At 41.1% G+C, this 72,089-nt stretch overlaps 2 protein-coding genes across 3 annotated transcripts; one reads left to right on the top strand and one right to left on the bottom strand.

The window, feature by feature from the left end:
- Positions 1-34,615: 34,615 nt before the first annotated feature.
- On the top strand, positions 34,616-50,826 carry LOC147883804 (glutamate decarboxylase 4-like). The gene is made up of 7 exons (XM_087398110.1): positions 34,616-34,704; positions 34,912-35,116; positions 41,617-41,817; positions 41,902-42,116; positions 42,268-42,521; positions 42,667-42,719; positions 50,143-50,826. Exons 1-7 carry the CDS (start codon positions 34,616-34,618, stop codon positions 50,635-50,637), a joined length of 1,512 nt encoding a protein of 503 aa, XP_087254236.1. The 3' UTR covers positions 50,638-50,826.
- On the bottom strand, positions 39,528-44,895 carry LOC147883805 (uncharacterized). Of its 2 annotated transcripts, none has more exons than XM_087398111.1 (3): positions 44,780-44,895; positions 44,226-44,424; positions 39,528-39,880 (listed from the first exon to the last, which is right to left on the bottom strand). In XM_087398111.1, exons 1-3 carry the CDS (start codon positions 44,869-44,871, stop codon positions 39,830-39,832), a joined length of 342 nt encoding a protein of 113 aa, XP_087254237.1. In that variant the 5' UTR covers positions 44,872-44,895; the 3' UTR covers positions 39,528-39,829. The 2 variants fall into 2 exon arrangements, with proteins under 2 accessions (XP_087254237.1, XP_087254238.1); XM_087398112.1 differs by lacking the exon at positions 39,528-39,880 and adding an exon at positions 44,021-44,061.
- Positions 50,827-72,089: the final 21,263 nt, after the last annotated feature.

Here is a 72,089-nt window from a genome sequence, read left to right as displayed (position 1 = left end):
TCTTTGCAGGACATTTTGCAGAAGTACGCCTTGTGGACATTGTGTGGGATATGTGCTTGTGCACTATGCAGCTTCTTTCGGTTACAATTGAGCTTTGTTAGCTCATGTTTTCCCGTGCATTTGGGTCCTGTTGGACATAATTTGGCTACATCTTGTCCGTGCTGGGCATTAGACAGCGTCAGTTTCTTTCTGTTGGTTTTGGCTTGGCTCGGGGACAGGTGTAGGTCTCCCTGAGTGGCAGTAGGCTAACAGAGACTCAGGTTAGGAGTTCTCTTGTCATAGCCATTGCAGATACTTTTGTTGACTGTGGACACATGCTTTGAGGTCATTTTGACAGTGATTCAATGGACATTTTGACGGTTTTACACCTACATGTATGGTGGTGTTTATGTCAGTTCATTGAACAGCTGAGGAGGATGTATTGTCAGTGATTTGCCGTTTTTTGGAGCACATTTTGGGGATTTTTTGCCAGTGCTTTTGGACTATTTTATCGCTGATCTGTGAGCATTCTCGGGGCTGATTTGATTGGGCATTGTACTTGCCATTTTGCTGGTGTTGTAGTTGACATATGGGGTGATCTGCTGGATGTATTTTGACCATTTTTGGGGCTGTTTTGCTAGAGCAGATGAGTGCTGTTAAGGGCAGAAAACATACAAGGAAGCTGCTGTTGCTGTTTTTATGACAAAATAGTCATTTTCAGGACTGAATATCTCTTTCCTGGTGCAAATTGCACTTGTGCCAAACTAGAAAATTGTAGTTGGCAGAACAAGCTACAACTTTGCTTTTGGAAGCAAGTTGATCCAGTATACGCTGCAGGAGTTACAGCCTCTGCAAAACCACAAAAAGTTGCAGTCTACTGTCTATTTGTGACGAATGTGCAGGAACCTGGTTTTCAAGTGAGAATATCTTAGAATCCAGAAGGATTTGGGTCTTGAGGTCAACTGACAAGTTGTAGATCTTTCTACAAGCTACAACTTTGATGTTTACAACTTTGGCATCTGGTCTTTTGGTGAAAAGATATCGTTGTTCAAATTCGGGGACAGCGTGTTATCTTGCCCAAAGTGGATGTGAGGTATTGTTGTTGGAATTTCTCTTGCACAACAGTGAATTGGGAACTCACAGTAAATTACAGAAAGTGATTGGGATCTCACTTCAATCCAAGGGCATTATTGGCATTTTGGCAAGTCTTTTTGGCACATTTGGCAAGTGGTGAATGTTTGATTTTGATGCCAAAGGGTTGCACACTTGAGGTGATGCAGTAAATGCCATTTCCATGCATTATGGATTTGCATTGGTGGATGCCGCACTGATGTTTATGGATAGTTGAGCTGGGGTCCTATTGCCATTGGTTGAGTAGGCATTACTCATTTGGTTCAGTGCATTGCTTACTTGGATTGCCAAGCATTGGTAGGTTACTGGGCTGCATATATTCTTGTTTATGCCTCCTTATGGCTGAGTGCTTTTGGATCAGCCAGTTTATTTGGAGACCTGATTGGTCGGACAACGCTGTGTTTTTTGGTCATTTGGGTTGCCTATTGCACTATACTACTCTTTGGTTGTGATTTGTTGTGCCACAGATATGGCATCTACAACTGGTAGTGCCCTCTTTGATATTGAGAGGTTGGATGGATCAAACTTTCAGTATTGGAAAGAGCAGATTTATGATGTGTTAGTGCAAAAGAGGCAGCATAAGCCCATTCAATGCAAAGGTGTCAAGCCTAATAGCATTAAACAGAGTGATTGGGATGACATGGATGAGCAAGCACGCTCTATCATTCAATCATCACTCTCGAAGTCAGTCTACTTGCAGGTATAGGATGGCGTACAGGGTAAAGACTGCCATGCATATGAGTTCTATACTCGTATATGCTGAATGTATGACCATGATAGTGTTATGTTACAACATGATGGGTTGAAATGCCCTGATGGGCTGAAATACAACCTTGATATGCACTCCAGACGTAGATCAATTGGTAGAAACAGGTCATGTTCAAGGGAATTGGTATGACGTGGGTTGATTGCCATTAGGTATTGTGGGACTTGGCTCCCTGAGTATTGCTTCTAACATCGGTAGTTGGGCCAGCATTTGAACCACTGGGATTGCCCTAGTTTGTCTAGCAAATGGGTTTAGCCACTCTACTGGGTCTGTCAATCCAAACCTTTGCATGATATTAGAAAAGGTTTCCCTTAATCTATTTGCTACTGTTGTAGATGGGGTAGGAGAGTGGAGATCAATGGGGATAGAGTTCAGAGCTACTAAGCCTCTAACATTAGAGGGTGTCTCCGTCCTGACTCAGGGATTACTTTGAGCTAGATAATTCACCTGGTGGCGCTTCTTGCAATGAGTGAGAACCGACTTTTGAGGTTGTTGACCCTGAGGATTCCAAGCTAGGTATGGAGGTCGACAAGATGGTATTTGAGGCACAGTCTTTAGGCTTAGAGTGAGCTTGTAGGACTCTTCTTGATTTCAAGTGCATGTGTTAGTATGTGCAATTGATGTCCCAATTCTAGGTTGAGTATGCCTCGATGTAGGGCCAAGGGGCGGTAGCTCCTTGTGGCTTTCAATGCAATTTGCATGCAAATTTCATGATTTCTTGATGCTCGAGGTCCCAATTTTCATGCACTTTTTCTTGATTTTTGTGTTCCCGGAGCTATCCCTACAGCCGTGGGGATTGTTTATCTGGCGGGATGGCTGACTGACAGTAATTAATTAGGGCGACGAGTTGGGTACTAACATGTGTCAGGTCATGGGGATAGCGCTAAGGCGATGGGTCAATGCAAGTTTGACCGGCGGGATAGCGACGACCTGTGGGGATAGGAACATGCAGTTTTGCCAATTGGTTTTTGATGATTCTTGATGATTTGGAAGTTTTTGTTCATGTTTTTTTGTGATGGGGGGATGCTAAACTACCTAATCTACCCACCTAATGCAAAAAATAAAGAAAGAAAAACAACATTTGAATGCAAAATGAGAGATTCCTTGAAGATGTGATTGTCAACACTCAAAACCACTTTGATTTTCAGATTGATTCCTCATTCTTGGTTGTTTTTTGTGAGTTTGGACACCATACACTCCTTAGCAATCTTTCAAACTATCTTCCTACCAACCCAAAACACTAAAAAACATAAAAAACAAGCTTCAAATGATTCCAAGAGCAAGTCTAGCTCTCAGACTTGTGTTAGATGTTTCTATTGTGGAAAGTATGGCCACATGAAAAAGTACTGCTGGGAATGGCTAAGAAAATGCAAGAAGAAGAGCAAGGTTAAGAATGACAGGAAGAAGGAGAAGAAGCATGTTGAGCTTCAAGGCGTGGATGCCAAGGTTTCCACTGACAGGAGCAATGATGAAGGCATTCTTTCGTCTATGTCTGACACCTCCTTCTTGGCCACTGATGTACCCATTCTCGGTGATTGGATGTTAGATCCATGTGCTTCATGTCATATGACCCCTCATAGGTCATGGTTCAGTGCATATCAGGAATACATTGTGGGGGACAGTTTAATGGGCAGTGATCATTCTATGGATGTCTATGGTTACGGGGATATCCACCTTGTTATGCCTAGTGGCTCTATTCTTGTTCTGCAGAGGGTTAGACATATACCAGGACTTGCTATCAGCAAGATTAGTACTGGACAGTTGGTTGAGGTAGGTTATCATGTCTCTTTGGGTGATCATGCATGGAAGATTGCTAGAGGCAATTTGGTTATGGCTAGGGGATCACGGGTTGGATTCTCTTATGCATTGCAGGTGTCCAGGATTAGATGCTTATGATAAGTAAGGAGCCATCAGTTAGTTTATGGTATGCCAGACTTGCACATATGTTTGTTGCAGGTATGGAAGCCCTTACAACATTGAGATACATTCCTGTTATGGATGTCTCTCAGATTTTATGCCATGATGGTTAGCAGTCAGGATCCTCTTTTGTGAGGAAGATAGTTAGTGAGAGGTATGTTGAGCCATTGCAGTTGGTTCATAGTGCAGTTTGTGGGCCTATGCCTACCGTTTCAGTGGGTGGTGCCTCTTACTTTGTGACATTTATTAATGGTGCTACAAAGTACATATGGGTAGATCCGATTCGTCAGAATCATGATGTATATGATACATTTCAGCGCTTCTTGGGTAATGCTGAAAATCAGTCAGGAAAGAAGCTATTGAGCTTGATGACTGATGGTGATGCAGAGTTTACCTCTCCTACATTTCAGCATCTATGTGATACACTTGGTATCAAGAGGGTGTTGACCACTCTTCATCTTTCTGCTCATGATGCCTTGGCAGAAGGCATAAATCGGATTCTATTAGATAGGATTGGTAGCATGCTACGATATGCAAGTCTTACCGAATCCTAATGGGCTGAGGCATGTAAGATAATTGCATACTTGCTTAACAGGTCACCCAGGAGATCTCTGGATGGTAGAGTGCCATTTGACTTCTTGACAGGCAGGGCACCATGTTATGAGCATTTACGTGTGTTTAGCTGTGAGGCTTATGCTCATGGTTCCCGATCGAGGAGGTGTATCTTCCTTGGATACAGTGAGTCCAGTAGGGACTACAGGTTATGGGATTCTTCAGCTAGAGAGCTAATACGCAGCCATAATGTCTATTTCAGAGAGGATGCTATGTTTAGACAGCCCAGGACTGTGGATAACAAGAGAGTGGTGTTCCAGGAGGGTGTAAGTGCACTAATACCTCCGAACTCTTTGTAGGGGCAGCCCATATCCCTTGGAGTGGGAGGTTTTTCCCACGGTGAGCAGGTTATAAAGTTGGGACAGCCACGATTACTTCCTCATTTTGGTCAGAGATGGTCAGATGTCTCGAGTATTTCATAGGTTTATACTCCTATGGAGATTGTTGATGCGTCTTCTATGGACATTTACAGTTTGCTCCCAGGATGCAGAGTGCCTCTTGTAGATGAGGATGAGGCTATGCATGGTGAGGAGGATACCTTGGCTAATGATGCCCGGTATGATCCATTGGCTGGTTATGCCAAGACAGATGTGGTTTCTGCTGTTATTGACTCAGGTCATATTGCGCATGGGCAGGAATCATTGATATGTTTGCTTTGTAAGTGCCTCCATGGCCAGAAGCAATCCCCTTGAGCTTGGCTCCATAGGTTTGATACCGTTATGAGAGCTCGGGATGTGATGCATAGTGAGACAGGTTATGGTCTTAGTAATTAGGAGGTTGCTATTCTTTTGAGGTTACTTGCCATCATATGGTCCTTTATGGACAGGGATGCTTTGCATTGGGAGCCGCATGGTCTTGATGATGTTTGTCTTCCGATACTTGGTTGTTTCAGTATGGAGAGGGGGAAGTTACTAAGTACTCCATTGCCTGTATTGGTTCCATCCTTGAAACACAGTAGGTTTGACGATCACAGATCAGTTGAGCAGGAGGTTATGGTTGATATGGCAGCCATAGTACTTCATGCATCCATGACTGGGTTGAGACTTGGTTCTCACATGTTTGCCATTGGGGCTACACTTCCGATTCTTACTTCCGTTGCAGTGGGAGTTGGTAGCATGATTATGGCAAATTTTGGTAGTAGGGAAGCAGTTGTGGACATTAGTTCCTTATGCTTCCAGGAGCAGCATGTAGGTGATGCAGGTTGGGTAGACCAGCAGAGGTCTATTGTAGGTTATGTGCTTATGGTCACAGGTGGTACAGAGACATTTTCTTTGCACAGTGACAATTCAGGTGCTATGGACTTAGCATAGGAGCATGTGGTGGTGAGAGTTCACTCTCCTAGTGAGATCTCGCATGAGATCTTGGTTGACAAGCATCTACAACTTGTCATTTTCTATCCTGTAGGCTTGATGTTTGCTAGCAGCTTATCCTCTATGCACTTTGCACATTGTAAAGTGCCGATGGGCATAGGATGATGGTCTGGTCATCTTGTTTTTTAGCATATGGCTAATTGTATTATATGTGTACTATAATCCCTTAAAGGCACACTATCTTTAAGTGGGAGGTTGTTGGGATAAAGGGCAGTGTGCTCGCCCCCACTTGTATAGTGCCCGTATATAGTCATATATATATGATAGAGGAATAAGCTGGAGTAGCTTTTGCTCCACCACTTTTGGTGTCTCCTTATCCCTTTGTGTGTGCTCTCCTCTCCCATGTTTTGGTAGTTGATGGTTGCCTTTATGATTTCTTATTGCCTTTATATTCATGCTAATATGTATATGAGGCAAGTTGTGTATGAAAGAAAACAACTTTGCAACACCTTGTCTTCCCATGGTTTATCATTTTAGAGCTTTTGATGAAATTTACTAATTTAATTATTGTCATCTAGTATCAACATGTATCCTCTTAGGCAAAAATGTGTGTTCTATCCTTCATTGTGTGTGGATATATCCTTGTACATTATTTCTCTAGACAATGATAACAATCCCATCTCCGTGTTGATGCCTATCTTCCCATTTAGGTTAAGTCAGTTCTTACCTTACCTTTTGGATGGTAGTAATGAGTGGAGATGGTTGGAAATTCAAGGAAGTTTGGCAAAAACATGTTCAAATTTTGGACTATTAATGTTGCATTTAAATTTCTTTCATCAATGCATTTTATATTTGTAGGCCATTTATCTAGGATTTCTTTTATAAGTTCATCGCACATACACACACACACACACACACGAACAAGTATGGATAAATTTGACTAAGGTAAAAGGCATAAATATGTGTGTGTGCTTGTATGTGTGGAATTAGTATAATAAAATAATTGAGGTGGTAGGGCATGACCATGTGCCACCCTTCCACACATAAGAGGACCCATAGGTGTGTTGTACATAATCCATGGAAGTTATATTATAAAATGTTGAGGTGGCATGGTTCCTCCATGTGCCACCCCTCCACCTAGGTGGCCCCATGCCTACATTTAGTGAGACATGGCCCAAGGACCATGGGAAAAGTAATTAAAAATAGGTGGAGATGGATATTATATTGGATTATTCCCTCCATGTAGGATAGGCCCATGTGGGGAGGGTGTAGATAGTCCAAGAATGCAAGTTAAATAATGGGGAAAGTAGGATGAGGTGGCAAGATTCCTTGTGCCAACCCTCCACTTGTCCTCCTAGAAGTTTGAACATTTTATAAAATTGAGAAGGGACCAAGGGAGTATCTTAGACTTGGGATATGGGGTTTGATTTATGTGGAAAAATGAGGCAAAGGGTTGTCACACATAATTGAGAGTGCATACCCACCTAGCCCACATGGGAGATTCCTCCACACACACCATGCATGTGGGAGGATGTGTTTGTTGGGAAAGACCCCCTCTCTTGGCTATAAAAGGAGGGGGCTATTCCTTGATGTGACACGCTCATTCTTATATAGCCACCATGCTAGTATTTTAATTTCCCCCATCCTTCCTTTCAAATAAAGCATAACTCTCTTCCCTTGATGTCTCCATCTCTACATTCCACCTCCCATCATGTACATGCTCCTCTTCCCCCTCTCCCTTCCCCCTTGTGCTAGAGTCTCCCTCTTCATTCCCACCCCTCTTAATCCCTTTTCCCCACTCATGTTAACACTTCTCCCCTCACGTTCCCTTTCCCCCATTGCCCCCGAGTGTCGCCATGTCTAGCATCTAGCCTCATTCCTTGATTTCATTTCTAGTTAATAACACACACACACACACACACACACATGCACATGCACACATGCTCGCATAGTGTTCACATGCACATACATGGACACACATGAAAAAAATGTTACTTAAGTACACACACACATGCACGCATGCACATGTGTCTGTGCATGCATGCACACACACACACACACACTCACAGAGAGAGAGAGAGAGAGAGAGAGAGAGAGAGAGAGAGAGAGAGAGAGAGAGAGAGAGAAACTTAAGTGCATAGATCTATCAAAATTGCCAACTAGTATATTTGGTATATTGGAAAGATTTCAAAATAATGATTTCAATGTACTTTTGAAAGTAAATTTAATATACGACAAAGATTTTCAGATAAAAAATAGTACTTTAACAAATTCAGATTATAATTTTATAATGTCTTAAATCTAGTTTCAAGTTGTGGCAAATTTGCAAGCTCTTATTTTAATAGAAGCATAGAAAATTTCATGAGCCTTGGAAAAGTTTCGCTTATTTACAAAATTAATGCAAAACAATCATCCCTAAATCATATCTTTGCAAAATTGAACATAAACATGAAGATATATTTCTTTAAATATCCTTTTGATGCTCTAAACATTTTGGAGAAGGCTACCCTCAATTTTGATATGATTCGACCAAGTTGTGAAGATTTCATTGCAAAATGTGCCTATGTGATATGACCTTGAAACGATGCCCAAATTCTTTTTTAGTAAGCTTGAAAATATTTAAAGATTTTGGTTTTCAATATGTGAAGGGTATTGTGAAAATAGAACTATAATCTAATCTTAAATGACCAAGATGTGCATGAGTTATACTCTTTAATGGTATTGCAAAAATAGACAAATTAGATTTATATGAATGGGTACTTAGGTGGCATGCTTAGCTGGACAAGTGAGATGGCATAGTTGAGGTGGTTATTGATGATGTGAAACTATTGATTGGATTGCTTGTGTGGCACTATGCTTCGTGGAGATCAAGGTAGATAAAGACTTGAGTCTTCAGAAGTGAAAGTAGCTCTAAAATAGAGATGTTGAGGAAGATCTCATCTCAAAGATGAACCACCACTATGATGGCTATGCAACCAGTGCAGGCATGGACAATATAGCCATGGCAATGGTCACATCAACTAGTACTACAACCAGTGCTGATGGAACATGTGGCACTACATGTGCTCTTACTGGATTATAGTGGCCCATGTCAAGCACCGTGAAACTGGACACACCCACGACTGTGTTGGTTGTAGCCAACTAGTTGAAACCAGCCATGTTAATGCCTGTATAACCACTATGGGCATGTGGGCACTACACATGGGGTTCTTTTTTGTGTGAAATGACTCATATTAAATATGAAAGGAACCCCAAGAGCAAAGCTAAAGAATGAAATACAAAATGCAAAATCATTGCCCAATTAGTCAATTAATTAAGCCAAATGCAAAGTAGTCATCCAATTAAATGCACCCCCTTGCATGATTGTTAGTACCTCTTCCTCCAAATGCAAATAGTCATCTAATTAAATGCACCCCCTTGCATGATTGTTAGTACCTCTTCCTCCTTGCAAAGATCCATCCATACACTGGCCATCCCTAAATTAAGTAGCCCAACTCAATCAACTTTTGTAAAAAAAGTAAACATGTGAACACACAAAGGATAACTATAACACTACCTTTACTAAGGCAATGCTAATAAACACTTTACCTTGATACTATATCAAAAAAATTACATAGTAACAATTAGAGTACAATAGTATGAAGTCCCCATGGAATAAATGCACCATTTGGCATTTTGCAAGACAAAAAATTATTTCAAATTTGGTGAGACAAGAAAGAGCTCCACTATTTATAAGAGTTCTCTTCTAATTGACTCATAGAAACTCCACAATGAAGAAGTTCAATGCTTGGTCAGCAAAAGCTAGAGGAGCATAAACAACTATTAAAAAAAATCTCTATTGTGATGGATTTGAAAACCATGCATCTCTCAACATTGTAAGGTAGATTTCATCACCACAATCGGCCTTGCAATTTTTGGTCGTGTTTATACAGAGCCACCACTTTGTAAGAAGATAAACACAAGAAGGGGATCACATAGACTAGAGGGATGACTTGTATGGAGGATGCTAGGGGTGGAAGGTAAAAGTTTCTAATAATGATGGTGTGTCTCTCATTTAGTGGTATGTTATCCTAACCCCTAATGACTTGATATGGTATTCTACAAGCAAATCAGCCACCATTCAAGTTTGGCATACATTTGGTATGTTATCCTACCCCCTAATGACTTGATATGTTATTCTACAAGAAAATCAACCACCATGCAAGTCTGGTTTTGGCATTACATTTGGATTAGTTTGACAACTTTAAGAATGTCAGGGTGGCAACTATGTGTAAACCCTATATATAACATGCATTCAAAAACCCCTTATTTGTGAATATTGCATGCTTAAAAGATACCATTTTTCAATACAAATCTGTAAACCTTTTTCAAAATGGTTTTTATGATACCCCTTCTATAAATATAATTTTGTTAAAGACATGATTTAAAAATGTTCCTAGTTTGAACTCACATGATGGTCATATTTTTTCTATGTGAAGCCCTCAAGAAGAATGCAGACACTTATAGCCATCAAGCTTGCATGATGGAACACTATTCTATTCACCACCACAATGGAGGAAATATGCCACCATAATGGTTTATTTTTAGCATGCAAGATTTGGAGTTCAATTGACTTAATTTGGTAGCTCTAAGACTATGAACAATCACAACCACTGGGCTTGCATGATGACCAGCTAGCTAACGTGAATGAATTTATTAGCTCTAAAATGATGGTGCAATTGCGGACCATCTAAAATGGTGGTGTGTCCTGTAGGGAAGGTGGCCGATGTGTGGAAGGGAAAAGTGCCTAAAAATGATGATGCATCTCTAATTCAATGGTATGTTATTCTACCTACCAATGACTTGGTACATTGTTCTACCCACCATGGTAGAGGAAATTAGCCACCATGCTATTTTGTTTTGACATTCCGTTGGCTTAACTTGGCAGCTTTGAGAATGTGGATAACTACATCCATTGGGCTTGTATGATGGCCATTGGGCTAGCATGTGTCACTTAATTAGATCTAAAATGATGATAAAATTGAGGACCATCTAAAATGATGGTGCATCTTGTAGAGAAGATGGTCAAGGTGGAAGGGAAAAGTGCCTAATAATGGTGGTGCACCTCTAATTCAGTGGTACATTATTCCATCTATCGATGACTTGGTCTGTTATTCCACCCACCATGGTGGAGGAAGTTTGCCACCATACTAATTAATTATGCCATTAAATTGGCTTAATTTGGCAACTCTAAGGATGTGGACAATTATAGTGATTAGGATTGCATGATGGCCATTGTGTTGACATGCGTGACTTCATTCGATGGTGCAGTTCAAGACCATTTAAAATGATGGTACGGCTTAGTGCAAAAGATTGCCAAGGTGGAACTTACTAATAATGGTGCATCTCTAATTTAGTGGTACAATATTCTACCCACTATAGTGGAGAAAACTAACCACCATGTCAGTTTGGTTATGGCATCCAATTGGCTTAATTCGGTAGCTCTAGAAGGTGGACAATTACTTTTAGCAACTTGGATGATGGTACGCTATTCTAACCCACTAAAATGGAGGAAATTAGCCACCATGCTATTTCATTTCTAGCATGGATGATTTAGAGAGGCAACTTGGAGTTCAATTGGCTTAATTTAGCAGATATAAGAATCTAGACAATTATAGCCCCACTAGGCTTGGCATGATTGCCATTGGGATGACATGGGTGCATTAATTATCTCTAAAATGATGGTGGGAAAAGGACCATCTAAAATGGTGTGATGAGGACCTTCTTAAATGATGGTGAGGTGCAGATTGTCTTGAGTGGTGGTGTGAAGTTCAATTAGAGATGGACAATTATGAATTAATTTCAAAGCTCTCAAAAAGGCCCACCATGCTAGTTCAAAATTTTGGGATGACTTAATTTGGTGGCTCAAAAAATGAGCCACTATCTTTTTAAGATGTCTATTTTGACCACCATGGTGATTTTGAGATGGACAAGTGATTTAATTTGAGAACTCTAAAAAAGGGCCTCCATGATAGTTCAAAATTTTGGGATGACTTAATTTGGTAGCTCAAAAATTAGCCCACAATATTTTTATGATGTCTATTTTGATCACCTTGATGATTCCGAGATGGACTAGAGACTTAAATTGGTAACTCTAAAAATGTGGACAATTATAGCCACTGGTCTTGTAATTGGTACATCTAAAAATTCCAATGATTTAATTTCACTACTCAAAAAATGCGAAAAATTATAGGCATTGGCCTTGCCTGATGGCCAGAATGACTGTGCATTGAGGATCATCTTATCCACCAAGATCTCACAAGCTTTGGAATCTATAGACAGCTCATTTTCTGTCCTTTCTGGCTACCTTCACCTTTGCTAGTTTTGAGCTTTTGTTCCTTTGCTGATTCTTTTTTACTTCCTCTACAATCCACACCTGTAGACCTTTCAACTTGTTGGATTGTTTAATTGTTAACGTACAAACACTTTTCTCCTTTGTTAAACATGGATAGTGTCGAGAGTAGAGTTTTATTAGCACTATCTTCTTAGAGGTAGTGCTATAGTGGAATCTCCCTCGTGTATTCCACATGTAATTTTTAAAAAAACTTGATTAAGTTGGCAACGCTAGGCTGATTTTCATGGAGATCATTCTACAAAGCTTTTTCTTTCATAAGAAATCTTTCTTTTAATGGCCCAACACACTAAAAAGTTTGTTTTCTTTTAAAGCCATTTTGCATCCAAAAGCATTGATTACCACTAAATTGGGAGGTACACCCCACATGCTTGTGGTGGTGGTTGTGGCCATTGCAATGTTTGATGTGGCTGGTTTCAACCATCGCAGTGTTGGACATGGCCAGTTTGGAGCATCACGATGGTTGACGTGGTCCATTATAATTCAACCATCACAGTGGTTGAATTATGCTATGTCTTCCACCAAGAGTCCATGCAGTGCCACATGTTCCAGATCACCAACCACCATAATGGTTGCAATAGATAAGTATAGCCTCCAATGGGGGAGTTATTAAACTTATCCCTAAAGATGGTGTTGTCTCTATGCAAACAGGAACTTAGGTAGCACAGAATGTGTGTGTAGAGTAGCAGCAAAGCTCCACTTGTACTTGCACAAGGCTAGGAACAATCTCTCTTAGGAATCCTCAACATGCAAGTTCTACGTGCAACTCCTACATGCATGTTCTACATGCAAGTCCTACATGCGATTCTTACATGCGAGTTCTACATGCAACATGCAACTCCTACATGCAACACACAACTCCTACATGCAACTTCTATATGCAAGTTCTACATGTAGAGAGAGAATGCTTACAATTCCTACATGCAGAGAGAGAAGCTCTCCAACTTGTATAAATACCCCATAATGGAATGAAGCCCACACTCTTTGGGGCATTGTGTTAAGTTCTACTTTGGTATTCCAAGCAATTGTCTCCAAGTGTCCATGCTTGCTTACACTCCATATCCAAAAGCATGTCCTAACCTTGCAACTCCTCCTCCCCTCTCCTCCAACCTTGCAACCCATCTTCTCCCTCTCCTCCTCCCCCCTTCTCCTACTCCTCCTCCCTCCTCCTCCTCCCTTTTCATCCTCCCTCCTCCTCCTCCTCCTGCTCCTCCTCCCTCCTCCTCCTCCTTCCTCCTCTCTCCTCCCTCTTCCCTCCTCCTGCTTCCTTCTCCTCCTCCCTCCTCCTATCTCCTCTTCTCTCCTCCTCTCCCCCCATGCTCTTACACCTTCTTCCTATCCCACTCCTATGCTCCCCCTAAACCCTTAGTCCCTCAACCCTTGAACTCCATGATCTACGAGGGAGATGAGTTCTCCACCATGTACTCTATCCTAAACCTTGGAACCTCCTTCTAAACCTTGAACCTCCCTCTGACCCTCAAACTCCCCCTAAACCCTTCAACCTCCAATGAAGGCAAAATCCTTCATGACCCCAACCATGATGATGCATGTTCCTTTCACACATGCATGCACTAAGTTTGCTTACCACACTTAAGCCTACGTCTCTCACTGAAATACAACCCGAGGTCCTAAGCTACACTTATACTACAAACGACAACACCAAAATATCTATAGGTGACAAAAAGCCTCAGAACCCTAAATACTAAGAGAATACCTTGCTCTTCCTATGGAAGCCATGGGAAAGAGCAAACATTTGGTGCCACTACTGGGGAGACTCAAGTAACGAGTAAACATATTCAAGTATGTGTAAAAAACACACTACTACAAACTTTCATGAACATAACACTCAAGGGCAAGGAAAGTAAATTTTTTTAACCAACTCTAACCAAACATATCAACCCCAAGCATCAACCTTGGGTTACTACCTTAAGAAATTTTATTTATTTCTTAAAAATAAGCCACTTGAAGAACAAGTCAGGATAGTTAATGGACACCTATTCGTAGAGCTCTCAATTTCAAACATTTAACCTTTTTATAGAAGGCGATCCGAGCTAACCCCATGAAAAGTTATGGCTGGGAAAGAGTTTAGGGTTTAACCCAAACCCTACACCCATTCCTATAAAAACCCACTCCACCCCCTCATTCTTCCTCTTCCACATCTAGCCTCCATCCTCTTCCCCATTCAGAGCCCTATGCAAGACCCTCCTCCCTCTCCATTGACCACCACCCTACTCTCATCCTCACATGGTGAGTTAGTTCGAGCCCTTCTCGCAGTGATAACCTAGCCATCCAGCCACCGTCCATTCGCCCTGAACAATCATGTTATATCGAGAAAGACTTGGAGAGCGTTGCAGGTAGCCATCTCCACCTCCCTTTGAATTTCCATCTGTCAAGTTTCCACCACCACCACCACTCCCTCCCCCCCCGCCCCCCCCTCCTCTCCCCCCCCCCCAACCCCACCCCACCCCCTCTTCCCCCCCCTCTCCACCTCCACCCCCCCTCCTCTCCACCCCCCCTCCCCTTACACACCCCCCCCCCCCCCTCCACCCCCCTCCAAACCCAACCCCTTTGCCCCCCCCCCCCTCTTCAGGGCATTGTGTTGAGCTCTACTTTGGTATTCCAAGCAATTGTCTCCAAGTGTCCATGCTTCCTTGCACTCCACATCCAAAAGCATGTCCTAACCTTGCAACTCCTCCTCCGCTCTCCTCCAACCTTGCAACCCATCCTCTCCCTCTCCTCCTCCCCCCTCCTCCTCCTCCCTCCTCCTCCCTCCTCCTCTTCCTCCTCCTCCCTCCTCCTCCCTTCTCCTCCTCCCTCCTCTCTCCTCCTCTCCCCCCATGCTCTTGCAACTTCTTCCTCTCCCACTCCTATGCTCCCCCTAAACACTTGACCTCCATGATCTACGAGGGAGACAAGTTCTCTGCCATGCACTAATTGAAAAACATCACTTTATACATACTAGCACTTTTAGATTTTCTTCCTCAAGACCTTTCCTATGAAGGTCAATGGAGATCTTGGTCCAATCAATTGTTAAAGGTCCACTAGATGAAGAAGCCTCTCTCGATGGTCCCCCTTGACTCTATTTTGAAGCTTGCCTTCTCTCCATCACTATAGCTTGGGCTTGCTGATATTATTCTTTGGTGACAAAGCTTTGATCTGCATGCATCTTCTCTTCCCAAGTTGCACAGATTGCACTCTCCAAAGAGTGCATTTTTGCTAGATCTGTGCTACAGGGCTGTCCTTCATCTAGAATGCCTAGGTGGATGCTTGATTCCCAACAATATAGTGCAAACAATGCCTCACCTTCACGGAACGCTATCAAGAATTGTATATGTTGCAAAAAATATATATTTCTTTATCATTGAGGATGATAGCGGAAGAGACTGCAACATGACTTTGTCTAGTACAAGCTCCCCACTTTCTCCATCCTCAATAGCAATGGTTAATACCTCTTCAATTTCTAAAGCACTACTTGGTTTTGGCTGTTGTTGATACACAACCATCTCCAATCCAACTGATGGCTCTACCCTCTCTTCCTCCCTTTCCAGGCCTTGGACACTTGGTTCAAGATTCAACCTGCTATTATACTCAACCATCTCTACTCCAGTTGATGGCCTTTCCCTCTCTTCCTCCCTTTCGTGGCCTTCCACCCCTATCTCCGATTGTGCTCACTGTTGAGCTGATTCTTTGTACATTTGGATGGCCAATCTTTCATCCATGTTGATATCCGTGATTTCTTTGACATTATGATCTTCTTTAATTGACAAGAGTGTTGGCATGTCTTACACAAATTGTGGAATATTGGGGTCCTCCATCTCTAGTAAAATGAGACAGTAGGCCATTTCCCACGACATGTAACGTTTTCCATAGACTTGCAATCAAAGCTCTTTTATTTTTGTGTTTGAGAGTTGTAAATTTTTTTATCATACATTTTTGCAAAACATCTTCATTCTATGTTTGAATGATGCATGTTTGTGGTGACACTCAAATAGCAAGTCACAAGGCACTCGCACCTCCCTCAATGCCAATCCGAACAGTGTATGGCTAGATGATTTCTTGCATGAATTGGATCACATCATTGAAAATGTGGTGCTTTAGTATGATATGATCTACACCAACGTGGAAATCAAAAACCTAGTAGAGCTCATCCTCCCTACTTGTGTAGGGAGTAGCAACTATGAAGCAGTGGAAGGCAAGGTGTGGGGTGGCCATGCCCAGTGAGAGGATGTAAGGGAAGACAACAAGTGAGAAAACAATGAAAAATGTATTATACCTTAATAAAGGCCCACCTTTAATAAATTCTAAGTTATTAAAATTTTAAACAAAGGTTCTATTTAAACATATAGAACACATGGTTAAAATTAAATAAGATCAAAAGATCAACGTATTTCTTTCGATCAAAATGTGGACAGTAATTTCACATGGAGATTTCAAATGATTGTACAATAAGCCATCTTCTTACTTTTTTCCCATATAAAGTAAAGAAAAAGTCATACTCATCGAGCATTATAGCAAGGTACTCTTGAACGTCCTTCAAGGTCCAACTGTTTGTAACTTCAAGACACTCGATAGCACCATGCGGCATACAAATTTGTACCTCTATTGTCTCTTCTATAACACAATCCAATGCAATCCACACACACACAAATTTGTACCTGTGTTGTCTCTTCTATAACACAATCCAATGCAATCCACACACACACACACTTCCTATTCATTTTTCCTTAACATTTACTTTACATTTTCCCTCCCCCCCCCCCCCCTCTTCCAGTTACACTCTTAGTTCCTTCTCTCTCATTTACACTCCCTTATTTCACTAATTCCACCTAAAATTTCCCCTAACTTCCTACCCCATATTAATTTTCCCTATATTCCTTTCTTCCCTATTCTCCTATTTTTTCTATTTACCCCACTATCCTAATTTTCCTATTTATCCCTTTTGTCTTATTTCCCTAAGCTCCCTAATTTCCAATTTTTTCTAAACCTTTTTTCTTATTTTTTCTATTTTTCCAAATTTCCCTATTTATTTCCTTATATTCCCCTAAACTCCCCCCAAACCCCCCTTATGTTTCCTATTTTTTCTACTTTCCTAATTTCCCTAATTTCCTAATTTCTATTTCCCTATGTTCCCCTAAATTTCCCCTAATCCCTTCCCCCCCCTATTGTACCTTAATTTTTCCCTAATCCCCCAAATTTTTCTAAAAACAACCCCCCCTTTTTTTTCTCTTTTTCACTAATTAAATCACCCCTAGTCCCCCTCACGTACAATCTTTTTTACTAAAGCCTCCCTCTTCATTTTCCCTCACTATGTGACCCTGTCCATTCCCCTCGGTTCACGTGCCTCTCACCTCACGCAACTCCTATGCTTCCTAACCCTTCACCTACCCGACTCTCGACTCTCGACTTCCCACTTCCCAACCAACCTCTAACCCTACATAAACCCCCTCCACTTAGTCACCAAGCAACTCCCTGGGGTGGCAAACCTTCGACTATTTCTCACTGCTCCCCAAAGTCCCTCTACACCTCACTACCTCGCTTTTCGCTCCCACTCCTACTTGTCTTAAAATCCATGCCTGCCTTTCCCCTACAACTGTGCCAACTCCTCTACCCTTCAAGCCTCTTCACTATATCCTCTTTACTCCCCCCCCATTGCCTCTTTATCTGCTTCTCTCCATGACCATCTGTGGTGGCGTTGGTGCTGCTGTCTACCCCTGTCGTTTATCTCCCATTACTAATTACCTCAACTACACTATTCTAATCCTCTCCACTCTGTCTGCCCCACTCTATTCTGTACCTCACCTCACTTTTGCATGTGCGACATGACTTCCTCCTTTGAAGGTTCTCTGTACGGGCAGCACAGCCATGGACTCACAGGTAGGCAAACTTCCCTCTTCAATAAAAGTGATGCTGGCAACAACTTTTCAAAGCTTCGCTTTATCTCTTTTGAAAAGATTGTTCTTCCTTTAATGATGTCACTTCCTTTTTTGTGGATATTTATTGCAAAGTATTTCTATTAAAACTTTTCTCTTTTTTCACTCCAAATTTGTCTACTTTTCACTATGAAAGGGGTGTTGTTAATGTCTACTACACACACACACTTTCCCCTACAACTTTGGTCGGTTGCACATAGTTCCTTTAATTCATCAAGGCTGTTTTTTGGCTTTTTGACTCCTTTATCTAACTTGTTTTTGTCTCTTCTCCCTTCCTTTATAGAAACATTCTTGGGATGTCTCGCTCCAGGCAAAGACTCTCAACAACTGCTCCCTCTCCATCTTCGCAGGCAATACTCTCATGCTTTCAAGTATTTGAGTTCTTTTCGTTTATCAGGACTCATGATCTTAATGCTTTGGCAAAAAACTCCCCTCTACTCATCAAAACCCTCTCCTTCAATCATTAGGTTAAACTTCTTAAATTCTCCCGCTCTGAAATTGATGGTGCTCTAGCAAGAATTCAAAGAGTTGCTGATAATCTTTTCGCAATTGATCTCAGTGATACCACTATTCTTAATGAGTATCACTCGATCACCCCCAACCTTGCCAATGACATACTCATCCTCAATGGTGCTTTCGCGCTCCACATCCCTGCCGGCCTTGCTCCTCCCAACAACACCTTTCATTCCTTCATCAACCTTGACCTCCTCTCCCTTGAGGACAAAGCTTCTTTTGAGACCCTTTCCTAGTCTCACTCCTAGCCTCCTCAGCCCCTTGAAGGAAAAGAGCTGAAGAACTTTGCCTCATGTGTTCCATTACTCCCCTCTAGACACATCGAATTGAAATCCTTTTTGCTTGACCACAAAATATGGTGCCTCGACAATCTCATCTTCCTTACCCCTTTCACCATCCAGTCTCTTGCCTTCCTTTGCAATCTCTCTTCCAAAGAGGTCGAACAATGCAAAAATGATGCCTACCATGGTCATTAGCATTTGAATTTTAATTACTTCCGCAACATCCCCTTCTTTCTTAAAACCGTTGATCACTCCAAGTGTGGTCTCACTAAGGAGATATTTTTCGCTCCAAAGGCTCCAACCAACAGGACTCTGGCTTCTCAAATAAAGATGACAATTACTATGTCAAAAAATGCTGGAATGTGTTTCGTCCATACATTAAATGTACCTACCTTATCAAGGAGACCAATCTCTCATGTAAATCCTCCATCTTGTGGCTTGACCATGTTTTATGGTACATGCTTAATCACTTAGATGTCTTCTTTCCTCTTGGCTCCCTTCAAGCTAAGTTCTTCGCCTTTTCTCAATTGGACTTCTCAGTTACCAAAAGAAGTCATTTTCTCCCTTATCACCTTTTATCATTTTCGAGTCATACTTATTGAAATTGACAAATCCCTTGCACCCTCCATTGACTTTACCTTCCCCTTCTCCTTCCAAAACCTTCTTGGACCTTCTCTTACTCTTAGCATTCTCTCCCTTCCCTCATCTTCAAAAACTAACCTCTCACTCAAACGCAGACATAGTTCCCCTCCCAAGTATACACCCAAACTATCTCCATGTAGGACCTGTCTAGATCTCCTTCCTTATAGGCATCATAAACAGATTGCCTTAAGGAAGCTTTGAAGAATTCATAGGGCTGATGGAAGTGTTTGTGTAAATATGCCATATTATGTTTAGTCCAGAAGGTCCATAGAGCCCAAAATCTAATCCAGTGAAGGAGTAGAGAATAAGGTCTCAATGGAGTAGGACATCTACCAAAAAGCCAAATTTTTTTTCCAAATCTAGTATTCGAGAATCTAAGACATAAGAAACTTGAAATCTTTGCAGTCAAAAGCGTGGAGCATTGACAAAACCATAATAAGTGTGGTACTGTCTCTGCATGTGCCTGGCATCGTAAATAGGTAGTAGTGGCAGCAGCTATCTTCCTCTTAACCAAAGTAGTTCCAACTGGCAATGTTCCAGTAATGGAAAGCCAAAGAAAGAGTCTTTGTTTGAGAGGCAGCTTGGCCTTCCATAAAATACTCAAGTTCCTTGACCACCAAGAGAAGGGTTTTTGCATATGCCACAAATAATTTGCATGAGTGTGTATCCATGGCATGGGCTGCAGAAGTCTATATGTTGTCATAGAGGTGAGTTTGCTGATAGACACAGGGTGCATATTCACAGCCGTTTGGGACATAACTTCCAGTCAGCTAACTTGTTATCATGTGAGAACTGGGGAATAGGCAATAAAGGCTGCAGAAGATCTTTTATTTTCTTCCAGATAGGCCTGTGGTGCATTCCAAGACGGTATTTGGCCATGATCTGAGGAAAAGTAAGAAGTTACCCCCGATCATCTATCACATCTACAATGCATCTGACACCCATTTTGCTCAAACTATATGATCTGACAGGCTCCTGACAAGCAAGGGGAGGATAAAAAACTGCACTCCAATATATGCTCTCACTCTACAAAGAATTGTTATGGGGGTTTGCAGGATCCCATTTGATATTAGATAGGACCTCTTTCCAATCATGAATGAGTGCTGAGGCAAAGGGGTAGTTTGGGATTTTCCCCATAAATTTTCCAAGGCTCCGAGACGTCCACTTCCCATTTACCATAAAAAAGTGTCTGCATAGTTTGACACATATAGGAAAGCATTCTTGTCCATGGTTGTGTTTTCTTAAAGAAGGTGAGCAGCATTGATACCTTTCGTGAGAGTGCATGATAGTGAATATTAAGCACATTCAAACCGCCACATTTTCGAGGAGAACAGATAAAGTCCATTTTCAACAAACGGAATGCCTTCTTGGAGGCCTTATTCTTCCATAGCATGTCCATGGCTTTTGACATATAGGCTGCAATTTCTTGATTTGTCCAATGTAAGAGTGGCAGAAAGAATTGTATGTATGCCATAACAATGGACTGCACAATCCTGAGGCATCGCCAAGTGGCAGTTTTCCAATGATTTAGCTTTGCATTTAGCTTATCTAATATCCAATTAAGCTGTTGTTTTCTAGTGACCAGCCAGCCAATAGGATATCCTAGGTGCTTGATTAGAACATGAGGATCTAAAATCTCTCCTGGCCAAAGTATGGCATGCCAATCTCGACTCTTTAAGGGTATGAGTTTGGATTTCTCAAAATTAACATGCAGTTCCGCTGCCAGTCCAAACAAAGATAAAGCATCCATTAAAGTGTTCAGTTCAGTTCTTGCTATGTATATTGAGGCATAAAGAAGGAGTCATCTGCATATGCCTGGGCCACAAAGCTAGATACCTCGGGGGGTCATTATGTATAAAACCTCTATATCACATGCGTTCAAGGCATATTTATAAAATCCCTTATCTCTAAATTTTAAAAAAATTTAATGTACCCTTTTTCTATACAAATCTGTAATTTTTTCCCAAAATAACTTTAAATACTCCCTTATGTAAATTAATTTTGGTAGAATTTAGGAATTAAAAATAAGCCTCTATTGAACTCACGTGATAGGATTACATATGATGAGTGACCCCCCCGAGCTAGATACTCCTGGCAACCGTAAACCTTTTAATTTCCCCTGTGAGGTAAGATGATCCATATAGATTAGCAGGGGGTGAGTGGCAATGGCATAAAGTAGCACACTGAGAGGGCAACCTTGCCTCACTGACTTACCCAATGTCCAAGATGTAGACAAATGATTGGCCAAAATACATTGGGCTGAAGAGTCTTTATATAGCCAATAGATAACCTGCACCATTTTTGGCCCAAATCCCATCTTGTGCATTGTTTGTGCAATGAAATCCCACTTAATAGTGTCAAAAGCTTTAGCTATGTCTACGTGTAAGATTAAAACATCTTGCTCAGTGTATTTGGCATACTCAATGGCAGTCATGGCATTGGTAATGTTATCATATATCTGCCTTCTAAGCACAAATCCATATTGAAAAGGATGTAGCCCATCATGCAAAAAGATATGCACTCTATGCACCAGCATTTTGGTGATGAGCTTATATTGCACTGGCATGAGAGTAATGGGCCTCCAGTCTGATAAAGTTTCAGAAAGATCTTTCTTTGAAATAAGCTTGACCAGCCCATGTTTCCATGAATTAGGCATACAATTATTGTTGGAGCAAGTAACTACTAACTCAAAATTGAAGTTAAATCCTACTATTTTATCAATTGTTTAAGGGAAAAAGAGAATGACTAAAATAATGGACATGAGATGCGACACAAGGTCCGTTAGGACCCGACCCTCCCTACAAATGTTAGGGGTGGTGATTTATTATTGATTTTGCATTGTCCATGGATATTTTCGAAGCTGAAGTCCAACAAATACATGAATAAGGCGATACAATAACTGACCTTCATTGCAATTTTTACTTGATATTGTCACAGGGACTATAACCATATGAATAAAGGTGCATTCATCCTTCAATCTTGCATCCATCTTGGATTTTCTTGCTTCCTCACGTCGATAACATGCATTAAACAAGAGGAATGTTGTAAGAATTCAAATTGAAAACAAGAAATTTTGAATGGACTAGCAATCTACATGGAGGGAATGTAAAGCTATCCAAAGACACACAACTCTCAAGAAAATCATGAAATCCTCCAAATAAAGTATGCTCAAAAGAACAAAGGTTTTTGTCCAATCGTGGAAAAAATCGATCTAATATGCATTGGAATTATTGAAAGAGTTAAGTGATTGCACCACGAATTTGGAAGCTGATCCTCATGTGATAACCTTGAAAGTACATGTTGGGAAGGCATTCAACGATATGGTAAAGATCTTGAGAATGGATTCCATTGGCAATGAGAATGTGCGGCTATATAAAATCACCGTCAAAGATTTCATTGAAGCTATGGTCAATGGATGGGGTGAATCATGCATTACTCATTACATGGTATGTTTGATCTTTACTTTTTTTTTTAAATTATTGTCTTTTTTTCTTTTGGTGTTTACCTCATGTATCTTTCCTATGGATGTAACACATTCTTTACACTCACAATCCATGGCTCCTTCAACAATATGGCTCGTTGAATTTTTTGAGTGCATCTCATTACAGTGCTCAAGGTGCTTATTTAAAAAGCATGCAGCATGAAGGTGGGGTTAATGGAAGTAATGCTCTTTATAAAATATTTGAGTGGTTCTATCATGATATAATTGGGTCCTCCTATGCAAGCTTTGCAAATAAGTTAACTCAAGTAATTTAACTCAAATGAGTAAAAGAAGGCGTTCATGGAAATCTTTGCAAGCTTCCCAAAAACATAAAAGTTGGATAGCAACTAGGAGTCCTGTTAGAAAGCATTGGATCACCAAACAAAATATACATTATTGTTAATCTAGACCTCGATTTAATATTTCTTGTAGTTTTTTTAGGAGACATTTGATTAATTGGCTCATTTTTTTCTTTAAAGAAGCATTAAATTATTTACTTGTGGACCCAGCACTCAACATCATTCTCTTCATTCTCTTTTTACATTCTAACACATTCAAGTAATAATATATGTTTCAAGCACTATCAAAATCTTTTAAGTCAAAGTTTGGGGGGGGGGAGGTGGTTAATGACACTTAAAATGAATATAGCTCTATATAAATGTAAACACCTTCATTATCTCTATACCACAAAACTTTCTCCTACCATTACATTTATTCCTATCTTCAGATCTCCCATAGCCCTTCCCTCACCCATATGACCAAAACAAAGTAGACTGGAAGACCACTCACGATGAAAGGACAAGACAACCAATCCCAATGGAACTTACAACAGGATGCTCAAAGAAGGATGCAAGAGGAGCGGAGGTGGTGGTGGCGGAGGAGGAGATAGAAGAACAATCAAATCAATAAGACATGGATGATGAGCAAGAGCCAAAACAACAACCGAACCCCCTGAGACAGCCAAAGGCAACTAGAGAGGCAGACAATAGAGCAGAAGAATATGAAATAAAAAGACACTGGATGGAGAAATGGGTCAAAGCACATGAAGAAGTAAAATAAATTAGGATTGAAATGGCTCAACAAGAAAGGCAATAATAATTGCAATAGCAACAACCACCATGGCACATCAACACTGTTGACGTTCCACAAGCCAGACAGAATGCTGGAGAATCTGTGCCAACTTTAAAGAAGAAAGGACTCCACAAAGGCAAAGGTAGAGGTGGAGGTGGAGGTGGAGGTGGAGGTGGAGGTGGAGATGGAGATGGTGGTGGTGGTGGAGATGGGGGACCTCCTAAAAGCATTAGAGGAGATTTAGACTAAAAAAGGTCCCTTTACTTAAAGAGCTAATTCATGCTCTAATAAAAAAATTAGCAATCCACCAATGAGGAGGCTCCAACATTTAATATTTGGAGGAAACCACAATGGCCTCTCATTGGTGGAGAGACCTTCTCTAGTCCCCACACCGTACCACTAGGCCCCATCCCCCCCCCCCCCCCCCCTCTTCATGCCTCACTTGTCCTTTTTAGCCCCACCTCATTTGTCTTTTTATGCCCCACCACTACCCCTTCTCTTGGTCAACCACTCCCCTCTCTTAGTCAACTTTTTTGAAATTTTATCCAAAAGCTCTCCCAAACCATTCCCATGCACCCAAGACCTCTTTCAAGGTGAAAACTACTCTTTCTCTTCTTCCAAAATGTGCAGGTCTAAAGGGCCTCTTTCTCCTCTTGATATCCTCTCCATTTCAACATACTAAAGCATTGCCCATATCCTAAACTAAAGGTATCTCTTCAATCTTGTATTTGCCACAAGTTGAAGGATGCTAATGGTGTTTGGACTCCTTATGAGTACAAGATCATGTCCTGGGTTACAGTGCAACCATCCACAATAGGTCCACACAAGATTTTAAGGAAGGATAGAGCCAATAAACAAAAGCATTGGAAAGGTCGTATCATTGGGGGTTCTTGAACACCAAAAAAGGAATCAAGGCAAGGGGTCCAACATGTGTACATGGATTGTGACATGCAATTGGATCCTTCCAATCAAGCTTCGCTTTCCTTCACACTGTAAGTGTTTATTCAAATTTTTATGTGGTGTGTGTGTGTGAGTGAGCATTATGGTAGTGTTTATTTTTATTTGTATGTGTGTGTGTGTGTGTGAGCATTATGAAAATGTTTGTGTGTGTTTATTCAAAATTTTATGTGGTGTGTGTGTGTGTGTGTGTGGATTGTGTTATTGAAGAGACAATAGAGGTACGAATTTGTATGCTGCATGGTGCTAGCAAGTGTCTTGAAGTTACAAACAGTTGGACCTTGAAGCACATTCAAGAGTACCTTGCTATAACGCTCGATTTGAGTATGACTTTTTCTTTACTTTGTGTGTGTGTGTGTGTGTGTGTGTAGTAGACATTAACAACACCCCTTTCATAGTGAAAAGTAGATAAATTTGGAGTGAAAAAAGAGAAAAGTTTTAATAGAAATACTTTCCAATAAATATCCACAAAAAAGAAAGTGACATCATTAAAGGAAGAACAATCTTTTCAAAAGAGATAAAGCGAGCAGTAGCACTTTGAAAAGTCATTGGCAGCATCACTTTTATTGAAGAGAGGAGTCTGCCTACCTGCCACCATCCAATAAGAAAAGCATGGTGAGAACCAGTTAAACCTTAGTTGGGAAGACATGTGTCATAAACACCCCTCCCTTGTTATCGGAGTCACAATAAAAATAAACACTAAACCATTAACTTATAAAGCTAGTTGAAAAAATAAGTGCAAAATTGTTAAGGAGTAATGGTGTGACTACTAGTGGTGTGAAGAAGTTATTATGTTAAGGGGGTGGTAAAGTAAGGGTACAAAAAATAGACATAAATTAAGATTAAGTGGAAAAATGGATAGTTATGAAAATATAGAAAATAGGGGGAGAAAGGAAGTTTATTTGGAGAGACTATTAAAAAGAGATTTAGGCTAAGATAAAGTTTTTCAATATAGAGCAAAAGAAAGGGAAGGGAGAAAAAAACCCGTGATAAGGTATTGAAGCAAATTTCAAAGATTTAAAGAAATATATTTTTTGTAACAAATTAGAAGTAAAAAAGGAACTAAAGAAAAAGAAATTTAATAGGGAGTGAGGAGAAAAACAAAAAATAATGCTAAATGGTCATAGCAGGAATTAAAATGGAAGGGTTAGCATTGGAGATTAAGAAGAAGGACTAATTTTTAAAGGGAAGAATCACTAAAAAAAGGAAATTTAAAGACTAATGTAATGACTAATATAAATAGACTTAGCGTAGGTGAGGAGAAAGGAAAAAAGGGGGGGGCGGAGTTTGGATTAAATGAAAAAAAAACCCAAAAAAGAATGAATAAAGAAGCCTAGAAGGACCTGTGAGTCCATGGCGGTGCCGCCCGTACAGAGAACCTTCGAAGGGGGAAGTCATGTCGCACATGCGGAAGTGATGTGAGGTATAGAACAGAGTGGGGCAGATAGAGTGGAGAGGATCAGAATAGTGTAGTTGAGGTAATTAGTAATGGGAGATAGATGGCGGGGGTAGACAGCAGCAGTAGCATCGCCACAGACGTTCGTGGAGAGAAGCGACGGATAACGAGGCAATGGGGGGGGAGTAAAGAGTAGTGAAGAGGCTTGAAGGGTAGAGGAGTTGGCAAAGCTATACGGCAAAGGCAGGCATGGATTTTAAGATAGGTAGGAGCGGGAGCAGAAAGCGAGGTAGTGAGGTGTAGAGGGACTTTGGGGAGCCATGAGAAATAGTCGAAGGTTCGCCACAGTAGGGAATTGCTTGGTGACTAAGTGGAGGGGGTTTATATAGGGTTAGAGGTCAGTTAGGAAGTGGGAAGTCGAGAGTTGAGTACGTGAAGGGTTAGGAAGCATAGGAATTGGGTGAGATGAGAGGCACATGAACCAAGGGGAATGGATAGGGTCACGTAGTGAGGGAAAATGAAGAGGGAGGCTTTAGTAAAGCATGTACGTGAGGGGGACTAGGGGTGATTTAATTAGTGAAAAAGAGAAAAAAAGGGGGGGGTTGTTTTTAGAAAAATTTGGGGGATTAGGAAAAAATTAAGGTACAATAAGGGGGGGAAGGGATTAGGGGAAATTTAGAGGAACATAGGGAAATAGAAATTAGGAAATTAGGGAAATTAGGAAAGTAGAAAAAATAGGAAATATAAGGGGGGTTTGGGCAAAATTTAGGGGAATATAAGGAAATAAATAAGGGAAATTAGAGAAATAGGAAAAATAGGGAAAATAAGAAAAAAAGGTTTAGAAAATTTTGGAAATTAGGGAGATTAGGGAAATAAGAGAAAAGGGATAAATAGGAAAATTAGGAAAGTGGGGTAAATAGAAAAAATAAGAGAATAGGGAAGAAAGGAATATAGGGAAAATTAAAAGGGGGTAGGAAGGTAGGGGAAATTTTAGGTGGAATTAGGGAAATAAGGGAGTGTAAATGAGAGAGAAGGAACTAAGAGTGTAATTGTAAGAGGGGGGGCAGGGGGAAGGAAAAATGTAAAGTAAATGTTTAAGGAAAAAATGAATAGGAAGTGTGATAGTGTGTGTGTGTGTAATAAAGACTATCAGAGTCTTATTAAGCATAACTGTTTAGTTTGGGTAGAGGTGGTTGATTTTCCTGACTACATGCATCCACAGTTAACTACCATTGCATCTACACTTGGAAAAGTTATATGCAAGCCTCGCAATGTTGGCAACAAGAACATGTTTTGCATACCATGGGACACAAATAGAGAAACACCATCCTCTATAGCAGTTGAGATTGATGGTATCAATCTAGGGGATAAATATTTCAAATTGAAATGGGGTGTTTTTGCTGGTGCTTGCTTCTCATGTCATAAGTTTGGATACCTGGCTTCTGAGTGTCCCTCTATATTACATCAACCACCTCCTGCTGCCATATCAAGGGATACTGCTCCTATTCAGCCTAAGGAGGGGAAAAAAGTTATTAACAAGCCTAGTGAGAAGAATACTAAACCTGTGACACAAATTGGAAATAAGAATTCTTTGCATGTAGGAAGTCAGGCTAAAGACAAAGGAAAGGCCAAAGTAGTTGATTCTGGCTCAGACTCTCAATTGGAGTGGCAGACTCAAAGGAAAAAGGTTAACATAGACATCTCTTGAGGAGCCTTGGAATATTTTCATCCAAAGGAATATTCTTGTTTATGAAGATGCCAATGCTTTTGCAACTTTAGGTGATGCAGATGCCATGGCTGAGACATAGCCATGTTGGCTTTTTTAACTTTGATTTTAGATGCTTTCTACTTTTATATATACTTGTGTTCCTATCATCTGTACATCCCATTATGATCACTACAATCAAGTGTATTACCTATAACATACATGGCCTCTATAATAGAAACAAATGGAGGCTGTTTTGGAGTTATGTTATGAGGCACCAGCCTGACGTGATATGTCTACAAGAGCATAATCAACATGCTATGGCTGGAGATGTTAGTTACTTTGGAGGATATGATATTTTTTATTCAAGTGACTCTAACTATTCAAGCCTTGCTATGCTAGTCAAACATGATTTACAGCCCTAGGTTGCTTACAATGATTCCCTAGGGAGATGGATGGTTATGCAGATATGTATCCATGGTGACATTTATGAGATTGCTATTGTTTATGCCTCTCAGGTATCTGCCCATAGGGCTGACATGTGGGCGTCTATTGCTGCATATCCCTAGAGATCAGTTGCCTTCCTTGGAGGGGACTTCAACAACTCTCTTAGGCCTAGAGATAACACTACAGGAAACTCACACATGCTTCAGCTTGAGCAAAGAAAATGGAATCATCTTATGACACATACACAAGCAGAAGACATTTGGCTTACTTTGCAGCATGATTTGCCTGGATATGCAAGGCTAGATAGATGGTACTTGCTACATACACATCAATTTAATGATTTCACCATTCAAATCACGGTGGATCATTCTCTATCTCTATGAGATCATGCTCCTGTTTGGTTGACATTGGATTTTGGTATGCCTACTCATGATTTGCCTGCTCATACTATCCGGCTCAAACATGTAAATGTAGCATATTTTCAGCATGCCTCTTTTAGAAACATGATACAAGATGCCATTGCCCCATTGCAGGCACATGCCCATTATGACTTGAATTATGCATGGGATTCCTTTGTGCACCATATTCAGCATGTTATTATGCTATATGGTAGATCATATATGGCTGATTGGAGGAAAAAAATAATGGATGCCAAATATCAAGTGCAGTCCCTCACAGAGGTATCACAGGTTCAGAATTTATCTCCAGTCCAACAATAGAGTTTATTGCATTATCGATCATTGTTACAAGAAAACAATCAAAGGAAACTCAACAAGTGGCAAGTCCGTGCACGGATGACACCATTCATGGATAAAGGATGCTCTTCCAAATCTTTTTTCCAGGGGTTACATTCTCATCGAAGGAAGAGCTCCTGTCTAAGAGTAAGGAAGATTGATGGCACCTGGACTCATTCTCTCTCTGATCTTGATCATGAATGTTATGATCAATTTCAAAAGCTATTTCCAGCCACCCCACTCAACCAATGATAGATGCACGGCAAGCCCTTTTGAAACATGTCCAACCAATCATGCTTCGGCAGGATGCCTTATCCTTGGATCAGTCATTCACAGCAGCAGAATTACATGATGCCTTGCTCCATCTTGGCAAAGGGAAATCTCCAGGATGGGATGGTCTAACAGTGGAATTCTATTTGGCATTCTGGGATGACCTTAAAGATGTCATGCTAGAAATGATTAATGATGCTGTCTGTTGCAAATCTAGTTTTCTTTCTTAAGGAAGGGTTTGGGGGAGGATGATTGGAACAATATAGTTCATTGGATTAGATCAAAAAAATATGGGCCATTGATTCATTTTTTGCGAAAGGACACGTGTAAGTAGTTACAACTTCTACTTTTGTTGGGGAAGGACGATTGGAGCAATATAGTTCATTGGATTAGATTAAAAAAATATCGGCCATTGATTCATTTTTTGCGAAAGGACACGCCTAAGTAGTTACAACTTCTACTTTTGTTGGGGAGTAATATAGTTCATTGGATTAGATCAAAAAAATATGGGTTGTTGATTCATGTTTTACGAAAGGACACGCCTAAGTAGTTACAACTTCTACTTTTGGTTTTGACATTCCATTTCTTCCACATTCTTTTGGTTTCAACGTGATTAGCCTCCTCGGAGAAGACTCCATGGCGATCTCTCAGGATTCTATAGTATTTGTCATGGGTGGCTGCGTCGAAAGACAAATGCGGTAATTGCAAGTGTTTTCTTCGTTGGATTTGGGTAGTAGACTCTAGAACTTGGACATTGTTGCTGCAAGCACGTCGCCACCTCCAAGTCTGTCCGATTTTCATCCCTCCCATTCCGCCTGTCTCTCAAGCATCTTTGCGTGCTTCAAAAGGTGGGCTACTTGAGGAATCCACATGCCCTCCTGCTCCATTCTTCATAATCTCGGTGGAGGTGAGTGCTAACATCGTTGCCATATGCTTGAAGTCTGGAATCTGCATAAAGCTTTCAATCGATTTGCAAATTGCTTGAAGTCTGGAATCTGCATAAAGCTTTCAATCGATTTGCAAATTGCTTGAAGTCTGGAATTTGCATAAAAGCTTTCGATCTCATGCAGAGTTAGTCGAAGAACACATTGAGTACGTTGCTAACACAAAACACATGCATTCGAAAGGGAATTAGAATGACCAGGGTTGCCAAATGAAAAACTTTCCAAAGAAACTAGAAGTAAGGGTAGCAAAGGATGATTACAAGGCCAAACATCTCACTTAGGTTTAACTCATAATATAAGTCTCTATGGGCAATTGATTCAGAGATTCGATTGACGATGGAATGCTCAAATGATATTATTAAGAAGACCCTCTAATTCCTCCGAGTGATAGAGGTTCTAGAAGGATTGCACACAAAGGTAATCAATGATAATCTAGAGGTGGAGTGCAGAGGCTCTAGACAATCAAATACGCAAGATTTGAACGTGAAGAACTGTACTGAAGTCCATGGCTTATTGCCACGGGTCACACACTATTATCTCTTAAAGAGAGGTTTGGGGGAGGACGATTGCAGGAACATGGCTCGTTGGATTCAATCTAATCAATGTGAGCCATTAGGTTGAACTACTCCATGAATCAATGCAAGGGTGGATTTTATGACATTTTCAACCGTCAAATACTTGAAAGAGTCTTTTTTTCCCAAGGGGTTTCAACAACTCACAAGGAGCACCAATTGAAGCCAGTAAGTACTCCAAATTATTAGTAGAGTATGATGCTTATCTGCGTTGTCATTTTTGGAGTACTTAGTACTCTATTGGTTTCCAATTGATCCGTTTTTTTTATTTGAAGACATGTATAAAGTACTTTTGTATCGACGTTATAAGTATCTTTAAAAATGCCATTCTAATATAATGATTATTTTGTGCTCTTTGAATATTGTGAGTAGTATGAAAGATTACACAATTTACACTTGTGTATACTACATAGTATTAGTAGTTCGATTCAAAATGTTGATTTAGATTGATTAAATCGATTTTAAATTAAAAATGCCGTGGCAATAAGAGTATTGACAAAGAAACACTAGATCAACTATGACAACAAGGAGCATGGCATCTTCTTGGAAGAAAGAATGAATTTTTCGCAAGCCTAAGAACTTACGTGGAAGTTTCCCTTCATATGGCTCCGGCCTGTGGAGTGTTGGTGCACTCTATCCAATGGATCCTTTTAATAGGTGCTCCTCCCATGTTTGAAAATGTGACAAGTTTGATTCAATAGGTAGGAGATGGTGTGCAAGGCTTACATTGTTAACGCATCGGCCATTCTAATGCTGAAGCACAATTTGCTAAGGTTTACTTATTGGAGATGGAAAGATAGACTAAAAGACTTAAAGATATCATGCATAATCTCCATGAGCAACTAACCCAAGACAAAAAAAAAACTTGTTGAGTCTTAGGAAAGAAAGGTCGCAAGAGACAATCACAAGATTAATTGATGACAAGAACAAATTATTGAAAGAAATTTGGTCCCTCCAACAATAGCTTGCTACATTGACTAGGAGATTAGAAAGAATAGAAAGAAACCCTCGAGGTTACAAGTACAGGATCAAGCCTATGCAACCAATGAAGATCTTGGCATATGTTGGTGGAGCAAGGAAGCGTAGGGTACCAGCTATACAATATGTATGTTTGGACTATTTTGTAATTATGAAGCATTACTTACAAATGATGTAGTCGTTTATTTTTCTAATATCATCATGATTTTTGTAGGAATTTTATGAGGGAGGTTATTGGAAGAGATTCATATGAAAAACTTCATGCCATAAAGTATGTAGTGAAGAAGAAGAATTTATTTATATTCTTAGGGAGCCGTGCATTGTGACATGCAATATTATAGGAGGTTGCAGTTGATCTAGAGAATCTTGTAAATCCATTACAATTTCTCCATGCATGTATTGCTGCAAGCATTAGTTGGCAAGGATTCTTTTCGATATAAATGTCTTTGTAAATGTGTTTCGAGGTCAAGGTACCAGTATATGTGTAAGGAACAAAATAAATCGTGGTGTCCAAGATTGGCTAGGTGGATTTATACACATTTCAAAAAGCGTGATATTGGAAGGCACAAACAAGACAAAAGGCCAATTGAAAGCAAAAAGGAAGGTGGACAAACTACTAAAGGGGCAAAGCAAGGTCCTAGCACCTATGAGTACACGAAGTGTAACAATATCTTTCTAGATGTATGCAGGGTCCAAGTTGCAATGGTAGCGATTTACAATGTGAAAGAATGGGGTAGGTGACATTTACATTATTTTTTTGAGCCGTTATTTTATTATAATATTTTCTAGTCATGTAATCTTATAATCTTTCCGATCGTGAAGGAAAGTTAGTGTTTGTTATCAAATTGGATAATTGTGAGGTTGTAAAAGGTCACAAGTTGGAGAGGGTTAGTATTACTTTTGGACTTGCCAAAGATAAGTTAGAGAAGATATTTTGCAATTAGAAAGGCACATTTGGTATGGCTTGTTCTTGAAATGGATCTTTGATAGATCTCCAATTTCAAGTGTCATAAATGTCTAAACAAAAGGAGAGTTTCTTTGAGTTGAAGGGTTCGATCTTCAAAGTTAAATGGCACATGTTAAGAGACCTTAAAACATTTAAGTGTATGTTTGGAATGGAATTGAGTGCAAATGCAACATATCTATGTCTTCTTTGTATGCACTCAACAATTTTGAGGTAGCAACGACATGAGCACATGACAACATAAAGGAAAAGGGCAAACAAAAAGAGAAAAAGAATTTAGGAGTGTTAAAGATGTGATGACGGACCTCGCACATGACGATGCTAACAAATGGATGTATTGAAGCAATGGAGCAATGAGCTGCGACGACGATCAAGATGTTGCACCTAATAGAGATAAAATTGATGAAAAATGGGATCCAAATATTAAACATCCCATTACAAAGAGTGCATTTTTGTGTGATACACATCGAGACGCAGCTCATTGATAAGTTGCTTTACTTGCACGTTGTAATTGTATGGAACATGAAACCAAAAGAGAGTAACATCATGTATAGCAAGAATCGAAGCACTTCTCTCGAGCATGGGAAAATATTTATATATAATATATAATTATTATAACCACACATAGTGTGGACAAGAAGACGACGTGCTTCCTTCTCCAAAGAGCTATAATCCAAGGGAACGAGTCCTTCCTTGGGTGCTGAGAATATTAGCGCCGAGGATAAGTCTCACGAATGGATAAGAAACTGGCAAGAGAACTATCATTAGAGGAAGTCTGAAGTAGAGCACACAACATTCTTACTCTCCACTTAGCTAGCGTTACGTGCCTCTCCAACCTTGGGAAATGGAAGTTTGATCATTGTGGTAAGTCAAGCTTTTACAATTGTGAGAGTAGAGCATAAGGTCATCGTGAGGCTCTCCAAAGCTTCACATGGCAATAATCCCAAACTTGCAAATCAAGTAGACCATCTCTTCAAATCGAATAGGTTTGAAACGTTTATATAGTCTTTTTACAGTGAAACACACCTATATGCTTTTAGTACTTTAGTCAAAAGCTTGGCTTTTACATCAAACGAAATCAAGGACATAAAATAAAACCAAATCAAGGGCTTAGATTCATGACAAGTGGCTCAAAGGAGTGTGAGAAAACGCAAACATCTCCTAGGCTGGCGGTCGTAATGGTATTTAACATGGAAAATTAGTTTCCCGATGATGACGAGAGCTATTGTATCGACGTGCATGGATTAACGAGAAGCAGCCTGGCCCGTTGGATGGAGATCTACGTAGCGACCGTGAAGAGAGGTTTAGATATGGCGGCCTTCCATCTTGGGATGGAAGGCAGAACAACCCAGAACCCCGTTTCGCATCGCTTACGTTCATCGAGTTACTGCATCTCTTCTTAGATCTGCATACGTCCCGCCGCAGGTTCGTAGTCGTGCCTTTGGTTACTTCCTTCCGAGGCACTTGTATGAAATGTAAGTTCATCTCGTTCACGATCATTCCCTTGCCTTGCGAAGTTGCGATTATACTCTTTTCTATTCTTTATTCATAAAAAAAGGAGTCTTGACTTCCTTGGCCTAATTATGGGCTAATTACCTTCTTAATTGCAGCTGCTATAGACACAATGGTCGTGAGTAAAACCGCGCACGAGGGGGCTGGGGACATAGTACATCCTCTCTTTGCGTCTCGATATGTCCAAACGCCGCTTCCCAGGTTTGAACTTCGGGCTTCTCGGGCATAGCACGATATGACTCGGACTTCATATTGATTGCGGCTACAAAGAGAATGACTCTCGTTTCAAACATCCCGTCCATTCTTACTAGCTTCGGGGGTTTTATAAATAAAATACTAGTTCTGGAGGGGTCACCGTCGTTTCTATCCATAACGCTTACTCTTTTACTTTTCTTCTGTGGCCTACAGAAGCCGTATGCCAGAGAATGAGATTCCCAAAGAGGCAGCCTATCAAATAATCAAAGATGAGCTAATGCTTGACGGAAATCCAAGACTTAACCTTGCATCATTTGTAACAACTTGGATGGAACCAGAATGCGACAAGCTCATTCTTGACACTCTAAACAAGAATTTTATAGACATGGATGAGTACCCTGTAACAACAGAGATACAGGTTTGTAAAGCCTTTACTACGTGCTGAACGCATATCTTGCGAATTTAGTTGGAAGAAATTGAAGGGTCCTGTTTATTCGGTACGTGGTTGTAGTGTGTCTTCCATCGTCAAGACACATCGTCCTTCAGTTATAACTTACACATCATAATATGTCGATACCGTTCTGATCACCTCACTAATTCTCACATCATTAGCCAAAACTTTGACGTTACACTGCAGGAAGCTAGCGTGCTTAAGCAACTGTCTTCACATCTCAGAGGAAACTCTTTTATGGTCTGCAAACAGGTCCAGAATCAATGCTGGGCTATGTATTTTAGTTAGATCTGTCTCTACCGGTGGTCAGATGATAGATATTCGTTTTATTAGAGGTAAGTATTGTGTGGTTTGATTTTGTTGTACAAATTTGCGGGTGCGTACGTTTTAATGCATGAGAAAGCTGTTATGATACGGAACTCCGTTCGGTCGTTATTCTGTTGGTTTTTTTTAGTATAATTTTCCTTTCGTCCTTGAAAGTACGTCTCTTAATGTGCACAAAATCAATTTATAGCTTTAAATAATTCTAAGTACACGCTCTTTTTAGACCTAGCTTTGGATTGCTCCCTTTTCTTAGGAAGGTGATTGAAATGAACTTAACCAAGGAGTCCTGAATTAAATTTGTTGAAGACGGAGGTACAAACAGTTCAGCCGTACACGTTACCAATTGCCTACCAAGCACATAGTGCCTCATTTGGGCTAGAGATTCTCTCTCATTTTGTAGTCTGCCATTTCTCACAATGCTGTGTGGGCAAATTGATACAGTATATGTACTTTTTATGCTGGTTTAACATTTCTTCAAATCAAATGTTTTTTTTTTTCACGTGTAACATATATTAGGTCACAAGAACTCGTGTTCGCAGAACTGCACCATTCAAAGACACGTTAGAAATTCCACAATAGGCTTGCAAATGAACGAAATGCCAGCTTTAAAGACTATGGAAGAGAATTGTCTTTGCTGGATGCTGGATTGGTTTCTTGGGATCAAATGGTTTGTGCCATGCCACAACATTTGGTAGTGTAGAGAGTTTTATCGAGGGTGATTGCCTATACAGGAAGTCGTATGAATGAAAGAAGTGAAATGAAGTGTCGCTCCAGGAAACATGACATTCTGAAAATTGGGCAAGACTTCTTTCCATTGTTACCACTCTCTTCTAAGGAAGACAAAAGCAGCAGCCCAACATTGAAGGCGAGTTGTCAAAGTACCAGTGGTACCTGTTTCCTCCTGACCTTGACTATTTGTAAGGTAAAACTCCCATCTCAAGGGTAGTTGCCTTTGAGCACATTGGGATAAGGGGATCACCTTCCCACAAGTGAGCCCCATATCAGGAGGATGTGGGGGAGAATACCATGCAGCAAGGATGGGATAAAAAGGGAAGACTTTGGGCAGCTACATGGACATCCTTTCGAGGGGTCAAGGTGGGGACCCCTGCCTGTAGGCTAACTTTATTCAACAAAATCCACCTTCAGGGTTGACCTGAACAAGCCTTAGGGACCGAGACAACACGCAGTCTGACCAAGTGTGTGCATAAGAATTTTTTATTTGTCTCAACATGGGTGAGGCATGCCCATTCAGATATGACGAAGTTAAATTAGATTTACAATTTATGATGCAATTCAATTTGAATTTTGTACTATTCTGCTTTACAACAAATTAAAGGGTGTTAATCTTACCCAACAGGGGCCTAGATTGAGAGAGAGAAGTTTGCATCTGACATGACCATGACCTAACTAGGGGCTAGGGAAATAAGAGTAGCTCAGTCAAATACTGCAGCTGGCAGTTCTTTTATCTATTTCAAAGGCTAGCCTTGAGGTGAATTTGATTGCAACTCGTATAAGGGCAGGTATTGACAATAGATGATAGCAGGCTCTTGCATTGTCATGGTGGGTGCATAGCGAAGGCTTCAAAAGTAACACGTGACTTGGAGTATACGATCTACATGGGTGATGATTAATTCATCAATGCACTATACGAATCGCATCTTCAAGGATCATTTGCTCCATGCCCTCCAAGAATCCAATTGATTGACCATTGATTGGTCAGTGCTCTTCAGTAATTGCATTTCTAATAGATTGGCGTCTCAATTCATCAACAATTGGATGGCATGTGCTTTCTACGATTGCTTGGTGACCCTATATGCACGCTCGCCTTGCGCACACGTCTAATTGCTAGCTTTTGTATGTGCTGGCCAATGAAGTACCTTGAAGCTGCCTAAACAAGTTTGGATGGCAGGCATTAATATAATGGAAAATTCGTTGGAGAGGTTTTCCCACAGGCTGAGCTTGCAGTATGAAACCACCCCTATTCATGTCTAGCAACCAACTGACCCTTGACAAGTACAACTTAGAAAGGTTTCATTGTAAGTGTGCCCGCCAGAGAGGATAGGTTAGGTAGATGCATGGATAGGCTGCTGATACGCTTGGTTAGGCAGGTTGGTATGGCTGAGTTGGAAGCCCAAACTGGGTAGTTCAATCAACCTGTTTGGTCGGGTTAACCTGACCCTAACCCAACCCAAGCAAGCTCATGTCAACTAACCTACTGGTCGGTCCAAGGTCAGCCAAAGCTAGCCGACTAGGATGGCTGGGGGGCCTATAAATGGCTCCCCCATTCTCCGCGCACTCACATTGGGGCTTTCCCTTGGAGTGTTCTCTCTCTTGACCAGCCCCCTTGGCTGTGGGTGTATTCCTAGATCAATACAAAGTTGCTATTGCCTATCACATCTCTCTCTCTCTCTCTCTTCACATTTCTGCACATGCACAACTTTCGTAGCTTCTAGACCACACTTCTCAATCTAGAATTAAATTCAAATGGTAGTGTCCGTCAAGTAGCATCTTCAAAAGAACTTGGGAGTATAGATATTTACCAAGCATGGTAAATGGAGAAGTACCAGTTGTAGAACCCTCTGAGCAAAGTCAGAAACTGATCTCGACTCACTCACTCGATTCTCATCAGAGGTTTGAGTAGGTTGCATCCAAGATCCTCTTGTGCTAGCCTTCATCTTGTCACCTCCGGAGTGCTGACAGAAACTCAGTATGAAGACTGTGTATAGATGGATGCTCAAGTATGTGGGTGTGTGGATTTGTATGTGTGTAAGCATATGTTTATACTATGGTCTACACCCACTGTTGGATGCTGATGACGTGAGTGGGGATGTCATGGTAGCTAGTCCTTGCTATGCGTGATGGAGTTTATGGTTTTCAACCTTAAGTATGAGTGACTATCATAAGATTGAAACTGCACTATGTTGTGTTTTCAGAGGATGAGTTTGGGCATGTACCTGGATTCATCTAGATATATGCATCCAAGATCTTGTTGAATACGCTGACTTTGATGATTGTATCTCCGAATCAAATCAGTGTTGTAATCTTTCAATATCATGCCAAACATACTAAATTATACTTCTCTTTCATATATGGATTCTCTATAGTATCTCTAAGGTAGATCAAAAAACCAATTGTGAAGAATCACAAAAAAGTGGTTTATTTTACAGCAAAAGTCGAGTGTTTTAGAGTTGGTGGTACTTATCTGACTCCCGCTTCGCTTGTGTCGAAAAACCACTTCAAATGACCTCTTCTCCCTTCTCCTTTAGCCTTTCTTCCTTGTTTTTATGCTGTAAATTGGTGCACTCTATTTGGGCTACTTGTTTTGAGTGGATTGGAGCCCTAGATACCACTATAGGGGGTACTTGGTGGGTGGATCATCCCCTTAAAATCTTGTTCCGATCCGACTTTCCGTTGGGGAGAACGGGGGGATCTCTTTTCCTCACAATTTAAGGATTTTAAGGGTCTATTCACGGGGGGAGTCACGCCGTTAAGACACCCCGTTCCCCGTCTAAAGACCAAAATTTTCAAAGAGAGCCCATACCTCAGGGACTCCAAAATTCAGGGTTTGTAGGGTCCAGAAAACTCTTGCCTCCAAATCTGTTGGGTTGCACACGGTCTTTGTGCCGGTTGCATACGGCCTTGTGTTAGAGCCTTCAAATCCCGTGGTATACACAAGGGACGTCCGCTCTTCAAAACCCGACAGGGCCACCAATAGCCTGTGTCGCCGTAAGAGTGTAAAGGCCTCTTCGTCCCTGTCCGTGCAGGTGTGTGCCTCACACGCACGAGCCGCTCCTTCTGTACTGACCTCCCCGCACCTGGCATGATCGTACAGCTCCTTCCCACGCACACTCCTTCTGCGTTGACACCTGCTGTCCGTAACTCTGTTTCGCACACTTTCGCCCTCTGTCCCACACGCTCTCCTACTGTCCTGATCGTTGCAATGCATGCAGAATTTGAATACCAATTAATGCACCTTAATGCACCCTTCCCTTCCTATTGCCCCTCCGACCTAGACACGTGTGTGCACATATTTATTAATAGAATAAGTGTCACATGTCCAAATTTGATGCTCCAAAATCAAGTGTCACCATGATGATGAGGAAAGGAGAGTCATCCCATGACTTCCTTGTCAATGTGAAGATTCTCAGAGATCAACTCACAGTAGCTGGTCATAAACCTGTCATAAACAACCCACTTGACAATTTTGTTGATCAATAAGATTCCAAGGAGATTTAGATGTTTTTGTGATAACTCTCACTGCTGAAGAATTTGAGGAACCAGGCCCATTGGTTTCTCTAGGAGGAGGCACAAATGAAGTGCATGACGGAGACGACACCCACATGAAGGCCTATACTGTCAAGGGTAAGCTATACCCTTATGTCCTGCCATAGGAGATGAGGGCATTTCCTGCAAAACCAGCAGTCTATACTTTGAATCTAGCATGAGATGAATTCCCAAAAAAAGGATGCCAAGGATTTAAAAGAAGATAGGGGAAGCAAAGGAAAAACAAAAAAAAAGTTTCTATTGCAACAAGCCTAACATTTTGCGAACAATTGTAAGAAGAAGAAGACTGAACAAGCAAAAAGTAGCTGAGATATAGTTTACAGCTTAGGGGTGACCATGTTGATGGCAAACAAGGAGTGGTGGTGCACAGATTTGAATTTTCTGGTGTTCTTGATGGTAGGTGTTGCTCAGTCTTGGGAATTGAGGCCATGTCCACTGACAGAGATGGAGGTGCTCATTCAAAGATGGAGCTTGAAGAACTAGAGTACACCAAGGGAGGCATGCCTCCAATGTCAAATAGGGACAATGGGTACTTCTGACAGGTACTTCGCTTGCTACATGGCAAGCTACACAAGACTGAGTTTCTAAGAGGAGGGTATGTTTTCTCGGTTTATTTTATTGGATACTCCAGTAGATTTCTTTGGGGTGGATGGTTGTATGGGAGTTCTCTGTTGTTCGGTGAATGGAATTCGACTTCTTCCTGAGAGGTTCTACATGGGAGCTGATGGGGCATCTGCATCAACGGGTGCGTGTTGGCCCACAATGGGTCGGTGAGAGGGGGTGTTGGGATCACCTTCCCACCTGTGAGCCCCCAGATGAGGTCGACATGGGGAAGTTAATGCAGCAAGGGATGGATAAAGAGGACAGAGTTAGGGCTATGTGGGCCGTAATCTGGCTGCCACATGGGCAGCAAGCGCACATCCTTCTTAGAGACCCTGAACAGCTTCATTGGCTTGACAGTATGCCCTGTTTTAGGGCTGGGCAAAGAACAGCAGCAGCACAAAGCGGGGGCGCTGGGCCCTTTATAGACCTGGCTGCAGCAGAGCAGGTCAGGGCAGAACATACACCCCAGACCAGGTCAGCAGTGGGACAGACCAGTAGGTCCAGGTTGGCCAGACTAAGGGGCTCCATGCCCTCCATAAAAGGGCCCTTTTGGGGGCAGTCCAGTAGTTCAGTCTGCAGACGTTTTGGCCTTAAGTACACCCTTGATGCAGATCTACAGGAAGGTAGAAGAGCCTATGATCATGCAAGGAGGCTGAGCAGGAGGACTCACTTTTGTAGCTATTGAAGCCTACATGAAAGCGTGTGGCAAAGACAAGCAGTCTACCTCGATAGACAGCATACAGAACCGGTTTTGGTATCTGTGAGAATGTGCTGATGGTGCTGGTACATGTTTTGGCAGATTTTGTACTCGACTTTTCACGTCAATACATGGTCTCGTGGCTGTGTTTCTGAGTATTCTTTCTCTAGGTCTGAAGTGTCTTTTCATACATGCGTACGAGCGACGTGTGAGGTCAATCTCTCTTTCCACTGCGTGGGAGTTGACTACAGCAAGCAACTTTCTTCTCTGATAGAGCATGAATTTCCTGAAACAATGTTTCTCTTCACTATATTTTCATGACTAGATGGAACTTACTAGTTTTTTATGAAACATTTTGTCAACTGATGTCATTCATTTCAAGGGACTACAAAATGGAGGAATTATCTGATCTTTTTTGCAATACACTTATCCACAACTATTGTGTGTGGTTCTTTTAAATCCCTTTGTGTGAGAAAAGTGGGGAGCTTTATCTAATAGTGCATACACTTTCAAGCATGAAGGATATGAACTAAATATCATGCCTGTTTTGTGAAGCCAGGATCGTTGTGTGAATATGATTGCTCACCTTTTCAACTCCCCCCCATTTGAAAAGGAGCATCCCATTGGTGTTTCCACTGTTGGATCTTCTGAAGCCATTATGTTAGCTGGTCTGGCATGCAAAGCAAGTTGGAAGAATAAGCGCAGAGCAGAAGGAAAACCTGTAGATAAACCCAACTTTGTTGCTGGAGCTAATGTTCAGGTCCGTCTTTTTGTTTTTCTTTTCTTTTCTTTTTGCTTGAGAGAGAATTGATACATAAAGGTGTAGCTCCCTTTTTACCTTCAGGTATGTTGGGAGAAATTCTCCAGATATTTTGATGTGGAAATGAAAGAAGTGAAGGTTACAGAGGACTATTATACCATGGACCCTTATAAAGCTGTTGAAATGGTGGACGAGAACACTATCTGCGTTGGTGCAATTTTGGGATCCACCTATAACGGGGAGTTTGAAGATGTGAAGCTTCTTAATGAACTGCTAGAAAAGAAGAACAGAGAAACAGGGTAGGTGCTTCATGTTCGTTTTGATGGGACTTTATCTCTATTCAGTGAGGGATATCACCACCATTTTTATTCCTCCCCCTCATAATTTTTATTCCTTACCCTCATAATTTCTATCCATTTACTAATTTTGAGTTTCAATTTTCTTTGCAAGGTGGGATGTACCTATTCATGTCGATGCAGCCACAGGAGGATTTATAGCACCATTTCTGAACCCTGAATTAGAATGGGATTTTAGATTGCCTCTGGTGAGAAGTATAAATGTAAGCGGACATAAGTATGGCCTTGTCTATCCTGGGATTGGGTGGGTTGTATGGCGCATGAAAAAATACCTCCCAAAGGAGCTTATCTTTCATATAAATTATCTCGGCGGGGATCAACCAACCTTCACATTGAATTTTTCTAAAAGTAAAGTTCGAAAATTCCTCTCTGTTTTTTATTATGTCTAAGCTCAAAAAACGTGGATGATCTCTTGAAGGGAAAACACAATCTAGAACCTCCTTTTAAACATTTAGACAGAATTTATGATTCAAGCGCTCTGTTTGTATGACAGGTGCAAGCCATATTATAGCTCAATATTATCAACTGATTCGATTTGGTGTGAAGGTAAATTTCGATTTGCTAATATTTACTTCCTATGTTCACAATCTGCAACACATCACACCCGTAGGAGTAGCCCAACTGGAGCCCTTGTAATCGTTCCTATATGGTGCTCTCTGCATGTACACTAGGAGGATGAGTAAATCTAGATTGGATTTGATCATCTAAAGACCTTACATCTGACAATTTTCAGAGTGATTTTTATTTATGTATGTTAGAATTTAGGGCATCTCATGAGTGAGGGCTTCTATCTGGGTGTGCCCCGTGTCTTTGGGGCCTGCTTAAGGCTGTATCTCAGTCTGTTTTTCCCAGGATTTAAGGCCAGCTGGCTGGGGCTAATCAGGCCACCAAGGTTCTCTAACACTGGTGAGGTCAGCTGAGCTGACCTGGTCAGGTCAACCAACCTGATCTGGGTTGGTTGACTGACTCTGGGTCGGCCATTTGGCAGCCTATGTATAGGGCCTGTCCTCCACAATGGAATTTAGGGCATCTCATGAGTGAGGGCTTCTATCTGGGTGTGCCCACCCTGGACAGGAGTCGTGTCTTTGGGGCCCGCTTAAAGCTGTATCTCAGTCTGTTTTTCCCAGGATTTAAGGCCAGCTGGCTGGGGCTAATCAGGCCACCAAGGTTCTCTCACACTGGTCGGGTCAGCTGACCTGACCTGGTCAGGTCAACCAGCCTGATCTGGGTTGGTTGACTGACTCTGGGTCGGCCATTTGGCAGCCTATGTATAGGGACTGTCCTCCACAATGGAGGTGTCTTATCCACCCCCCCGGCCCCCAAACACACACACACACACACACACAGAGTTTATGCACAGTCCATGCTGTAAACCAGAGGTCCTTGCCTCAGTGCTGAGTCGCACTCTTTCTCTTTCTCTTGCTGTCTCGAGTTTTACTTCCACATGTGCAACATTTGACGATATGAACATCCTTCAATGCTCATGAATTACTGTTTGATATAATTCATACGGGTTGACAGTAGCTTCTATGTTGGATTTACTACTATGCAAATTGATTAAACTGTCAGAATCTCTTGCTAAATGTGTAATTGAAGATGATACTTTAAGTAGGCTTTTGGCTGGCCGCAAACTTCATACCATGTGCAATCTTCACACTCCAGACAGAAAACCGTAGCATTTTTTTATAAATTTGGAAATTCATTTAAAAACATCAAGCACACTAAAATCTGTTACTCCAAATATCTGATTGTTTTCATAAGATTCAGCTTTGCTTCAAAGTCCAGCATGCTCTCGAGTTTCTTTATACTCTCAAACTCATTTTAGTTTTCAAAAGCACGATATAACTACTGTGTATCTTCAAGTTTTTCAGAACAAGTCCTCACCTTGCTGCAGAATAAATATATTAAAAAGATTAACAAATCTGAATTCTCAGTTGCTAAGGCTGCAATTGTCATACTTCTGATATGGGAAAAGACTATCATTCGTAATTGCAGAATGAATATAACATAAACACTCTGAGCCTGCTCTCTGCAGAACAGCTCCGGCCTTACCTTCATTATCTGTTCATGTTGGGAGGGCGACACCACCTCCCTCAGCTTCCTTGCTCCCTGCCTTCTTTGCTCTCCCTTCGTCTCAACTTTGGAGTCACCTATGGCGAGAAGCAGTGAATGGAATTTTTCCCTCGTATCATTTCGGAGTAGCTTTGTTTTGAAACTTCCCGGTTGCAAGATGGCAAGACATTGAATATCCCTATAATAATTGTGCTTCTAGTTAGATCAATTTCAAACTCTAGCTACCTGGCCTTTGTCCTAGGAATGACACATGCTTTCCAATAATGTACATTCTTTATTTTGGATCAAGACTAACTCTTTAATTGGAAATAGACCATCAAAGGTTGTAATAACAATTTGATTGCAAACCAGTAAGGGAGATTTGTGACTCAAAAAAGGCCCTTTAGACTAAAGTTCTAAGCATGCCCTAATCAACAGTTAGGAGACTCACCATGAGGAGGTTCGGGCATTTCATTATTTACTAGAAACCATGGAGTCCCTCATTCGTGGAGGGAAAATCTACCCCTTTTGAGAATGGGCACACTCAAATTTACCGGATGTTCATCTTTTCATCCGACGATAATTGTCGATGGAACACCAAAATGTGTTGAGCCACTCTGTTGATGTAGTGTCTGATGGAAGCCATCCCCCCTCCAGAAGACCCTCTGGTTCCACCCTTGCATCCGGTATATTCATCAACCCATAAGATATCCTGCAACCAACATATTACATCAAAACCCAAAGATTATATAAATTAATAAAATATCAATTTTTAAGAATTAATAAGAATAAGAGTTTTCACTGATGAAAAATAATATCTTTAAAAAATCATATTTGGGAGGCCACTGAGACCCTAGCAACCGTGTGCTGGGCTCTGGTCGCACGATGTCGGATTTTGGGCTTGCAGGGTTTTTTACGCCTCCTCCCTTCTCTACAACTAATTAATAGGAATTTTCCATTTTTCAATGTATAGGGGACATACTTGTGAGCATTGCCTTTAGTTTTGCATGTTAGTATGGCTTATAATTTGACCTACATGAGAGTGCATATTGTGCTGTGTGAGAATATGATCATGCAAGCAATGCTACCTTCCTTCCAAAAGGAAATAATAATCAGCCCCTAGATCAACAAGGGAGAACCCTATACTTGTGGCCATAAGATGCATGGATAGGATTATTATGAAGGTAGATATGAGGCATCTCTTAGATCATTAGTACCTTGTAGGTATTGGCCCTCTTTTTTATGCAGTGGACAAGAGTAGTTGTGCTGCTGTGAGCTTCTCGTCTAGCACCGCAGTCTGTACACTTGGCAGCTGCACTAGAATTCACATGCACCTACTCCACCTCCATTTAGTGCAGCTGGTAGTGTCCACACTTGCTCCAAGAACAACCATCGGATCGGATGGACATGTAGTGGATGAAAAAGGGCGCACTTTGCAAGTCCTTCAAAGAGATTAGTGATCCAGCGCAATGTGTGTTTGTCAGATTCAATGCAAGGGTCCAATGGATCTCATTTGTGAACCATTAGATAGACATGCTATGCGTCTACTCCATCTAAATAGTCAAATAAGTACAAATTTCATAATTTTACATTAGGGACACCCTTTGCATGCTCCCAAGAATGTTTTGCCTAAGAGTAAGCAAAATTACCCATCTTCGTATATGAATTCCTTATATGGCTCTTTTTCAGTCCAATTCTTCCCTAATGATGTAGGAACTCAAAGTTAGTGCGTGGTCTATGCCCTATTGAATTTTAACAGTGGGTATAATTTTATTATTTGTTGTGAATTTCTGTGCTGCTCTGGGTTTGCATCCAAGACCTTGGCTTCCAGAGCATTCAGGGAAGTAAAAACCCTTTTGAAATTCAGAGTAAGGCAGGGGTAAATAAGTGGGGGTGTGACAGAGTCTCTCCTTGAGGGGAAAAATCATCATAAAATAATAATAGGGCTGGCCCAAACCTGTACACAACCAAGATACCTTGGCCTTGAGAGGTAATAAAACCTCTCGAAAAGGTCATATGTGACTTCATGACCTTTTAAACAGTGGGGGATATGGTCAAATGCAGCTAAATCTTCAGTGTTTACCTGTTCTTGTTCACATTCAAAAAGCAGCACCTGTTGTAGACTTGTTATGCAAAAAGTCAACTTCCTGCCCTTCCCAATTCAAAACATGGGGTAGGAAACAAAGCCCGCTGTAGTGTGAAATTCAAACAGGCACTTCACTTCACTTTTAGTAAAACAGGCACTTACTTTATTGCACTTTTAGTAAAAGTAACTGATAGATGCACAACTTTTTTTTCAAGTGAATGCTATAAAATTAGGCGCTCATTGGGGTTTAGGACCAAAAGCTGGACGACCATGACATTCTTTTTTCTCTTCAAAAAATCTCTGTTAGTTGCCAAAAATAGCTAGACTTCTGACAACCTATATCTTTTGATTGACAAATCCAAATTAGGTCATGTAGCATATCAAATCAAATGGCAAGACATGATATAGATATTTTTCTTGTTTTCTGCACCATTTAGTAAAGTTACATGCATTAAAATAAACATTTTATGAAGTTATGGCTAATTTTTGCCACCAAATTTGCAGCATGGTCGCCCATTTCAGGCTATATTTCTCAAGGGTGAGGATGGCAGGATAACCCATGCACCATGCATGAATACATGCATGCTGAAGAGAAGTACTAGGGTAAAGGGGCTAGTAAAGAGGCAAGGTGCCTTGAAAATGTCAGCATCCCCCCCTTTTTCTCCATGCAAAGACCCAATAAATAGGCATGAAGAAAGGAAAATATGCTTAGGTGTCAAGCTCTTACGAAAATAGGGGTGCACAAGACTGGCCCCTTTTCCCTACATGAACTGAAAAGTTAAAAGTAAAGTAACTGGCGCATGCACCACACATCTATGAACTGAAACGTCCCATGCACACAAACCTTTCTCATTTCTTTCCAGCAATGCATGAGCATGCAAACTCAGATCATCAATGCATGCTACCAGAATAGACTTTAGCATGTGCATGTAATTCGAAAAGAATGCATGCATGCAAAACAGCAGGTCCAATTACATAAATGCTTGCGAAAAAGGATAGAGCTTGCATGTAACTGAATGCAGCAGATTAATAGCTTGCACTTGCATCTGAAGATTCCAACGTTGCCTTTGCATGCATGCCATGCAAGAGCATGCTATCCAAGGTACTATAAAGTCGAACCTTCAATCCACAAGCCTTTTGGTCGCCAAATCAGACGAGAACAGTATTTTTCCCTTATTCTGCATGCATGTAGCTTCAAGGAACTTAACCCACCCCCCCAAAACCAGGCAGACTGTGTTTCTCTCTTCCCCATAGCCAGTCTAAACTGGGACATCAGCTCTGGACAGAGAGCCTAAGTACCCCAGAACTCACTGTTTCAGTTTGACTGTAATAGCTAAGCTTGAATCACAAATCAATCACCCCCACACACATAAGCCTATGCTGCTCTGATCATCAGAGCATAGCAGCTAGGAATGCAATCAGCCCCGACACAAGACGCTCGCATATCAACCCTGCTGAAATGTAACAAAGGCAGTTTCCTGAGTTAGCTACTTGATTAGCCTCTTTAATGGCTTGTAAATAAATAGTTCTTTTAATAAGGGGAGCCATAAGTTGCCACATGGCATCATAGGCTGGTCATCCCATAAGTAGACTAGCAATTCATGCCAGGCCCACACCTATAAAAGGAGGCTCTGTTGTACTTGACCATTCATTATCTTTGGAATAAACAATTGATTTGCTGTTCAAGATAGCTGAGTTTCTTGATGTACATAACCAAACAAGGAATGTTCCTGTCCTGTCCCTGTATAGCCCACTACAGGCTCCCGTGTAAGTCCAGCCCATGACTTACCACTCCTACTCTTTCCCTAACTCATAAGGTACTACCCTGGCCTAATTTTTCTGCTATATTTTTATCCTAGATTGCCTATTCAGTGGTGACTATCTTCGGTTAGAAGCAGTCTTCTGCCTGAAAATTGGAGCATGGATTCGTGAGCCTCATCCCTACCCCTGATCAAAAATTTATCGCGGGAAGCTGTCTCTGTCAACATCTGCCACGTGTCAGCCTGTAAGAAACCCTATTGGTCAAAGTGCTCGGATTTTGGGGCTTTTTGCATCAATGGAACGCTCTTGATTTCCTGATTCTCCCTATGTGCTGGAATCATGAAATTATTAGGGTTTGACCCCACATTGCAGTCATAATCCAAACAGATGTGGAACCAACATCCAGTCAACGATCTCCTGATAAATGCACCAAATCATGTCATATTTGGTTTGTTCTGGTTGCCATAGTCTCTAGGTGCTGCTCCTAAACTTTCGTGGATCTCAGTTCAAATGGAGGAGTTATGAGCAATTTCGACTGGCTTGGCTAAAAGAGAGCACGCCATCAGCAAGCAATGTTGCAAAGCCACTCAAATCAAACTTTCTGAAGACTACTCTTTTATGGGTGATCTACTTGTACTGGATATGGGCCCTATTGATATTGTAATGGGCTGTGAATGGCTTAGGTCACTTGGAGAGTTTTCTATGAATTTGAATGAGATATGTATATGATGTTTTTCTATGCTGGGAAACATATTACACATGGGTTTTAAGCCTCCTAAGATAGCTCTTGTATCTGCAAGGAGAATAGCTAAGGATCTCAAAGGGGTTTGTAGTATCTATGCTTTACACTTGGCCAAAGCACCACAGGGCTGCAAGTGGAGGATAGAGAAATGCAGGAGTTACTCCAAGAGTTCTCTGATGTATTTGCAGATTTGCCCCATCATCTTCCACCTAAGCAGGCATTGACCACCCCATTGTTCTGGAACACGGGTCCAAACCAGTGAATAAGGCTCCATATAGGGTCTCAAAGGCAGAAAGGGAGGAAGTGGCTAGACAAGTGGAAGAGTTATTGAGCAGAAATTTAATTACCCCCAGTCAATCTCCTTTTGCTTCTCCTGTGCTCTTAGTGAAGAAAAAAGATGGCTCTTTTAGAATGTGTATTGACTACAGGGATCTGAATAAAATCACTGTCAAGAACCGTTACCCCATCCCTAGGATTGATGATTTCCTGGATGAACTCCCCCAACCAGATCAACTCACTTCTGACCTCGATAGGGGGTGGCCCTTTGAGAAAGAATCATGTATTAATGAACATACATGAATAAACCCCGTAGGGTTCAGCAGCTCAACTCCCAGCAATAGGCTCAGTACTTTGAGCCATGCCTGAGCTTGAGGTGTAGACCACCAAGAGAGGTGGTCAATCATCAAGGTCAAATCATGTGTCCCATACCCTTGTATCCTTCCCCTAGCCAACAGGCCTATGTCCAAAGGAGGCTCCAAGTTCTCAGACCTTGAATACGCTTATAGACCTGGAATCGCTATCTTTAGCAATTAGCCCTAACTATAGGGTTCCTGCATAAAGTAGCTTTGCTTTACTTAAAGCCACACTTCCTCCTAATTAGCTCTGCTAATCCTGGAATAGTCACTAGCCCAATTCACGGGGTCTAAAGACTAAACCTCATCCATACTAGCTCTTGCACAGCCTCTCACCACCTAGCCATTTTCCACATATTGTCCCTGCTCGTTTCACGACATATAGTTAGGATGGAAGAAATGTTTGTCGTCTTTCACATGGGAAATAGAAGTTTGATTCAAATTTAAATCATAAGCAAGGAATAATTCGTTGAAAATTCTTACCTTATTATAACAATAGCTCTGGTAGATTCTTTCACGTGATGCTGGTTTATTTCAGGGATAGGGACTTTCCTGCAAGGCTCAATTACATTATCATGAGAAATCATATTTCTGTTTTCGGTATATAAATATTGAGGTTCTTGTACTTTCCTTATTCTATATAATCGAGTCTTCTAAAGTAGTAGTGGACTCTTCTCTATTTGGTTTTCGTCACAGGGTTACAAGGCTGTTATGGGAAACTGCCGTAACAATGCAATTATTCTGGCAAAGCACATAGAAGAAACTGGCAGATTTAAAATCTTGTCCAAGAAGACGGGGGCTCCATTAGTTGCATTTTCTTTGAGGGATAAGAGCCAATATGATGAGTATGCAATATCCAAGAGCTTGAGACAATATGGTTGGATTGTTCCTGCTTACAATATGCCTCCTGATGCTCAACATATAACCCTTCTCCGGGTAGTGATCAGGGAGGAATTCAGCCGTGCACTAGGGGAGAGGCTGGTTGGGCATATTCGGGAGGTGCTTGAAGATCTTGATAAACAGTATCCTCCTCTTCTACAACGTGAGGCTGAGGCCAGGCAAAATGAAAAGGAAGGAAAACAAAGAGCTGATATTACATCATCTGACAGAGTTCTGATTGCCAGTACTAACAAGATGGAATCAGGGAATGTATCTGAACCAAAAAGGAGCAAGACATCTGCCGTTTGCTGATTCCCCCCTTATCATTCAGAATACCTGACAATGTTAATAGTGGGACTTTTCTCTTGCAATTTCAGTGTTTCTAAAATAGAGTTATGAGCAACTTTCAATGGGCTGGTTTTTTCCTCATTTCTTCAGAAATGAAGTCCTTATTCCTTTTCTTTTTTCTAAACGCAAATCTTTGTTATACCTTTTTCGAGCAAACCAAGGAGGGGAAAAAGGAGCGGCAATTCCACATTTGTACTGTTAGTCAAGACAGTAAAGAGTCAGAAGTAACATTTCAGGAGTTCCGCTTTTTCATGAGAAACCCGTCCAGATTGGGTATTTCCATAAAATATTAAATGCACAAGAGCTTTCAAAATGTTGTTGAAAGACTGAAATTAGAGTATGTAGCCTATAGACAGATGTTTGAAGCCCGAAGTACAGTAGGCACTGTAGATGCCCTCTGCCCATTGTAGTATACCTAAATAAGACATAGTAACTGCTCACCACTTAGTAACTGCTCGCCACTTAGTTTTTACTGACAACTAAAGAGTCAAGACTTGTAAGATCATTGAATCATCTCTCTCTCTCTCTCTCTCTCTCTCTCCAAAACAGGCACGCGCAAAAAGTCACTAGTTAGTAAAGGTGCTAAACATTCGTCACTCAAGGGTGTAGACATTAGCTTAAACTTAGGTCTTGAGTTCAAAATAAAGTATAATAGAGAGAATGGGGATCGAGCAGGAAAACATAGAGCAAATCTGGACTCTGAAGATGCAAATAACAGAGTGTCATAATCATAATAGGATGTGGACCGGTCTATGTAAGTAGGCATCCCAGACTGAATGTGTAGTGGCCTTGCTTATTGTGTTGCCATCATCAGACTCGAGGCAAGCGGCCCATCCTCATCTTAAATATAGTAGCGGTCATCCTCCTGGACGACGTCCACCACAACTGCAACGCCATCGTGTTGGATGAGTCATTTAATGCCGCCTTCTCCCTCGGGCGGTTGTATTTACATGCGAGTAGCCATGCCTTAGGGAGCCAAACATCAGTCTCGGCAATCTGTCGCTAGATATGAGACAAGTCGCCAAGATCGTATCATGATGATAAAGGAATCGTTCTCCGCATATTGTGGTTCCATACATGAGCAAGTGCAAGAAGTCAATGAGCATTGAGCAATGAAAGAAATACCATGTATATTTCTTTTCTTTGTATGTATGTCACCTTTGCAGCACTTGAGGTACAGCAAAAGTTGTGGAACTCCAGAGTCATGCTCAATCCTACTTTGCCAATAATTGGTCATTGAAGATGTCAAATAACGTACATAGAATAGGTATATCATTGGAGTGATAGACTACGTGACCAAGTGGGTATCTTTAGAGACAAGTCACCTTGAAGCAATACCAAATTCATATATTAAAAAATATTATTTGTCAGCTTGGGTGCTCGATTGAATCCATCTGTGACACTAAGGAATAGACTTCATGGACGAATTGTTTCACATTCTTGTGAATGAATTCATGATGATTCATGGAGTAGCAACATACTATCCAAGATGCAACGGCTAGGCTAAATCTATAAATAAAGTGTTGAAATCCATATTGACCAAGATAGGCACTGCCATAGAGATTGGAACATTGAGCTAAATGCAGCCTTGTGGGTCTGCAGGAAAGCTTTCAAGGTGATTATGAACCTAACACCTTGTTACATGGATTATGGCTTGGAAGATGTTGTTCCTTGAGAAGTCCAAGTTCATGTCTTCGAGTGTCTGCAAAACAAGAGCTAGGGGAACATGAAGCCAGCACTGAGAGAATGTAGTAATTGGCCGAGCTAAAGTCAAGCACCATGGGCCTAGCAAGTGATTCATCTAAGGCTAGGGTGGAACACACCCTTTAGGTTAGTAGAGGTGCTTAACAATGGGAGACTCCAAGTGGCCAACTTACATGGGAAGCTAATACTACTTACCACACAGCCATGATTCAAATTTTCTAGGGATCATCATGCAACAAAAAAATCAGTGATCCAATACATAGCCGTGCATGTAGAGGACAAACAATATAAAGCAATGCATGTAGGGAACAATATGAAGTAGTGCATGTAGAGAACAAAACAATGGAGCTCACTCTAACAAAAGTTTTTTGTCCATGCAAACCACACAAGCTCTCTATATCCCTAGATTTCATATAAGCTCTCCCTCTAATTTCTAACCCACCCCACAACCATGCCTTTGAAGACAAGATTCTTCATTTTTCCACCTCCCACACTAACATAGTGAGGCACTCTTAAACAACAATGGATTGAGCGACTTTGCACATCTACCGTGGGATGCTATTCATATATAACATATAAATATGTGCATGCATGCATGCATACACACATACATAAATACATACGAACATACTTTTTTTGGGGTGAAATATGAACACACACACACACGCACACGCACATGCGTGTGCGCACACACACTTTTGTCCTTACTCTGACCGCTTTCAAAAGAATAATCGTTTATGCAAATGCCATTTTAAGGACATTATAGCAATCCACAATAAAAATGGCATGGTCATAAAGAGGGTTACACATAAGTGGTATTTATAATTGGAGTAGATACTAGAGATATGCTCCTAAAAGAGAAATGAATTGGTTTAGTATTGATGTATGAGGGTTATACAACAGTGATATATACTATTGGACAAGATATTGGACTTATGCTCCTAGAAGAGAAATGAATGGGTCCTTTACCTTATTTAGGAAAAGGGGATTTTTTAAACATATTTTGAGAAAAGGGTTTCGGAAAATCCCTATGATACTTCATTGGTAAAGTAATGAAGAATACATCTATAGACAAGAGGGGCAGGGCTTTCCCCTATGAATACACACAACATTCCCCTAGTATTCAGTACCTTTTTAAAGCTTTTGTAGATGCTTACGAATGATATATAAGGCCCTATAGTAGCCCATGCATAATTAGAAAGCCAGATATTGGCAACACTACATGGTGTTATAGATTTGAGATGGATTGAGGATATTTTTTATTGAACCCCCAAAACTTGGATTACAAGAAAACATAAAATATGCTAGCCAAGAGGTAAGATCTCATGGAATAGGATATATTATAACATATAGCGGGTTTGATTCCTTGAATTCATCAAGCTGTGATGTTGAAGGCAAAAATTGATGGGATTTACTTGTTTTGAATTAGGCAGAAGCCTGAATAATATTTCAATTCCCAAACAAGGGGGATATACTTGTTAATGGTGCAGCGATAGATTCAACAATGTTACACTGAGTATATTAACCCCATGGAATGGAGTGAGGGATATATACATAAAGCATTAGAAGGTATGGAGAGCCCCTTAAAATCAAAAAAAAAGGGAAGGAAGGACTATATGGTTTTGTGCAATTGAAAATTGCATAAAGTATATACAATAAAACCTAGGGGGAACTTTTTAAAAAAGAATAAGGAAGGAAGTGCTTCATTTAAAAGGAATATGATAGTAAAAAATTTAAGGACCATGCTATGGAGGATTTCATCTCAGATCCCTCGACACTAGCAAATTCAAGTGGGATAACCTGAAAACTACTGCACTTCTATGGGTACTACAGTTAACCCATTAGGTGTTCCCATTGAGCGGCATCTAAGGAAAAATGGACCAAGGGAACGTTGGAGTACCATGCTTGGCACCAGAAATGAATATTAAAAAGATGGTAGTGAGAGGAGTGCCATATTAGTGGCAAAGAAGTACACGAGGACCTTGCCTACATACACCCATCGTGAGGAAGAAGCGCTAGTGCAGTATACGAAGAGGAGCGGGCATTAGTGTCGTGCAAGTGCACAAGAAATGGGAGGGGAGCTCATAATAGAATTCATTAGCACACACAACTCGAGGCATAAACAATTGCAGTGTCCACACGAGTGAGCTCAAGAAGGACTCCTTCTAGCACAAACGCCTCATGCAAGACACCAAGGTGAACTACATTGTGTCAAACATAGGATTGTGTCACCCAAGGCGAGCCAGAATTGCGATGAAATTATTGGCACAATGATGAGATGGAGCCACAGTTTGGATCTCCATATCCGCCACAAGACCTATATCTTGCCAACTCTTGCTTCATATTTGCTTGGCCATTCAAAAATGTGGAGTGGCTCCAATCCATCCACTTCTTGGTTTCACTAATTTTTGGCCTACCATGGGTAGGCCTTAGTGAAGGCTTTGGTTGGGAGATGGGAAAAATAAATATTTGGTATTATTTGGGAATTACATGATTGGTGGATGCCTTCCACCCAATGAATGTGAGCCATTGAATTGTTTGATATCAACATTTGATTCTCTAAGTTTAGAGGCTTAATTAAGGTGGATCAGGAGGTTTCGCAGTCGGTGCTTGCAAAGTCTTATGCATGGCAGGAGGTTTATTCACATTTGGCTCTTCCACGTTACCTCCATCATCCAGTTGAATGTTTCAGCTATCAGAGTATGGAGTGGATGGTTCACACAAAATTATCCATGGTTGTGTAGAGCTACATTGAAGAACATTTGCACTCTTCTTGTCAGAGACCTATCAAGTGGACGGGATTGAAGATTTTGGCTTTAATAGAAGACATTTGTTGTGCATGAAAGGATTTTCATAGGGTGGTTCTTGTGGTTTCAATCGTCTAAAAAGGTAGGAAGACTCTTCGTCAAGGAGTCATGTTGAGGCAGTGTGTTCATGTTTGTTTAAATAGGAGGAGGATCTGGTGCTACACAAGAATGCTCTCATGTGTCCATGGATACAGGAAACAACACTTTCCAAAGGGGTTCGCTTTGTTTTTGTTCATCCTTCTGAATTTGTCCCTCGATTCATCATTCTATTTCCAGTTCAAGCTAGTGAGGTTGATTTGTGATGCTCTGAACGGAACTGCAGAGATGATAAAGTGTGTTAGTGGAAAGAGTGTGCTGCAAATGGACAACTACGCAATGTCTTTGATGAAAGGTATGATCACCCTCAATGGAACTCCCTTGTACTTGATAAGACCTACGAAGTTCTCCTAGTAATATCAGCTCATGCATATTTAGAGGCAGACATAGACAACAACGTTGAAGAAAAGCGCTCTCCATCAGTCTTTAGTTCGCCAGTCATGTTTTCGAGTGGGAGTAAGCCTTCTAAGTAGTCTGAGTTGCTCAAGAATTCTCCAATTAACAAAGATATGAAGCATTCACTTTCCAAGGATTTTCAAGCTACAGCTCGAGAGGTGTACACTGAAGGTGTCTCATATACTGTTTTGCTTTTGTGTTCGCCAACAATTGTGTGCTAACATTCGATTTCTAATACTTCGTAGGATTATTCTGTGCAAATTCTACTCTCTGTAAGTACTGTTGCACGTACAACATGTGCAAGGAAGTTGTGCTATGTTTGATGAAGATGTTTAGAGAGTAAAATGAGTAGAAAATTTCAAGCAGCATGCTCACCAGAATATTTGGAGATACGTTGTCGTCTTTTGAGGACGGAACTTAGATAATTTTATGAAGAATTACTTGGTTATTCATTTTCTTGGCAGGTGTTTTATATGTTGGCGTCCTCAACTTTGTGTTGAAGCTATTCCGTGGGCATGATAATTTTTAGTAACAAAGGAATGTTAGTCGCTTGCTCTTCTTCAAAAGTAGCATTGGTTTTCAGCAAGTTTTCCTATTTTCATTGAGTTTCTTATGTACTATTCATTTTTCCTTCATGCCAAGCTAAAAATTACATGCGCATTAACTCAAAGGTCTTTGCTAGATGTTGAGTGTGATTCATAATATAGTGTATTGCCAACACATTGGAAATGTGTACTAGTGTATTTTTTCCCTCTCTACAGTTAGAATGGAGTGCAAGGTCAATGTGCATTCATTAGGGGAACTTTGGACTCAAAAAGGGCCTCATAAGGAGTGGATTAGCAAAATGGATTAAGAACTAATAAGGCCTACAAAGGGTCCCATCACTCCATATGGGGACAAAAAAGTACATCTCCCTAGGCCCTTGGTGGACCCCAAAAGTGGAAAAAGTACATCTCCCTAGGCCCTTGGTGGTCCCCAAAAGTGCACCTCCCTCTCCCAGTTGGAGGGCCCCCCCACTCTCAAAAATTTAACTCTCTTTATAACCTTTAGGTGGTCCACATTCCCAAAAAGTATCTCGCGGGTACACCCTAGCCCAAAAATTTGAAAATTTTCAAAAGTGTCCAAAATGGCCCAAAACTCTTCAAAACTTTCCCCTAAACCATGCCTATGCTCCAAATCACTTTTCAACATCTAAATCCTACTCCTTCTCATCGTAATCATCTTCCAATCCCACATTCATACTCCTTTTATTGTAAGCACTTTGCAACACCCAAATCCAATTTCTTCTCATCATTTTGTCCCAAACTTGCTTCCATTGATCCTATTATATCTTTCCATTGTCCCAAACTTGTTTCCATTGATTCTATTCTATTCTTTGAACTGATCCAAGGCCTTATTTCTAAATCCCTCTCATGGCTCCATTGGAAGATCACACCAACAAGCCATGAAAAAGCACCTTGCACATCGAAGTTGCACCAGAGTATGCCACGACTCATTAATGTTATGGCCACAAGGTTGCTGGCAAAGATACACTAGATCAATTATGACAACAAGGAACAAAGCATGTCGACTTATGGAGTGTTGGTGGACTCTATCTAGTGGATCCTTTGACAGGTGCTCCACCTTTGTTTGAAAATGTGATGAGTTTGATTCAATACATAGGAGATGGTCTTCAAGGCTTACTAGGATATTGTAAACGCATCGACCATTCCAATGCTGAAGCACACTTTGCAAAGGTTCACTTGTTGAGAATGGAAGGAGAGACAAAGATACTTAGAGATACCGTGCATAACCTCCAAGAACAACTAACCCAAGAACAAAAAAACCTTGCTGACTCAGAAATTACAAAAGAGAGGTCACAAGAGACATTCACAAGATTAATAGATGAGAAGAACAAGCTGTTGAAAAAGAGTTGGTGTATCCAACAAGAGCTTGCTACATTGACTAGGAGATTAGAAAAAATAAAAAGAACCCCTCTAGGTTACAAGCATAGGATCAAGCCTGTGCAACCAATGGAGAGCTTGGAATATGGTGGTGGAGCAAGGAAGCGCAAGGTGAAAGCTACAAGGTATGTATATTTGGACTATTTTGTAATTATGAAGCATTACTTACAAATGAGTCATTTATTTTTCTATCATCGACATGGCAAGAACAAAGCAGACTGGAAGACCAATTGATTCCAGAACAAAGCTCCCAATCCCTCCTAATGTATACAATGCAATGATCAAAGAGAGAAGAAAGAGGAGGCAGGAGGAGGAGGAGGAGGAGGAGAGGACAGAAACCAATGAGCAAACAGATGACGATGAAGAAGATCATGGGGAGCAATCAAATGCTCAGAGTCAACCCGAGGCACCTCAAGAGCCAGAAAGCATACCAGAAGAACAAGAGCGCAAAAGACGTAGATTGGAAGAATGGGGACAAGAAGATGCTAGGCAAATGCGGATTCAATTGGCTCAACAACAAAGGGCACAAATGGAGAGCCAACAATGATGACCCGCATGGCATAATGCCACTCAGGACTTTCCACATTCTAGACAGGGTGGAAACTCTTTGCTAGAATTGCATTGCACAGCAAAAGGAAAAGGCAAAGCTCACAGTAGGCGAGGTGGAGGTGGAGGTGGTAATAAAATATTGGACAATGTAATATATTGGCCTAAATAATTTGCCATCATATTCCACTCCCGCCTCGCCCCACCATCCAAAATAATGGATTGTTTTTTTTGGAATTTAGGGGACCATATGTTAGTACAAACGACATCATACTTAACAAAAACTATTACATTTAGTCAAAAACTATTACAACATAGCTTTAAAACTTTTACATTTATTCAAGTGCTATTACAACACACTTCAAAAACTATATCATATTTTCAAAACTATTAGACACACATAAAAAAACTACTAATTTTATTAAGTATAGACTCATTGCCAGTACAAATGACATCACACTTTAAAAACTATTACATTCATTCAATACCAGTATGAATGGACAAGTTACAAGGAGGCTTCCATTTCTCAAGCATTGATGTTCCTTCAAGTTGCCTTCTCACTATCTTCCCATTTAGTGGAAAGAAAAAATCACTATTATCAAAGATGACCGATGTATTCTCAAATGTGCTTCAAGCTCCAACTATCTGTGACCTCAAGATATTGGATATCCCCATTGGGCATATGTACCTCTACCTCTGTGGTGTCCACTACATCACAATCCATCGGTATCCATGTGCCATGCTTCAAGCTCCAACTATTTGTGACCTCAAGATATTGGATATCCCCATTAAGCATATGTACCTCTACCTCTGTGGGATCCACTACATCACAATCCATAGGTATCCATGTGCCATGATTATTTTTCCAACGTTTGTAAGCGTATTTCATGTAGCAAATACTATGCACTATAACTGATATCTTATTACTATACTTTCTTAAGTATACATAAAAAATGGTCTCCCTTTTGCAAACCCTCCCCAACATCCCACATTGGGTATAGAAGATTATTAAGAAATTCATTTTCTAGGCCCATACCCACATGGTCTTTCTCTTGTGAATGAAGATTGATTTGAAAAAATAAATAAATGTAATGGAGGGCATGAACCAACTAACATCCACAAATTTTGAACCAAAAGTAAACTTCATTGATGATTGAATTTTTTATCTCATCTTCATTCTAAATACATCTATAGAGAATGGATCAGGAAGAGGCCATTTTGGACTATTAAAGTTAGGGAGAGGAATTGTGACAACATGAGCAGTATACACTTGGCAAATAACCTAGTCTATCATGCTAGAACAAAGCACATTGAGGTGCATTATCACTATGTGCAGGAGAATGATCTAGTAGGTTTTATTGATCTAGTTTATGTCAGCACAGAGGATCAGGTAGCTGACATATTCACGAAGGCATTGGGTGTAGAGAAGCTACGCAAGTTTAGAGATCTACTTGGTGTGCAGGAATTGGGATCGAGCTTGAGGTTCCATATGCACCTTCTCTTTGAAGAACTTGGTAACATGAATTATGGAAAAAAATACTAGACTTTGTCAAGGAGGTAGCACTCTGTCTTGAGAATATTAATTCCCCGATATTTGAATGGTAAGCTTGAAATATTCTCATGAGACTATCTAGAGGCTGGGTTTCAACTTTGGTAGAGGGAAAGATATCTACATAGAAAGCAAAGAAAGACGTTAATGGGCCAATCAATCTTTCTCTCTCACTCACTCTCTCTCTCTCTCTCTCTCTCTCTCTCTCTCTCACTTCTCTCTCTCTCTCTCTCTCTCTCTCTCTCACACACACACACAAATCTCTCCCCTCTATTATCTCCCCCTAACACCCCTCAACCCCCCCATCTCTCTCTCTCTCCCTCCCCCCCCTCCCCCTCTACTATCACCACAAGACACCCTCTCTTAAAATGCATGCACAGATACAATCATTAGAATGCACAATTAAACTGAAAATGAAAAAAACTTAATGTAAAAGAGAGAGACAATTTGAAGGAAAGCAAGTTTGACTGGCAGGGTCCAAGTTCATGTCTCTAGCCATGTACACGTGCTAAACCTTCACCTTAAGTCCTTTTTGTGTATTACAAAACCCAACAATGCGACCCTTCCAATGCTCCTCTTTCTTTGCTCTATCCTTTCTAGAAACCTTGAATGGACCTATTGTAGATGGTTGCATTGTGACCCAAGACATTAACCTAAACTCTTGAGGGATCTAAATATCACTGTTGTCCTTCAAAATGCAACCCACACAAGATTGAATTGATAGCTTTGGCCTAGGGGAAGGGGAGTGCTTCACCATTGTTGAAAGAATGGGAGCAAGCAAAGATAAAGAGGTTGGGAGAAGGAATAGGTTGAGAGGAGGAGGCTAAGAGGAGGTTGAGACGAGGAACAGGTTGGGAGGAGGATGAGAGGAGGTAGAGAAAAGAAAGAAGCTCAGAGAAAGGTGGGGAGTCAATGGGGATAGTTTGGGGAGACTCCTGGGAGGAGTTTGGGGTGCTAGGGACACTTTTGGAAATTTTTGATTTTTTGGAGGGACAAAAAGGTCACGGATTTGGGGGCCTACCAAGAGAGCCTAGGAGGGTATGGGGACCATCCAAAAGTAAAGAGGGGGATTAAATGCCTCAAGAGGCGGTGGGGGCAAGAGAGAGGCAAGTGGAAGCCTAGTGGGGACCAAGGAGGACTCTCCACCAATGAGAGGCCAATATGGAATCCTCCATTCTTTTAATGCCCAAGCCTTCCCATTGGCTGGTTTGCTAATCACAAATCTTAAGGGACTAATCCAAGAGGTCCTTTTTGAGTCCAAAATTCCATTAATGTTTTTACTCTTAACAATTTGTATTTGGTAAATCAAAAGACCTTAGTAATGCTTCACATTTTTGTGGTTTTTGACCAACCACTTGGAGCAACCCCTAGATGTGAACGAAACAATTTTAGGCAGAGTCCATGATGTTGCGATAGAGCACAAGGCGCTAGCACTCAGCCCAGGTAGATACATAGGTGGCGGCACTACTTAGCCTTTGCTTCCATCACTGATGCAATCACACATAGGTTCGCCTTCAAAGGAAAATTTCTTGTGTATGGCACATTCGAAGACAAAAAAGCCAAAGCTTTATTTTTATTAGGGCATACAAACTTTCAAAACCAAGATAGAAGTTTCACTTCTTAACGAAACTAATAGGAAAAAATCATCCATGTGCATCACGCTTGTGCAGTGATTTGACTGATCATCACAATTGTGAGAAAGTTACTTTGATTATCTCACACGCATTTGTTTATTGCCCAATTTGTTCTACAGGATCGAGGGTGCGGTGCCTTGCAAGAAAGGCCCAGGTGAGGAAGGTAGTTGTCACTTCTCTCTACATTTAATGCAACAACGTTGATGGTGAAAGGCGAGGAGTTTAAAGGCAACGCTCGCTTCATTTCGGAGTCGTTGATAGCAAAATTTGTGCCTTTTGCATCTTGGGCGATTCGCATGAAAGAAGGCACGATCTCAATAGTGGTTGCAACAGTTGTGTTGTTGTGATAAAGTTGGATAGCGATGGTGGTGCAGTGGACCAGATTGTTGTGGTTGATGGTCCTCGTAACAAAGACCATGCAACCGTGAGGCTCTCCATGGTTCATTTTGATGCTGCATTGATTCAATCTAGCAAAATTTTTGACCTTTTTCTTTTGTTTATAGCTTTTTTTTGTGTCAATCTGAGAATAGCAAAGTGTCCTCACGCATCTAACACAAGAATACAATGAGGATGGCATCATCGTGTACTCTTACGAATGTCTCATACATGACTACAAAGAATGATTTGGGTTTTTATGACCATCATCCTTGCAAAGATTCTGGACGGCGGTCACAAGAAAGATGAGCTTCAACAAGTGTTTATGGCTCAAGTATCCAAGCTAGGTCACAGACAAAGAGTAAGTGCACACTACCCTTCATATTTCTTCGAACATTGAGTTGGTGTTGTAACATTGCTGTTGTCTCTTCCACAAGTCACAGACATGCTCCATTTCACCAGTCTAAATGCACAGCTCTTGGAGTTCCAATGCGTCGTTGAGGTGGCATGCATGTTAGTCGAGATCTAGCGCACCCTTGTTGTTACACTTGTGTGCCCATCCAGTTCATTTTGAAGGTGCCACTCCTTAGGATCCCATCTACCTTTGAGATGGCTTAGACATGATGGTGACAATGTGTGGTAAGCACGTGGACACCTTGCTTAGGACAAAAATTCCTTTTTTGGATTTGCACAACGACAATGTTTTGCACGTGCACTCCATGATCCTTGGCACAAAGCCTAGTGGAAGCTTCATAATCAATGGTTCTGTCCATTTGGTTGTATTCGAGCCAAATGCATGAAAAATGTTTGGACTTACCTAAAGTCGTTCGTAATATGATGGCTTGCATCCATGCTTCTTATTTAATACTTGTATTGTTTTCATCACCTTTGTAGTTTCACTTGCATGCCAATTGACATTCACACAATGTGCGAGCACATGCACATGCATTTATATGACACTTGCAGATACACCATTTCTAAGGAGGCTTACCCTAGGAACTTTGACTTGCATGTGCATATGTTTTGTGGGATGCAAAGCACGAGAGTGCTTTGTTAAGTTTGGTGCAAACTATGGCAAATGCAACTACAAGAGAGATTGCTTTTTCCTACTCATGCATGTTCCTAGAGTCTAGGCACTTACTACTGCAAGCTATTGCCAAGAAGGTCTAAAAAAATTGGAAACCCGGCTAGCATTACTTGACAACACAATCTCAAAAACCCACATGCAGTGTGTGCTTCCACCACAAATATATCAAACACAACAGCCTCCAAGTAATGAGTAGGTGGCTTGCTTTGCCAAAGAAGATGGTGCAACCTAAATTAATGCTATCACAAGAAGGTACTTAAAGAGCAGTCAAGACACACCTTCATTCCCTTGTGTTTTTTGTGGAGTCTTGGAGTTCAAGACTAAGATGCACCGCATGACTACTGCAATAAGAAGCTTAATGGTCCAACATGAGCTCATGGCAAGCACAGACAGTCCACATAGTTTTCTATGTGCATTGTGCCATGGTCAAACCCAAAAAGGTAAAGTCCCTAAATTTGCTTGCAAAAACATGCCCCTGCACCCAAAACAAAGTGTGTTTCCATGTTGAACAACTTGGATGTACGTTTGATGGCAATTAGAATACCCTTTGCTCAAATCCATGACCTAACATATGAAGGGCGTTATGGTCTCCATGGTGCAATTGTTAATGTGTTTGCTGACATGGATAGAGCACAAAATGTGCTGCCGCACTTGTTGAGCAACAATTCCACTATCATGGTGGCACTGAAACAAAAGCTAGAGTTCACACATAGCTACATGAGTGGTCTTGTCCAGCACACACTCACTCTCAAAGAGTTAGAAGAATTGTTAAACAAAACTTTGTACAAAGTACAAAACGTCATGCTCAATTGTTTGTGGTCTGAGCACATAAAAAGAACAATAGATGGCATTGGAACACAGCAAATAGGCCAACATTCTCTACATAAGAACATGAACATCACACCCCAATTGACACTCTAGTCCATGGCATTTACATAGCGCAACAAAAGTGGTTGACTTTGAGGACAAGATAATCAACGCTTCCCAATTAAAAGCGCTCACATGTAAATATCATCTTAGGTCCTCACCATACCATTAAAAATTTTCAAGGATAAGTATTGCAAAAAACTTGCCTTTCCAAATCTTTTCTTCAGGCTCCATAGAAGCTACAACATGCTTGACCATATCTTTTCTTTGGGCTCCATAGAGCTCACAAACAAAGACAAGAAGTTTGCAACATTGATACAGAATCTATTCTTCAAGATGATGAAACTGTTAGTGACACAAGTGCTCTCTTCGCCTTGGGTGCAAATGCGCAAAGGCTAGCTATGTGGACAAAAAATTCTTGCAAGTGATGTAGCACAAGATACAAACATCAAGCGTTTGCTACAATCCCTTATAGGCTTTTGCAATTTTGCATGCCTGTGCGAATATCTACTATCTACAAACATAAGCTCTAGAAAAACTTTTTTGCAATGCTAAGCCAGCTAGGCCCTCCCACCTTTTTCTTGACTTTCTCATCTATGGAAAAAAAATTGTAGCCATTGCTTCAATGTCTTTGCAAAGTCTGACTAGTAGCTCTGATAAATAGCATAACAATATCACCAGAACATAATTTGCATAAACTCATGCGTTCGGACACAGTGAACTGCAAGATACTACATCAACATGTTCCAAGCAGTGAAACACCTTCTCAAACAAGATTCCGCAATTCTGGGCAAGGTGCTTGACTTTTTCTTTACGAAAGAATTCCAAAACAAGGGGAGCCAACCCGATCATGTTGTGGATTGAAAACGCCCCTGTCTATGGCAAATGCCTTGACACAGAAGTCGAGAGCCTCATTGACAAGCGCATAAGCACCAAGATCTCTAAGCTTGCTTTGGAAAATAAAGGCATCCAAAAGCACAAACATAAAAAAACATGCAACAAGCGAGGCTCCTTGTGTTGGTTGCATCCCATGAGGGCAACAAAAATTTTAACTCCATTCGATGAAGAAATGTGCCTGAGCATGCACAAAGGGAATTACAAAAGTATCACCTCCTTCATGGAAGAAACTTGTATTGAGAGTCTTGACTTTTGACAGCTTCTTGCATGTGCTTTCTCTAACAGAGAAAGACTATGTGGCAGCATTACATTATAGCATTATGCAACCAATAATTTACTTGAAAAGGCATCCTAAGGATATCTATACAAACAACTTTAACATCAATATGTCTACACCAGATGTTGAGTTTGTCATAAACCCTCATGTAGCTACATCTTATTGCACGTATATGATGAAGTTTGATCATGCCATAGTAGAAGCAATGAAACTCGCTTTGGAGCTATGTTTGCATGCAAATGCATCAACAAACAAATGAATCCGTAGAAATGGTAACTCCATCTTGAACACTCAACACATCAGCTCTCAACAATTGGCATATTTATCCTTGTCACTTCCCACTGACAAGCACCACAAGTGAATTTTGCTACATCAACACAAGCCCCCCCGAGGAATACACCATCCTACTCAAAAGATGCTTTCAACTTGCAAAGATGGACCCAGAAAGCACTGATGTTTTCTTCTCGAACATCATTAGCAAGTACAAACGTAGGCCAAATGAGCTTGCCAATTTGTGTTTGGTTGAGTATGACAGTGCTTACTCTGCAATAACAGCTCGCGCGATTAAAAAATGTAAACGCCTGAAGATTGTGCGCTTCAACAATTACAATAAAAGCAAAGACCCAAAAAATCACTATAGAGAGTTGTGCTTGCTATTTTTGCCATTTGGAGGGAAAGAACCTAGTACAAATGATGCTTTTCCCACCTAGCATGACCTGTACCATTATGAGCAAGACACAATTTAAAAAAATAGGACAAAAATCATCAAAGAAGTTTTTCCTCATGATCATGTGAATAGCAATAAGTTGCTCTCCTTGACCACATACATTGTTAACAACCGACCGGCTCCCAATAATGATTTTGACTGTGCATTGTGAGCTAGAGGCCTTCACAAAAAAAACTGGCAACAAAACCCTAACAATTTTACATGCATCTTCATCCGTAATGTTTAGTACTACCATGAATTAACAAAATTGAATGCAAAGCAACAATGGCTTCTTATCGAAGACTTTCTCCTCAAGAAACACTTGGATGCAATGGCACCCTTTTGCCTTTTTTGATCAGGGGATGCTGGAATAGGTAAAAGTTTATGTTATTACTTTTGGTGCATGCCTTGCTATGTCACTACGCATGGGAGCAAGTGTTTGACATCAAGCTACCAAAGGTTTTGCCTCGGTTTTACTACTAGCCTACACTGGAAAGGCTGCATACAACACAGGGGTGACAAACATCCACTTTGCTCTTCATTTGACTTTGCTTGTAGCTATCTACAAAAGTCTTGCCTCGGAAAATGTTAAGAGCCACAACTAGGGAGCATGGTGACAGATCTGGCCATATGGGTTTTGAGTGCAAATGGCTCAACATCAAGCTAGCTTGATGGAGTTTGAGCCACAAATGGCTCAACATCGACCTAGTCCTATGGGTTTTGAGCCTCAAATGACTTAAGATAGAGGTAAGCACTGGGATCATCCAAATTGGCAAGGATAACACAAGAGCCATTTGGATCCTGTATATGGATAACATAAGAGCCATTTGAAGATAAGGGGAGGTTGAGAAAATGCCTTCATGCCATATGGGCCCAAGTGGTTGTAACAAAAGAGAGATAAGAGAGAGTGGTATAAGGAAAAGGGTTGGCCCTCCCTTCAAAAGGTAACTTGTATAAAAGGCCAAAGGGTTGACTTTGGTCTTCATTGTTGTATTCACAAGTTTGGAATACAAGCTCCCTCTTCTCTTTCAAGAGTTTCTTTGGGTGTTCTCTTGTTTCCCTTGTAGTGCCTTTGTGTTTGCCACTCCATCCCCCTTCAATCTTCCCTTTCCCTCTCCCTCTCCCTCTATTCTCCCATCTCCCCTTCTCCCCCTTCCCTCTTTCTCTCATGGAAACACATTGCAACAATCCAAGAACTACTTGAGTGACACTTGCAGGCAGGTCATGCTTTGCATTGCTCTCACAAGGAGTAGCTTGGAGTGGAGGCTCCATCGGCATTCCTTCAAGATCCCCATGACACGTGAGTCACCATAGAAACTACACAGAAACACTATAAACACTCTTTCAACTCTACAAGGATGTCCAATTAAACACATTCATTGCTACCGACATGCAAATGCATGAAATCAAACATAATCACTTGCAACCATTTAGCAGAGTAGACATTCTCTTGGGCGAGGACCTATGCCAAGCAAGCCCTATAAAGGACAGCTGGATATTCTCATGCAAGACTTCCATGCTGTTAATGTCACCCTCTATTTGGAGGGCAATGTGTTGTACTGTGAGCTACATGCACCTATGCACCAACAAGACAACAACTCAATCACCTGTGAATGGGCACCCACACTTTGTAATACATTGAAGCAATCAACATTATTTATTTTCACTGACCACATAACAAGCAAGAATTCCCTCATTTCTTCTACACAATGCAACCAAAGACATGCATAACCATGATGCCTTCCAAGAGCTTGCATCAAGCCATCACTACATCCTAGCAAAAGATATTAGGCATAGAACATGCAACAAAACAATAAGAATTCCACCAGATGCAAATTAACTAGAGGATTGCACAAACAATTGCAATTGAAAGCTGGCATGATTGCCTCATGATTGTCAAAATCTCCACTAGAAACCTTGACATATTAGACGGCCTTGTGAATGGATTTGACGTTATCTTCAAAGATGAATCGGTGGACACAAACCTCCAATTGTTTGGGTGGAGTTCACAAATTCAAATGTGGGAAAACACACTCGCACAACTCACTACTTCCTCTACAACAAAGGAATTCCAATGTCATGGACACCAATTTGCCAAATTGCATGCAAACTCCAAATTGGGAAGAATCACCTTAATATTGTTTGCAGATACGAATTCCCAATACAGCCAGCTGTTGGCAAGATTAGTCCACCATGCGCAAGGTATTTTGATGGAGTCACTTGCATTTGATCCAACTGGAATCAAGGTACACAAGCTTGTCTACATAGTCCTCTCTCACATACACGACCCTGTGAAGTTGTACATCCTACAAACTTTGCAGCCATCAAAGTCAACCAAACAGTCCTTCAAGATCTTCAATGGTTGCGAAGCACACATGCATGGCATACCCAATAAGTAGACTTCAATTCCCTCAACACCAACACATTGTCCTTACAATCATTGAATACAAGGTCCTTTAATGCACACAAGGTAGACATCGTCTCTTGACATAGAATCCTAGCTGCAACTATTTTGTGTTTGCAAGAACTCCGCACAAAACAAGCAAGTGCAACTTCCATTTGCTTGCCTATGGAAAAAATAACATTGTGGAATAAATGGGTTTACAGGTTGAAGGAAGAAGATGGAGGAATAAGGAGGTATAAGTAAGGCCCAATCTCTTGACTCCCATTCTCCTTGTTGCCCTAGAAGATAGCCAAGAGTCTTGATCTCCATGGGCTCTTTTTTTGCTGTGTTGATGGCCACCTCCCTTGTCCCTGAATTGGTCCTTGAGCTAGGATCCTCTAGCTCCAATTTGCTTCCTCAAGTGGATCCCTAGGTAGTGAGTTATGAGCCCCAAGGTCTCCCCTTTTATAGGGTAGAATACCCTCCCTATGGGCTGACCCAGGTAGCCCAATATGGCCGACCCAGGCAAACCCTTTGAGCAAATTATCTCATCAGTCCCACCAACCTAGTAGGTAATCTTTTTGCTAACCTACTAGCCCCACCTAGCCACATGGCAAGAAACCACTAGCCCAAGCACATATCTACCTCAAATTGAGGCCTGTTGCAAACCCAAGACCTGCTCCAATCCATCGCCTATCAGCCCTGTCAGTGCTGCCACCTGTCAGGTCTCATCTCTAGCCCCTAGACCCATTAGTGTAGGTTTGTACAGACACTGGAAGCAGTCCATATAGTACTTGCCTCCAAACCACACTCTTTTGGTTGATCTCCACCTCATCCATATCACACTCTCTATAGCAAATCTCATTGTACTACTCTGGATGCTTGTGTGGCAGTTTTGCATTGCTAACGTCATCCCTAGTACTGAGATGCCCATGCAATTATGCACCCTCCTATTCTAAACAGCCATGTAGTAGTCATGCATCAAACCTGGCCTCCAGGTACTTCTCTCTTTGTGCTACCTACATGGCAACCCATGTGGTAGCCCCACGTCCCCACTTTTGTCTGTGATTATGCTACCCACATGGCATCCGGTATGCTACCCATGGGGCAGCCCTAAGATTAACCCTAAGTACAAACCCCCATGCTCTCTTGATATGGGGGCTTATAGATGGGAAGGTGACTTTTCCAATAGTATAGGCCTCGAATAAGCATTGAGAGCTTTCAATAAAAAACTAAAGTTAGTAATGATGTTCATCCAAACTCGTATCTTGAAAATAAATATTCTTGATGTATGTCCTCCTACATATGGATGACTTGATCATGATAGGTAATTATTAATCTTTGGTGGATGAAATTAAGTATGCTAGTGATTACTTTTGAGATAAGCAAGTTCTTGACTCCCCATCCTCCCCCTCTTTGTGAAAAGAAAACTACGCAAGTTTTGCACTTCAATGAAGTGGATGCACATCTTTATAGGCAATGTGTGGGGAGTCTAATATAGTTGATGCATACCAGTTCTGATATTGCACATGCATTGATTGGTAAGTTAGTTTAAGCAAGAATCAATAGAATATCATTTGAGATCTACCAAAAGATTATTGAGGTACTCTTTGTACTGAGTTTCTGTCGGCATGTTGGAGGTGAAGGGCAAACTCAGCCGCCGTGACAAAGGCTAGCACTAAAGGAGATCAAAGTACTTGTTTCATTAATATTAAGCTATTAGTGCTTTGTCATCTATGGAATTTGAATACAAGGTACCTTGCAATGGCTATCATGAGTATCTAATTATGATGATTGTTGGGAAATCTAGGTCTATACCATAAGTAGGATTGAGAACTAAAGTTATATCTCTCTAAGAATCTTGTGTTTCATAATGAAAAAATTAATGAGGCCTTAACTATGTAATTCCTCCCAACCACATTAATTCCACAAATTCTTTTATGTCTCTATAATAGCGTGTGGTCTGCAACTTGGAGATTGAAAGTCTATCTAGAACCATCTTATTGCTTGCTGCTTGAGTTCTTCTTGAGGTTCCAAGTATCTTACAATTGACCTTGATACATTTATGCTCCCACTAGACCTTCCCCGGACCCTTGGCTTATACTCTAGGTTTGGTTTCTCATTTAACAATGATCCATATGAGCTTGCTAACAAACATAACATTTGTTGGCCCTTGGGTTAGGCCAACATAGGAGAACTCACCAAGGGAATAGTATAGTATGCATTGAGTATCCGAGTTACCAAGGTAGCGAGGATATGGTGCAAACCCTCCTCACCCTCAATCTAGGACAGGTACAAGTCAAGACACACCAACCCATTTTGTATGATCGAGCCGAGCCGAGCCGGATACAATGGAGGTGGAACCCATTTTGTATGATGCTATTCCCCTTGATCAAGATTCTACTACGACGACTCATCGAGTACCATTCCAACATGACCTCGTCATTAGGCACTCTGTATTTTGAAACAATACTGAGAAAGCGGATGCATATTTTAATCAATATCCATTACATGCACAACTTGGGTTGGTCACTCCTGTCATCTCAGGAGCTTTACATCAGGGATCGCACAGTAGACAACAAAGCGTGTTGAAGGCAGAATGCAAAGGGATTGCCGAGAAGATTAAGGGCCTCAATCGACTGACTATGGAGATCCTTCCACAATATTATGCTGCTCTTCTCCGACTTCTCGAAGAGCTGATCGGCAGTCACATTTGGGAGAAGAAGGCCTTGCGCAATAACTTTATGCAGCTTTGTGGTGATTCCCTTACTAGGTGGCAGAACACTCCCCCTCTAGCAAGGCATTCTTAGTGTCACCTTGACACTAATATTGGCACCACAGATTATGGACATGATCATTTTGCTGAAATGTGGGCATTACACTGGTGTACTCACCTTGATCACCCCCTATTGATGTCTCCCATATATACCTATGGTGGCCTTCCGTTCACACACATTTTCCTATTAGTTTTGAGCTTCTACCACCCGATACTATAGCAAAGGATGAACTTGGCCCTTTCAGGTTTAACAAAAAGCCTCAACTCCCCAAGCCTCCCAACAAGTCCTGGAAGCCTCGTGGTTTCAATCCTGGAGCTTTTACATTCGACTACTGTCTCGTTCGGAGCCCTCCTCAACCCCAACTGTGAGAGCACAATGTCTTAAAGCCGAGGCGAGATGTTGGCCCTTGGGTTAGGCCAACATAGGAGCTCACCAGTAGTAGCCAAGGGAATATTATAGTATGCTGAGTCACCAAGTATTCGAGTTACCAGGGTAGCAAAGCAGCTGCAAGGGGACATACCAACTGCACACATTGAGCTACTTGGAATGAGAGAGACGGTGTACGCCAGGCGGCCCATTCCTTCGAAACTAGGAAACCTCTTTGGCTAACTTTCCAGAGCACCGAGGGTTTGATGCAACGCAATTGGCAAACTCGAGCGGTGGTCCAATAGTGTGTAGCGGCTTGAGCAATCTCATCACACTTGCAAAGTTAGAAGGCGGTTTAGGAGTAGTGAGTGAAATAGTGGAGAGGTTGAGATAGTAGAGGGGAGAGTCAAAGAGCTGAAAAGAGCCCGAGAGTGATGTTAACTAGGAAAAATCAATTAACAAAGAGGGGCCAGAAGGAAGGTAAGCAGACCCCTCAAGAGTAGATAGCTAGACATGAAGATGAACAATTGATCTTCCTAGTCAGGTCAAGTTATCACTAAGTGAGAGTACGTCCTTAGTCGAGTCTATCCATATGAATGGAATGACCTTAGTTGAGTCTGTTGGTTGATCCGAGAGGGTTTAAGCTAGGATGAGATGTTTCACCCCAACTTCAATCACCTCAGTTCCCCGTGTTCAATTACTCTGTTGTCATCGAGTTTGTTTGCGAACCTTGCACAACAGCCTAAGGATTGCAAGAGAGGGCATCTTTGTGTTAACACCACCCACTCGGGCACCGAGCATTGAGAACTTGAGCAGTTATTACTCGGAACCCTGGCACCTTGCAACCTGTATTAGAACCCTTACTATCGCAAGAAACCCCGAGCAAATTGGAGCGTCAACAACGTTCCTTTCTGAAGAAATATTTACCTCTTTAAACACAAATTGGGGGAACTACCTTTTCCCAAGTGGATATCTTATTTGGTCTAGGGATAATCTAGACATAGTG

The sequence above is a fragment of the Dipteris shenzhenensis genome, chromosome 27, assembly GCF_047967505.1.
Source record: "Dipteris shenzhenensis isolate YYH24624 ecotype China chromosome 27, Dip_SZ_1.0, whole genome shotgun sequence".
Taxonomy (NCBI): Eukaryota; Viridiplantae; Streptophyta; class Polypodiopsida; order Gleicheniales; family Dipteridaceae; genus Dipteris; species Dipteris shenzhenensis.
The sequence above is the reverse complement of the archived record's forward strand: the minus strand, read 5'-3'. Positions and strand labels throughout refer to the sequence as shown.

Coding starts and splice junctions, on each gene's coding strand:
- LOC147883804 (XM_087398110.1), top strand. CDS start 34,616: ATGGTCGTGAGTAAAACCGCGCACGAGGGGGCTGGGGACATAGTACAT. Junction 35,117..41,616: donor CTGTAACAACAGAGATACAG/GTTTGTAAAGCC, acceptor TTGTGAAGCCAG/GATCGTTGTGTGAATATGAT. Junction 42,720..50,142: donor TGATTCGATTTGGTGTGAAG/GTAAATTTCGAT, acceptor TTTTCGTCACAG/GGTTACAAGGCTGTTATGGG.
- LOC147883805 (XM_087398111.1), bottom strand. CDS start 44,871: ATGGCTTCCATCAGACACTACATCAACAGAGTGGCTCAACACATTTTG. Junction 44,425..44,779: donor GATGAAAAGATGAACATCCG/GTAAATTTGAGT, acceptor CAATTATTATAG/GGATATTCAATGTCTTGCCA. Junction 39,881..44,225: donor AACATGAACAGATAATGAAG/GTAAGGCCGGAG, acceptor CTGGTTTTGCAG/GAAATGCCCTCATCTCCTAT.